This window comes from Protopterus annectens, chromosome 8.part0, assembly GCF_019279795.1.
Source record: "Protopterus annectens isolate FY-2018-M chromosome 8.part0, PAN1.0, whole genome shotgun sequence".
Lineage (NCBI taxonomy): Eukaryota > Metazoa > Chordata > Ceratodontiformes > Protopteridae > Protopterus > Protopterus annectens.
Window position 1 is genome coordinate 606591762 of NC_056741.1, and position 72089 is coordinate 606663850.

The following is a 72089-nucleotide window of genomic DNA, read 5'->3' on the forward strand; positions in this document are numbered from 1 at the left end:
TGCTTTTCCTTCCCTCCCTGTTGCATAGGCTACTAAAAGCTGGTCAGTTTTTCTGTTACCTTTGGTTCTGTCCAGGTAGTAGCGTAACTGTCTATGTACATCCAAGGTATGCAGCAGTCTTTCCCCCCTGTTCTGTGGATTGGGAAAGAAGGTAGGTAGGTGGATTGCCTGGTTTAGAGACACTCTGGATACCACCTTAGGCATAAATGTAGGATTAGTTCTCATGGACACTCTATCTTGATGGAAGATTAGGAAGGGTTGTACTGCCATTAAGGCCTGTAGTTCCGAAACCCTTCTTGCTGAAGTAATTGCCAGTAAGAAAGCAGTTTTCCATGATAGGTGTTGAAGATCTGCTGTTGCTGCTGGTTCAAATGGAGGGAGTGTCAGTTTTTCCAGCACAAAGTTCAAGTCCCATGCTGGTAATGGTGGTTTCCTAGGAGGTTTTACATTCTTGATTCCTCTGAGGAACTGCCTGAGTAGAGGATGTGAGAAGACAGGGGGATCGAAGCTGCATTCTGCAGAAATGGCTGATGCATGTATCTTGATGGAGGAATAGGACAGGCCTGTATGTAGAAGCTCTGCCAAGTACTCCAGGATGTTAGCAATGTCTATCTTTGACACATCTTTTCCTCTTTCCGTACTCCAAATGACAAACCTTTTCCATTTTCCTGCATAGTTCCTTCTTGTTGAAGGTCTGCGGGCTTCAAGGATAATGTCTTTCACCCTTTGGGATAAGTCTGGTGTAGTTGCTGTTATGTGATGTTCCAGGCAGTCAGTTGCAGAGTTTTTAGGTTTGGATGCATGATGTTGTAGTTGTTCTGAGTTAACATCAAAGGCATCAGGGTAGTGTCCACGTCCTCCCCGAGACATGCTCCTCAGCAATGGATACCAGTGTTGTCTTGGCCAATTTGGAGCTATCAGAATTATCCTTGGACGTTCCTCTTTGATTTTCAGTAGTACCTTGTGCATCAAAGGAAGAGGTGGAAATGCATATGCTGTCAGGCCTTTCCAACTGAAGGATAGAGAGTCCACCTTCCAGGCTAGTGGGTGGTATGTCCTTGTGCAGAATTTCCTGAGCTGGTGATTGAGTGGGGATGCGAATAGGTCTATTTGTGGCATTCCCCATTTCTTTGTGATGGCCTTGAAGATGTCGGGTGTAGCATCCATTCGTGAGCATCCGAGGTAGTTCTGCTTAACATGTCTGCTAGGATGTTTTCTTTTCCCGGTACAAATATTGCCTGTAACTGGATGTTGTAGCTCAGAGCCATATTCAAAGGTCCAGAGTCATTCTGCATAGGGGGTATGAATGAGTGCCTCCCTGTTTGTTGATGTACCACATGACTGTGGTGTTGTCTGTCCTTATCATTAAATGGCCTTCTTTGAGGAATGGTCTGAAATTCTGGATTGCTAGTTTTACTGCCAGCATTTCTTTTTGATTTATGTGCAGGTGCAGCTGGTCTGGAGTCCATAATCCTTGTATGTATTTGTCCAGCATGTGTGCCCCCCAGCCTAGATCTGAGGCGTCCGTTGTGATGGTTTGGTTTGCTTGGAATTTGTGGAAAGGCAAGCCTGTGTTTGACTGGCATGCTTGAGCCCACCATAGAAACTCTTGCTTCAGGCATGGGATTAGTGGGATTTCTGTTTCTAAGCTGTGCCTGTGTTGAGACCTTACATTCTTTAGGTACCACTGTAGCTTTCTCATATGCAGTCTGGCATGGGGGACCAGGATTATGCATGATGCCATGAAGCCCAAGGCCTGCAGTACTTTTCTTGCTGTGAGTTTGTTCTGTTTTGTTAATGCCAAGAAGTAAAGAGGGAGTTGTTCTTGTTTTCTGCAGTTAGGAATGCCATCTGTTTTACTGTGTCCAATTCCGCACCCAAGAATGTTCTTGTTTGGGATGGTATCAGTCTTGACTTTTTTAAATTGACTGTGTATCCCAGGGCTTGTAGTAAGCAAATGACTCTTTGTAAGTCTTTTGTCAGTTTGCTTTTGTTGTCCGCTTGTATCAGGCAGTCGTCCAGGTATGGATAAATTTGGATTCCTGTAGCCTGCAATGAGCGATTACTGATGCCAGGCATTTTGTGAATACTCTGGCAGTAGATAAGCCAAAGGGCAATGCTGAGAATTGATAATGCTCTGATCCTACAAGAAATCTGAGGTATCTTCTGCAATTTGGTCGTATGGGGACGTGCAGGTATGCCTCCTTGAGATCTAGAGTTACCAGCCAAAACTCCTTGCCCAGCATGGGAAGAAGTTGCTGAAGGGTCAGCATTTTGAATTTTGGGACAATGATGAATGTGTTTAAGACGGACAGGTCTAGAATAGGTCTCCAACTTTTCTCTTTTCTTGGTACTAGGAAGAGTCTGGAGTAGAATCCTTTGCCCTGTTCTGTTAGTGGTACTTTTTCCACAGCTCTCATCTTTGTTAATTGAGCTATCTGTTCTAGAGCTTCTGGTTTTTGATTTGGAGGTAGGTTTGGCATTCCTCTTTTCACTGGTAAAGTGTGGAAGTGAAACCTGTAGCCTTGGTCTATGGTCTGCAAAATCCACTTGTCTTTTGTGATATAGTGCCAATTTTTTGAAAATAAGGCTAACTTCCCGCCTAAGGGTGCTGTTATTTGTTCCCTGGGTATCAGAGCCAAGTCACTGGGATTGTCCTGGTGCAGTGGCAGTGGTTGTGTCTGTGCCTCGCTGGTTATTGCCTTGCCACTGGCCCTCTGTAGGCACCTCCTCTGGATTGTTTTCTGCCTCTGGGACGTCTATTCCTGCCTCTTTGGGATTTTGAGGAGTCTGGAAAGGACCAATTTTTGGAAGGCCAGTTCCTGCTAATCCTTGGGGGCTGAACCTGTAAGAAATCCTTAACTGTTTGTACAGATTTTGCCTTCTCTTCCATTTTCTTCATTACTTGCTGAGCAGGAGTACCAAATAGACTGGCCTTATCCATAGGAGCATCTAACAGTTTTGCTTTAACATGATCCGGCAAGACCTGTTCTTTCAACCATGCATGCCTTCTTATAACAGTGCCAGTCATGGCTGATCTAAATGAAGCCTCCAGTGCATCATAGCCACATTTTAAAGAATGGTTACTAACCTGCTGAATGTTATTCACCATTTCTAAAACATATTTCTTATCTAAGGAGTCATCAGAGGACAATTTCTTAGTTAACTGATCAAGCATAAACTCTTGGTATTGGATCATATGAAACTGACAATTCAAAGCTCTAGATGAGAGAGTAGCAGAGGTGTAAACTTTTTTCCCCCATCTCTCTAAGGACCTGGATTCCCTTTCAGAAGGGAGAGGGTTTTTAGCTGAGGTCGAAGCTACTGCCTTAGGCCCCTGGGAGATAGTCTCAGGATCTGCAAGTGGGGCTTTGTATAAGTGGTGATGAGTGTCTGGTACCCTGTAAAACCTATCTGGTTTGGCAGGGGCTGGAGGTAAAGTATCAGGAGCAGTGCAAACATCATTAAATGCATCATCCACAACAGGCAGAACTGGGGGTATAGCTAAGGGCCTATGTTATGGTAAGTGTAGAAAGGTCCTAAGCCTTTTCTTGAATCTGAGAAATCTTGCCCTGCCATTGGAATTGTTCTCATGGCATGTAAGGTTTCCCAAAGGAAAATTCCTCTGGAGGAGAGGCAGAAGGAATAGATTCTTCAGCATCGGAATCTTCATAAGTAGAAAAAGGAGCCTCTGGATGGTCTGTAATGTCTGAGTCATCCGAAGAATCATCAGTGGACACTGGCTCTGGGGCTCTGCTCTAGGTCTCTTCTGGAGGCTGAAAGGCCCTGTCTGGGTGAGATTGGGATCCCCTAATTAAAGAGATGAGATCCTCTGCCAAAGTAAGCATTTGTGAACTGGAACTGGGCCTGTGTGAGGGGCTTAACAGGCACTGATTTAGCAGTTTTGGCTGCTTTAGCCCTGGCAAAGGCCTTAATAGACATGGCTGCAGGAGGCCTAGCAGCACTGGGGTAGAGACATCCAAAGGGATGGTGTCTGATAATTCAATAGGAACCACATTAGTAGGCAAAACTTCAGAGGCCGATTCAACTAGGGTAGCAGGAGCCTCGGTAGTAGTCATGGATTCGGGCTGAAGATTGACCCGTTTGCTGGTTCCGAACGAGACAAGGGCTGTTTTTGTTTAACTGTCGGTCTTTGGCGTTGTTTAACAATTTGAGTAGTCGGAGGATCCGGCATAATGTACGCAAAATCTGAGCGAAAAACTGTTCAGCAAATCATCGGTTGAAGGAAGCACAGGCTAAACAGGCTGCTGTGGTCTGGGCCTAAACAAGGTAGGCAGTAAAGTGGAAATCCTTATGAGGTATTTGTTTCCCACAACTTAAACAATTATTTACTTTTTCTGACATCGGCTGAGGCAAGAAAGAGTCCCCAGCTTTAGAAGTCTGTAGTATTCGTAGTAGTAATCTCTGGATCTGACTGACCGGCACTTGAACAGCTTCTGCTTACTGCAAGAAAGACGGAGGAAAATGGCGTCGGCTGATACCTTTATACCCGAAGACCAGGAGAGATGACGTTGGGTGAAGTGGAACACCAGCCGAGGCCAGACCCAGACTTTGGAATCCGGCCGACCGAAGGGCTGCCTGACGACAGGACAACCCATTTGTTATGACTGCAGATGCATCCTTGAAGGACATCTGGAAGTTCTAATGACTGTTGTAGACAAAAACTAGAACAAACTTTAGGGACAAATGATGGATTTGGCCTGAGAGATACTCTATCTTTGTGAAAAATCAGGTACGGAGGTTTTACAGACAAGGCTTGAAGCTCTGAAACCCTTCTGGCAGAACCAGAAAGGCAGTTTTCCACGATAGAAATTTCAAATCACATGTTGCTGCCAGTTCGAAGGGGGAGGAAGTTAAGGCACGTAACACCACATCGAGATCCCATGGAGGAGCAGGATGAGAAATCGGAGGTCGTAAAAGCACAGCACCTTTCATGAAGGTCTTACACAATCTGTTGCTCATTAAAGGTGGATTTATAGATTCATGAAAATTGGAAATAGCTGCCAATTGAACCTTGATGGTAGAGACTGAAGAACCTTGATTGAATAGGAAGTTAGAAATTTCAGGACTTCGATACAGGAATAGTGATGGGATCCAGACCCGGAGTTGAGCCCAAATAGCAAATCTCTTCCATTTGCTAGAATACAATTTCTTAGTGGCAGACTTGTGGGCGAAGATAAGATATGTGACTTCGGTCTAAGGTATGATTCCTGACTATAGCCAGAAGAGGAGGAGCAAAGCTGTTAATTTCAAGGTGTGGAGGGACTGGTGGAGTAGTCCCGACTGATGAACTAATAGGTCTGGGATCTGATCCAGGAACCATGGACCGTCCAGTGCATATTTCAAGATAGGGGAACCATACCTGACGAGGCCAGTAAGGAGCAACTAAGATCATTTTGCTCCCCAAGTGAGGATCACTCTGGAAAGGAGGGAACTGGGGGCGTAAAATTATAGCAAGCGGTGGGCCAAGGATGGGCTAGCCATAGGGCTCTCCCCGGAGTGAGGGAGAAGAACTTTTGTACTCGTGATTCAGCGGTGTTGCTAAGAGGTCGCAACAAGGAATTCCCCATATGCTGAAAATCTGAGTTGCAACCGAATTGTTCAGAGACCACTCGTGTGGAGAGGATAGTTCTGCTCAATCTGTCGGCTATCACATTGGACTTGCCAGGGATATGAGTCGCCACTAGAAATTTCGATGTCGACACTGCCCATTCCCAAACTCTCATGGCCTCTCTGCAAAGGGGGTAGGATCTGGTCCCTCCTGCTTGTTCAGGTACCAGACTACTGACATGTTGTCGGAGTGAACGCCCTGAGGGAGGTAATCGTGAAGGGCTTGTAGGGACAGAAACACCGCCCTCATTTCTAAAATGTTGATATGAAGGAGGCTCTCTTCCGAATGCCATTTGCCTTGGACTGACCTGCCCAGGGAATGCCCCCACCCCATCTGGGAGGCGTCAAAGTGGCCACAGGAGGAGGCGGAACAAAGGGTCGTCCCTGATCCAAATTGGAGGGCACCAGCCACCAGCGAAGGTCCCATTTGCAGGTTTCCGTGATCCATATGAGGTGACTGAGAGGGAGATCCTGAAAGGACCACTGTATTGAAAGAAGCCACTGGAGAATTCTCATGTGCAACCTTGCTAGGGGAACTAGAAGAACCATGGCGGACATAGATCCCAATAGCTGCAGGACCATTCTGGCTGGAGCTTTGGATCTGGGAAGTAAGGCTTGCACTTGAGCCTGTATGGTTTGTATCCTCTCTGTAGGAAGATAGACCCGCATTCGGTTTGAGTCTATCTCTACTCCGATGAATCTTATGCGTTGAGATGGCAGCAACACAGACTTTGGCTAATTGAGGGTGATTCCAAGAGAAGTGCCCAGTGATATTGTGGCTTGTAGGCTCTGCAATAGTAGATGCTTGGAGGTAGCAGTTAGGAGCCAGTCATCTAGATACGGAAACACCTGGAATCCTAGACTTCTCAGGTGAGCAGTCACGACCGCCAAACATTTGGTGAACACCCTGGGGGCTGTGGTGAGACCAAAGGGCAGCGCGCGGAATTGAAAATGACTGTCTCCTAGGCTGAAGCGCAGATGTCTCCTGGACGCTTGATGTACCATGATATGGTAATAAGCGTCCTTGAGATCTATGGAGCACATCCAAACACCTTTCTCCAGCAGTGGGAGAATGGATTGTAGTGTGACCATTCGGAACTTGGACTTTTGACTGAGCGATTTAGAATGCTGAGATCCAAAATGGGCCTCAAGTCCCGGTCTTTTGGCACCAAAAGAAACTAGAGTAAGTCACTAAGACGATCTGGTCTGCAGGGACCGGTTGGATGACTCCTTTTGAAGCAGCTTTGAGACTTCTGAGGCTGCAATTTCCTGACTGGGTGGCGGGTCCGGGATTTTCTTGCACGGAGGTGGGCAGTGAGAAAAGGGAATGGCGTAACCTCCGGCAATAATTCGAAGCACCCATCGGTCCTGAGTGATACCTTCCCAGGCTTTTAGGTGCCTCGAAAAATGACCCCCGACTGGCTCTGGAGCTGCACAGTCGGGCAATCCCTCAGGGATTGTGAAAGGCTGAAGAGCCACGAAAGGACTCGCGGTCTCCAGTGTTGCGGGGGCCTCTGCCGCCTCTGGGACGGTGTCTTCCAGAAGAATTTCCCCCTCCTCTGCCTCTAGAAGGGGCAATCGTCCTGCTGTGAGGGATAAGACTTCTGAGATCTATGGAACCACATTTTCCCTCCTCTTTTAGCCTTGAGGTAAGGCCGAAAGGGAGTGGAAAATCGTCCTCACGGCAGTCAAAGTCTTACCTTCTTGCTGCTTGGCGGGTCAATGTGTCCTTTACCTTGGGTCCAAACAAAGAGGACCCATCAAAGCAGCACGGGCAAAGGAAGACTTGAAGGCTTCCAAAATGGCACAGGTGGAGCCAGGCTTGCCTCCGTAGAGCAATACCTGTACCCGCCGCTCTACTCACCCCCTCAGCCGCATAAGAAATGAGCCTCATGGACGAGTTCGATATGGATGACAGCATAGCCAACTGAGAGCCAACTGTCTGGGCCAGCTGCTCATGTAGGTTACCCAAGAGGGTATCTGAAAGCTCCTTGATCAGATCCCTCTGAAACCTGGTGAAGTGCGTTAAATAGTTCAGGGATCTTAACGTAAAGGCCGCTGAACTGAGGGTGCGCTTACTGTACCGATCCATGCTCCTAGACTCCTTATTAGGAGGATGGACGGACATCGAAGCCTCTGCTACATCTTGTTGGGTAGCAGATGCCACCACCAAGGCATCTACAGCCACACCTTTCGTCAAAAATTCCTTTTCTGGGGGTGCTGACAGGAACTTATTTGGGCGAGCAGGCACCAGTTCCACAGAGTCTGGGTGTTCCCACGCCCTTTGACAGATCAAATCTAGGAGCTCGTTGAAGGGCGGAGACACCCAGGAGGCGGAGGGCTGAGCCCCGAAGGCCTTAAGGAACACCGACCAGCAGAAGGGGTTTGGAATGTCAGCCTCGTTGTTTGAGGGCTTCCAGGATGTCTGCAAAGGAGACATCATCTGAGGACGACTTAGGGGACCCCTCTGCATCATCAAGATCAGTGTCTGACGTGAGAGACTCATCGGGGGAGTCAACGTGCTTCCTCTTGCACGATCTTTTCCTTGGGGGTTCCTCCAAAGAAGCTTCAGAGGGACCTCCAGGAGGGGGGAACCCCCAGTAGGGGTGACCTCAGGCCCCGGGGCTCCGCTGTCTAAGGACAGGGGGACTGCCAAAGACCCAGTCTCCGTATGCAGGGAAGGTGCTGGAGAGACCATGGAGGTAGCCAAAGAAGATTTGGCTAACGCACTCCTCATGGCCCTGAAGGCTGGACCATCAGAATCCTGGGAAGGTCCAACCCCCGTGGCCACAACAGCAGATGGTACCCCTGCAGCCGATGCACTGAGAGGAAGGCTTGGGACCAAAAACATCAGTCGCGACCCCCCGACAGAGGAGGTCCGGGCATCTCCCACTCGAGCTGGGTTGGAGTAAGGGTCCGACCCGAAAACCTCCATCGGCTCCACCAGCACTGGCTCCAACAGTGCCGAGGCTGTTGGAGGAGGAACCATAACTACAGGGTGGACCATCGGCTCCGAATGGGCTGCAGAAACTAACTTTTGGAAGACAGGAGGCTGGAGAAGTCTTAGGAGCACCCTGCCGATGTCCGAATCAGACATCTTGGAGGATCTAGATGAAACCGATCGGGTCCGAACCGACTTCTCCATCGGCTCCAAAGGACTGGGGGACCGGCTCTGAATGGACTCAACCAATATCGGTTCGAGGAGATCCCAAAACAATTTCCCTCGGTGCCGGGAGGCGGGGCCCGAAGGGAAGAGTCTGAGCGGCAACCCTCATCGGCTCCAAAATCAGTGGAGCCGATGAAGGTGACCCGCCTCTCGACGCCCCAGTCCTCGGCTCCGAAACCAGAGGAGTCGAGACTGGAGGCATCGAGGCAGACCATTCCGCCCTATGCTCCGAAGTCCGTGGAGCCGATGGAGAAGCCTGCCTAGGTTTATAAGCAGTCTGTTCCGACGGGCTGGTCGGAGCCGACGCTTTCTTCTTCTTGGTAGGAGAGGATGAGGAAGATAAGGCCTCCTCGAAGGAGGGTTTAATCAGCCCTTTCAGTATTAATTTATTCTTCCTCTCTTGGAGGACTCTAGATGAAAAGGCGTGACACACGCTACAGGACTCCTGTAGATGCTTGGCGCCTAAACAATATACGCACGAGGAGTGGTCATCGGTTATAGACATTTTATAACCGCACCTCGTGCACTTTTTGAACCCTGAGGGTCTATGTTCTTTTGACATAATGCCTATCAAAAACACTAAACAGTAGAAAGCACTATCTAGAACAAATACTCTACCACAATACAAACAATTTAACACTTTAAAGTCTTTTTTTTTTTTTTTAAAAGCAATACAATACAATGACAGAAAACACTAAAAAGGAGGGCCAATACCCTCTAATTTAAACAGGTACTTGACCTCCTTGAAAAAAAAAATAAGAGAATAGCTGAAGAATAGGGGAAGGCCCCTCTAACTTAAACGGGAAACCTTTCCCTTAAACAAACACACAATTTTCCTCAAGAAAATGTACCAAAACACACTCGTACAACAACAATAGCTGTTAAAACAGCTTTTGGGTAAGAATAAGGAATTTCCTGACAGGAAACTTTTTGAAAAAAAACAGTACTTAGCTCAGCCAAGTTTGAGACCACGTCCTAGCTTGTAAGCGGCAAACGAGATCTGGGGGATTAGTGGTGGTGCATCCTGGGATAGAGAATAACTCAGCCAATAAGAGGCTTCGCTCTATAGCATAGCGTGCCGAGTCGGAGCCGAGGGATCGGCTCTGAGCCCATCAGTACAGAATGTAGGCGAGATAAAATCACATAACATCTTCTTTATATTGTGTAGTCCAATCTCACCTTCATTTTTACATATGGGACAGCGTCCCTAGTGCCTTATTCTTGGGTGGCTACTGGAAAATACTCCTAAGCACCATGGAGCCAAAGGATGCTCTACCCCTGGAAGCTAAATCCAATTTGTAATGTGTAATAAAAGTGTGAGTATTAGCCCACGTAGCTGCTGCACAAATATTATCAAGTGGGACCCTGGCTTGAAAGGCTGCAGAGGTAGACAGCGACCTGGTAGAATAAGCCTTGATCCTGCAGGGTAAAAGTCTGCTCTCCAAACTGTAGATAAAGGATATGCAACTGGAAATCCAGTTAGATAGCGTCACTTTAGAAACTGGTAAGCCCAATCTGGAGTCAGAAAAGGAAATTAATAGTTGATCTGATTTCCTAAATTCCTTGGTCCGCTGTAAATAAAAATGTAGTTGTCTATGAACGTCTAGCTGATGAAAACTGTATTCAGCTGCATTACAGTGATTAGGGAAGAAAACTGGGAGTTCTATGGATTGATTTAAGGTAGCAGGGGAACAAACTTTGGGGACAAAGGAGGGATTAGTATGCAGTGACACCCTGTCCTTGTGAAAGATCAAATAAGGTGGCTTAACAGACAAGGCTTGTAGCTCAGATACCCGTCTAGCTGACGTAATGGCTACCAAAAACAGTCTTCCAAGACAAAAATTTCAATGAAGATGAGTGTGAAGGTTCAAACGGGGGAGAAGTCAGTTTGGACAACAAGAAATTTAAATCCCAAGTAGCCACAGGTTCTTGCAGTGGTGGTCTCCAAAGAGTGATTCCTTTCAAAAAGGTCTTGCATAGCTTGCGAGACATTAAATCATCTGGATAGCCTAAGTGAAAATGAGAAATCATCACCAATTGGACTCATAGTGGTGGCGGCAGCCCCTTGTTGAAAAAGCTCAGAGAAAAATTCCAAAATCACAGGGATAGAATCAGTGTAGGGATCTACATTCATTTTCTGTGCCCAAATAGAAAATCTTTTCTGTTTACTGCCATACAGCCTCCTAGCTGAAGGTTTATGGGAGGACATAAGAATATGTGATACTGAGGATGATACATCATGAAGCCTGACTAGGGTTGGAACTGGAGCAGCCACACTGTCAACCTGAGGGTGTGGACTGAGGGATGTAGCAAACCTGACATGTGAGTCAACAGATCTGGAGCTGGGTCCAGGAGAAGAGGCTCGAGAAAAGGGAACCAGACCTGATGAGGCCAGTAAGGAGCAATGAGGATCAACTTGCTTCCCAGCTGACTGGCTTTCTGAACCACTTTGGAATGAGAGGAAATGAGAGGTAAAGCATACAGAAGTCCCATGGGCCAATCGTGAGCCAGAGCATCGCTGGGTGTCTCCCCCGGAGGGGGAATGAGGGAAAAATAGCTACTGCATTTGGTATTGACTGGGCTGGCAAAGAGGTTGCAGCAAGGCTGTCCCCATTTGCGGAAAATCTGTTCTGCTGTTTCCTGTTTCAGAGACCACACGTGAGGCAGTAGAATCGCCCGGCTGGGCTTGTCGGCTATCATGTTGGTCATCCCTGGAATGTGCATTGCAACCAGAAAGTGCTGGGAAGAAATTGCCCATTCCCAAATTCGCATGGCCTCTCGACAGAGTTGGTAAGATCTAGTACCACCCTGTTTGTTGATATACCAAACTACCGACATGCTGTCTGATTGTATCACAATAGTCCCGAGAGGAAGAAGGTCTTGAAGTGCTTGCAACACAAGGAGCACCGCCCTCATCTCCAGAACAATGATATGCAGGTGAGCTTAGTGTTCTTGCCATGTGCCTTGGACAGTCCTGCCGAGATAATGCCCCCCCCCACCCGATCTGGGAGGCATCCGTGGTCACAGTGGCAACGGGTTGGGTAGGAACAAAGGGAGCGCCCGTGATCAACTGGTTGGGAGCTATCCACCAAAGAAGGTCCTTCTTGCATGATTCCGTCAGCAGGATAGGATGACTCAGTGGGAGATATTGGAAGGACCATTGGGAAGACAGAAGCCACTGGAGAATTCTCATGTGCAACCTGGCTAATGGTACTAATAAATTGGTGGAAGCCATAGTTCCAAGGAGCTGAAGAACCCACTTCGCTTTGACCTTCCGCAACGGAAGAAGACGTTGAATTTGAAAGATTAAGTTTTGTGCCCTGTCAGCAGGGAGACGAGCTGTCATGTTCACTGTATCTACCTCTGCGCCTATAAAAATAACAGATTGAGAGGGCAATAATGCAGATTTTTCCCACTTTATGGAGCTCTCTAACTGAGCACAAAGTTTAATAGTGGCATCTCTGTTCTGGAGGAGTAGATGCCTGGTGGGAGTGGTCAGGAGCCAGACGTCCAAATACGGAAACACCTGAAATCCTTGACGTCTCAGGTGAGCTGTCACTACTGCCATGCATTTGGTAAACACCCTGGGGGCTGTGATGAGACCAAAGGGCAGAGCACGAAACTGATAATGACTGGCTCCCAGCCAGAAGCGTAGATGGCCCCTGGATGCCGTGTCCATTTTTATATGGTAGTAGGCATCTTGGAAATCTAGACAGCACATCCAATAGTCTTTCCCTAAACGGGAGTATCGACTGCAGAGTTACCATCCGAAACTTGTCGTCCTTCATAGATTCATTTAAACTACTGAGGTCCAATATTGGCCTCCCATCTCCGGTTCGTTTTGGTACTAAAAAGAACCTGGAGTAAGTTCCGGATCCTATCTGGTCTGCTGGGACAGACTGGATGACTTTTTTTTAAAAGCAATTTGTTGTTTTCCACAGTTGCCTGATCCCTGTGATTGGGTGGTACATCTGGGATCTTCTTGGGAACAAACGGTGGAAGGGAAAAGGGTATGATATAGCCTCTGGTAACAACTCTTTGTACCCACTTGTCTTGAGTGATATTTAGCCAGGCTTCTGGGTACAAAGAAATGCGACCCCCGACTGGCCCCAGAAAAACGCAGTCAGGCCTCACATCAGGAGCGCTGATAAGGCCGTCCCTGAAAGGAATCATGGCCTTACTGGTATTGCGGCCCGCCCCTGCCTCTAGGGCAACATCTCCCATTTCCTCCTCCTCCTCTGCCTCTGAAGGAGGATTCACCGTGTGTGTCCGGAAAGACCCTCTGGGACTTTTTGAACCACATTTTACTGCCCCTTTGACCTTTCAGTATCATTGAGAGGGAACAGTAAAACGTACTCCCACATAATAAAGCGTCTTTCCTTCTTGCTCACACCAAGTGAGTGTGTCCTTCACCTTGGAACCAAACAATGAGGAACCATCAAATGGGGCGTTGGTGAAAGTAGACTTGAACAGTTCCGCAAAATTACACAAGCGCATCCAGGAGTGACGCCTCAGGGCAACTCCTGAACCCGCTGCTCTACTCGCTCCATTAGCTGCATAGGAGATAAGCCGCATGGAGGAGTTAACTATAGAATTTAAGGTGGACAACTGAGCAGAGATCTTGTCAGGGACTCCCTCAGTACACACACCTTGTATAGAATCTCCTAACTCCTTGAGGAGATCCCTCTGTAATCTCGTGAAGTGAGTGAGTGAGATAGTTCAACGATTGAAGGGTAAATGCCGCTGAACTAAAGATACTCTTCCCAAATCTGTTCATCTGCTGCAAATCTTTATTTGGCGGATGAACAGAGGAAGAAGTCTCCACCAGCTCCTTCTTTGTGGCCACCACCATGGCATCTACGGAACGCCCTTAGACAAAAAACTCTTTACCAGGAGGGGCAGACAGAAACTTATTGGGTCTCCTGGGGACTGGCTCCAAGGCATCAGGAGTATCCCACACCTTTCCACTAACTAGATCCATTAGTTCATCAAAAGGTGGACACACCCAAGAGGCAGATGTTTGAACCGAAAGCCTTCAGGTACACAGACCCCTCATCAGAAGGGTTGACAGTGGGCCAGTCGCACCTCTGCTTAAGAATCTCCAAGATGTCCATGAAGGAGACATCATCAGAGGATGACTTGGGGGACCCATCCGACTCCTCGAGGTCAGTGTCCGATGTCAAGGACTCATCCTGGGAGTCAACATGCTTCCTCTTACATAGCCTCTTCCGGGGAGGCTCCTCAAAAGGGCATTACGGGGAGGCCTCGGAAGAGTGGGGGCCACCAGCCGATGGCTCCTGAGGCTGAGGGTCTCTGCTGTCTCTGGAGAGAGTAGGGGCTGAGACCAAAGTGGGTGCTCTCGGGGGAAGAGTGCTGGTACCACTGGTAAGGGCTGGAGAATGAGACAGCATGCTCCTCATCTTCTCAAACGCCGACCTCTCTGTCTCCAAAGACCTCCCCTGCTCAGAAGAGACAAAGTTTGCCGTCGGAGCCAGAGCCGTCGGCTCCGAGATAGATGCAGGGTCTGAGCTCACCCTGGCCGACGCACCGAGAGGAAGGCTCAGAAACTAAGAAGTTCGATTCCAACCCTCCCTGCTGGCGCCGACAGGAGAGCTTCGGCCATTGGACACGACGGATGGCACAGAGCATTTTGGAGCCGAACCCGGCTCCAAAGCAACGACAAAGGGAGCTGGAACTGGTACCTCCGTGGCACCAAGCACTGCAGCTCCAAAGGGTCAACATGGCTCAAAGGAGGAATAGCAAACAAGGGCAAAGCTGGATCGAGTGGCTACGGAGCCGACTGGGTCAGAGCCAACAATAATTTTGGTAAGGCACACGACTTCAGGAGTCTCAACACTACCCTCTCCACATCTTCTTCCGAAAGGCTCCTGGAAGATCTGGAAGACACAGTAGGGGATCTTGATCTAGGGGGCACTGAAGGCTTTAGTAACACGGAAACTGGTAGGGAATCCACAGTCCGGCTCTGAGAAGCAGATTCAATTGCTGATTCAATCGGTTCCGAGATTGGCTTTGAAACACTTCGAACTGACTCTGACACCACAATAGTGCTCTCCTTCGGCTTGAAGGCAGTGGAGTCAAGGAGGCAGATTTTGACTGTTTAGAAGGCGGCCCTGAGACACCAGCCGGTGCTGGAGAAGGCCTTTTTGAAGACTTAGATTTGCCAGACTTGGAGGAAGCCGAAGAACTGGATAGAACTTCCTCAAAAGATGGTTTTAGTAGACCCTTGAGTATAAGCTTGTTCTTTCTCTCCTCTAACACCCTAGGAGAGAAAGCATGGCAGAACAAGCATGATTCCTGCAGGTGAATGTCCCCTAAACAGTAGACACAGCTACTGTGGCCATCCGTTAAAGACATCTTTTAGGAGCATTTCATGCACTTCTTAAAACCTGAAGGTTTGTGCTCCTTACTCTCTTTAGACTTTTCACACACACACACACACACACACACACACACACACACACACACACACACACACACACACACACACACACACACAAAACCCAGGAAAGGAAGAATAAGAAGGGGAGAGGACTAGGTCCTCTAACTTAAATGGGCCTAGCCCGGTGGAACAGAAACTAGGTCTTCTAATCTAAACAGACCAGAAAATGTACACACACACAGAAAACTGTAAATAACTCTATGTGGTAACAATTTTTAGGCCATGTAACTAAAACGGGCCTAGCTGTATAGAAAGAAGTACCACGAGGACTAGGTCCTCTAACTTAAACGGGCCTAGCCCAGTGTGATAGAAACTGGGTCTTCTAATTTAAACAGACCAAAAAACACACACAGACTCTATGTGGAACAATTAGAAGAAAAAACTAACGTACTAAGGGAGGAACTCCAACCCTTAGCAAATAACCAGTGGATCCCTGCCAACAATACAATCTCAGATTAAGGAAACTAAGCTGCCTATAATGGTCAAGAAAGACAACAGAATAACAGGAGCCCCTGTTAGCTATCAGCGGAAAACCACCACAAACTAACAAACTACCTGATAAGGAAAAAAGCGCAACGGCGCCTACAAGGACTCTAAACTCATACACAGGATACCAAAGTAACAACAAGTTTAAGCTAAGAATGCACAGAAAAGGGCAAACAACACTACTGCCTAAGATAATATCATCTTACAACACCGTAATAACTGTAATACAAAATTTAAATAGAAGAATTTTAACACTTAGCCAGAGCCAAGAAAAGCACAACCAAACTTGATGTGGCAAACGAGATCTGGGGTTTGTACTGGTGCACTATGGGATACCTGCTTAGCCACGAGCCAGCCAGAAGTCTTCGAGCTTGTAACTCGGCCGAGTCCGTAGCAGAGGATCGGCTCCGAACCCATATGTAAAAATGAAGGTGAGATTTGACTACACATCATCATGTACTCTCCCCATGCAAGGAGCAGGACATACAGTTGACTTATGGATGCACACATCTCAGAAAATAAAGCCCCTGGAGGAAAAGAAAGACCTTGTTCAGGACCCTTGGAAGCAGATGGAGGAGAGGGAAGGCACACAGAAACATCTCCTTCCAAGGAAAAGACAGGGTCTCCACCTTCCAAGCCAGAGGACTTGTGACTCTGGAACAGAAGACAGGACTTTGTTCAGAGGGGAGGCAAAAAGATCTACCTGAGGAATACCTCAACGATGGACAATGTCCAGAAAAAGAAGTTATGTACTTACCATAACATTCCATGTGTGTTGTCCATCTCAACCTTTATTCTCACTGATGGGTTTGGATCCTATGTGTTTGATCTGTCTCAACCTTTCCAATAGTTCAAGGTCTTCAGCAAAGCTCATGGGCCTCCTTCCCCTATCCATAATGCAGTCTCCCAACTTCCCCAGATCTTGTTTGCCCTGCCAGAAAAAAAAATAATTTACACAACAGATGTGACCTTTTAGAGGTTAAAGTTAGTATCTCTCAGGCTATGGAGATTCATAAATCCACTGTCTATTCTGTCTTCCAGGAGTTCTGGAAGGGGGCATGGAGGATGGGTTGTGAGAATAAAGGTAGAGATGGACAACACACATGGAAAGTTATGGTAAGTACATAGCCTCTTTATGTGTTGTTGTCAGTCTCGCCTTTATTCTCACTGATGGGACCGTGTCCCAAGCTACCAAATTCCTGGGTGGTTCATGGGAGAATATTCCTCAGAACCATAGAATCAAATGAAGCTCTACTCCTGGAGGCCAAATCCAATTTGTAATGAGTAATAAAGGTATGTGGCTTTGCCCACATAGCTCCGACAGATATCATCCCAGTGTAACCTTGCTTGAAAGGCTACAGATGTAGATATTGACTTGCTGGAATGTGCCTTAACAGGAAAAGGAAGAGGTCTGTTTTTAGAACTGTAGATGTAGGATATACAAAAAGTGAGCCATCTAGATAGGGTAACTTTTGAGACTGGTTGACCTTTTTCCTAGTCTCAGAGTAAGATATAAACAAATTGGTCTGATTTCCTGAAATGTGAAGGTCTGTGTAAGTAAAAACGTAATTGCTTACATATGTCCAGAAGATGCAGGGATTATTCACTTCTGTTCTGGTAATTAGGCAAGAACACTGGTAGCTCAATAGATTGATTTAGTTTACTTTGACACAAAATCTGGCAGAAATGAAAGATTAGTGTGTAAAGAAACTCTATCCTTATGAAAATTAGGTAAGGGGGATTTGGAAGATCAGGTCTGCAACTCCAAGACGGTAATGGCTACTAAAAAAAAAAGAGTGTTTTCCAAAACAGAAACTTTAGATCATATGTGGCTGAAGATTCAAAGGGGGAATGAATATTATTTGTTAAAATAAAATTCAGATCCCAGGGAGGAGTTGGATTCTTGTATGGGGGTCTAATCATTGTTGTTCCTTTCAAAAAGGCCTTACAGAGCCCTGTGTGACATGACAGCAGAGCCATTCTGTCGCACATGGAAATTCGAAATTGCTGCTAGTTGGACTCTAACAGTAGAAGCAAATACAGCTTCATGAAAAAGTTTGGTTAGAAATTCTAGTATAGAATGTATGGGCACAGAAAAAGGATCTACCTGGTTATCAGTTGCCCATATTACGAACCAATTCCATTTACTATTGTATAATTACATGTAGAGGTTTTATGGGAGGACCTGTGCTTTTACTGTATTTGCCCTCGCTAAGTGTATTCTCCGTTTACCTGTAAAAAAGAAAAAAAATCTAGCTTGTTTGCCTTTCTTCCCGCCTTTTTCTTAACCAGTATAGTCCAGTTCAGATTTTGCTGTATTCAGGACTGTTTTTGTAGTTTCTGAATGCCCCATACCTTTCTGTGATAGAGGGAAGCCTTTCCGCCTATCAGTGAGAGTGGTAAGCACTGGACAGCTTATCAGTTGCAAGAGGAGTGGTTTCATACTCGGAAATTGTAACTTATTGGCTGTTTAGGCAGGATTTCTATCCCTTTTAACTTTCAGCCTTAAAAAAAAAAAAAAAAACGTGTTTGCATGGTTTTTGCCCTTGTTTAAGCTCCGTGGATCCCCTTTTGGCATCCTAAAGCCTACAAGAGCAACAGAGAGGACAAAGAGAGACTTTTTTGATTCAATCTATGTATCACTGCTTTACCTGCTTATATTACTGCTTACTGCACTTGTTCTGATTTTTTTTGTCCTAGATTCAACTACATTTATTGCAATTTTAGCTACACACTCAAGTGTGCTAGCCTGCACTATGTTTTAAGTGTTTGCTTGCCTTTTATTGCAATTGTAGTGAGTTTTAAATTGTGCACTGATGTCCTTTTACTGTATTTGCCCTCGCTAAGTGTACTCTCTGTTTACCTGTAAAAAAAAAAAAAAATCTAGCTTGTTTGCCTTTCTTCCCGCCTTTCTCTTAACCAGCATAGTCCAGTTCAGATTTTGCTGCATTCAGGGCTGTTTTCGTAGTTTCTGAATGCCCCATACCTTTCTGTGATAGAGGGAAGCCCTTCCGCCTATCAGTGAGAGTGGTAAGCACTGGGCAGCCTATCAGTCACAAGAGAAGTGGTTTCAAACTTGGAAACTGTAGTTATTTGGCTGTTTGGGCAGCATTTCTATCCCTTTTAACTTTATGCCTTAAAAACCCATGTTTGAGCGTCGCTCAGTGCCGTTAAACTATTTATGGTGCCAGAAAGTTTAATCTTCAAATTGTCCCTTAAATCTTGCCAGTCTAACATCTGTTTGCACTCAGCTTGAGTATCAAAGTCTAGCACTTGCTCAAAGCCTCTCATAGCATTTCCTGGAGCAGTTTTACTGCTACCAGCACTAAACAACTTCAATACTATTAAATTAACACCCATCCAGGTATGTCTAAAGGTCAGTTCTCTGTGCTCACTCCTGGTAACCTGGTGAACCTGGGCATCCTAAGGCAATGTAGCAACTGCCTCATGTACACAGACATCACTCTCCTCCTACCTCTGAACACCCAGACTTGTGAGAGATGCACCTATATATCCAAGTTGGAAGCAAAGCACTCTCATGCCACGACTGGACTTGCCAGCCAAGAGGAGAAGGTCAACACTTGCACCACACCACATGAAACGCATAGTCCTCCAAAACATACACCACCACAGTCCTCACACAGAAACACAAAACATGCACAGTACAGTTTTGTACCTACCATAAATGTAGATGTTCGAGTGTTCACCCTGCTGCAGTCATCACACTTGGGTTATACTGCCGTCAGGCGGTCCCGCAGTCGGCCTGAGTTCCAAAGACTTGGTCCGGCATCGGTTGCTGTCGCTTTTTCCCTGACGTCAGTGCGCCAGGGGTATACAAGAGGCATCCAACGCCATTTTCTTCAGCTTTTCTTGCCCCAGATGTCAGGTGCCCTCAATAGGTAGGCAATATATATATTGCTATATAAAAATGTACATATAAAAATAAAACAATACCTTCAGGCACAAGCAAATACACCACAGAGATTGCATAGGATAGAATGGTATAGATAAGTCCAGCTATTTCAGAGGGGATGGAGGGAGGGTAACCTGAACTGCAGCAGGGTGAACACTCGAACATCTACATTTATGGTAGGTACAAAACTGTACTATGTTCATCGTGTTACCCTGCTGCAATCATCAGACTTGGGTTGAATCCCAAAGCTAAGGATGGGTGGTGGAGCTAAACAGGGTTAGAAGGAGCTAGTAGGCCCTGCAAAACTGCAGTGGCAAAACCAGCTCTAGTCTTAGAATATAGAGGTAAGTGATAGTGTTTGGTGAAGGTATGCACTGAACTCCAAGTTGCAGCTTCCAGAATATCCTTGGTTGGCACCCCCCTGAGAAAGGCTGCTGATGTAGCTGTAAGCCCTGGTGGAGTGGGACCTAATGTTAGCAGGTACCGGTTTCCCATGATGCGTGTAGCAGAAATGTATGCAATGTCCTATCCATTTTGAAATGGTCTGTTTTGAGACAGCTTTTCCTTGTGATCCTGCAGCATAGGCTACAAAGAGCTGGTCAGATTTTCTGAAAGCCTTAGTTTTATCCAAGTAGTAACACAATTGCCTGTGAATGTCCAAAGAGTGCAGGAGTCTTTCTCCTTTGTTCTGGGGATTTGGGAAAAAGGTGGGCAAATGAATGGTTTGGTTTAGGGCCACACTGGATACCACCTTTGGCATAAAGGAAGGGTTAGTTCATAGAGAGACTCTGTCTTGATGAAAAATGAGGAAAGGCTCCACTGCCATTAGAGCCTGTAGCTCTGAGACTCTTCTAGCTGAAGTTATTGCTAGTAGCAGGGCAGTTTTCCATGAAAGAAATTTTAAGTCAGCTGAAAAAGCTGGTTCAAAGGGCGGCAGTGTACGCTTTTCCAGAACAAAGTTGAGATCCTAAGTAGGTGTTGGTGCTCTCCTGGGTGGTCTTATGTTCTTAGCCCCTCTGAGGTACTGTCTTACAAGTGGATGTGAAAATAAAGGAGGATCCGTGTTGTAATCAGCTGAAATTGCTGAGGCGTGGATCTTAATAGATCTTTTGTGCAACATCTCAGTTAAATATTGTAGAATCTGAGGAATGTTGGGATCAAGGGGATTTTGACCTTTAGCCTGGTTCCAGGCGCAAAATCTTTTCCATTTGTCTGAATAGGTTTTCCTGGTGCTGGGCCTCCTGGCCTCCAGAATGACATCCATAACAGCTTTGGATAGAGGTGTTGGCTGGTTATTTAGGTAATTTGCCATGCAGCCAGGTTTAAAGTCTTGAGCTGGCTGTGTAGAATCTGATTGTCTTGCTGGGTGAGCAGGTGAGGAATTTGTGGCAAAATCCATGGTGGGCAGTGGACCATGTTCCTTAGAATTGGATACCAGTGCTGGCGTGGCCAGTCTGGTGCAATGAGTATCATTTGTGGCCTCTCTAATCTGACTTTCAGCAGTAGCTTTGCTAGAAGAGGCAGTGGAGGAAAGGCATACACTGTTAATGTTTCCCAACTGAATGAGAGGGCGTCCACTTTCCGAGCTTGTGGGTGGAATGTCCTTGTGCAAAATTTTTGAAGTTGGTAGTTTTGGGGGTTGGCAAACAGATCTATGTCTGGGCGTCCCCATTTTTGAGTTATCATTGCAAATACTTGTGGATCTAGTTTCCACTCGTGGGGATCCATGATGTTTCTGCTTAGGTCGCCTGCCAATGTGTTTTTCTTTCCTGGCAGGAATTGTGCTTGTAGTTGAGCTTGGTAAGACAGTGCTGTATTCCACAAGGTCATTGCTTGCCTGCATAGAGGGTAGGAATGTGTGTCCCCTTGCTTGTTTATGTACCACATTACTGTGGTATTGTCCATCTTTATTATTAGATGTCCTGGGTGTAAGAGGTCCTTGAAAGCTGTTAGGGCATTCTGTACTGCTAGCATTTCTTTTTGATTGATATGCAGATGCCTTTGATCTGTAGCCCATTTGCCCTGAATGCACTGTCCTGCCATGTGTGCTCCCCAGGCATAGTCCGATGCATCTGTTGTCATAGTTTGCCTGGCTGTGGGTAAGGTGAAAGGCTGACCCTTGTTGAGGTGACATGCCTGTGCCCACCATAGAAACTCCTGTTGAAGGCAGGGAATGAGTGGTATCATTGTTTCCAAGCTGTGGCTGTGCTGAGTCCATACGCTTTTCAGGTACCATTGTAATTTCCTCATATGCAGTTTTGCAAATGGTATTAGTAGTATGCAAGATGCCATGAATCCCAAGGCCTGCAAAATTTTTCTTGCAGGGATTGGGTCTTTGTTGCCATTATTTTGAAGTATTGAGTCAGCTGTTGTTGCTTGTCTGACTTGAGATAAGCCATCTGGGCCATTGTATTCAAGCTGGCACCCAGGAATATTGTGTTTTGTGAGGGCACTAGTTTTGATTTTTTTTCGTTTACTGTGTACCCTAGGCAACTTAGAAGGTGTTTGACAAATGCCAGATGCTTTAAAAGAATGTCCTTGCTTTCTGCTTGAATAAGGCAGTCATCCAGGTATGGGTAGATGTGAATTCCTCTTTGTCTGCAGTATGCAATTACTGGTGCCAGTTATTTTGTGAAGACCCTGGGCGCAGTCGATAAGCCAAAGGGCAGTGCAGAGAATTGATAATGGGTTGAACCTGCAATGAAGCAGAGGTATCTTCTGCAATTATGTCTGATAGGGACATGCAGGTATGCCTCCTTGAGGTCCAACGTTACTAGCCAAGCATTCTTGCCCAGCATGGGGAGAAGCTGCTGTAGTGTTAGCATCTTGAATTTTGGTACTTGCAGATAGGTGTTCAGAATTGAAAGATCCAGAATGGGTCGCCATGCTTTGCCCTTTCTTGGGACTAGAAAGAGTCTTGAGTAAAATCCTTGCCCTTGCTCCTGTGTAGGTACCTGTTGAATAGCTCACATGTCCATGAGAGCTGTAATTTGTTTTTGTGCCTCTGCCCATTGATTTGGTGGCAGGTTTGGCATTCCTTTTATCCTTGGCAAGGTAAGAAAGTGGAATCTGTATCCTTGTGAGACAATGTTTAGGACCCATTTGTCTTTTGTGAAGATGTGCCAGTTGTCTGCAAAAAGTGCTAATTTTCCTCCCAAGGGACCTGCCAAGAGAGATTTGCTTGGTAGTTTGAGGGTTGAGTCATTGTGTTTGTCTTCTGCTAGCTTGGGGCCTGTTTTCTCCTCCTTTCTGGGTAGCAGTGCCCCATTGGCGAGGTTTGTAAGGGCCTTGTGACTGACCTCTGCCCCTTGGGCGTGTGTATTTGCCCCTCTGTGATCTGTCAAAAGCTGGAAAGGACCAGTTTTTTGTTGGCCAATTTCTGCTGAAACGAAGGGGTTGTACCTGTAAAAAATCCTTGACCGTCTGCATAGACTTTGCCTTATCCTCCATTTTCTTTAAAACCTCTTCTGCTTTGACACCAAATAATACATCCTGCTGTAAAGGTGCACCCAATAATTTTGCTTTAACATGATCAGGTATGGTTGTTGTTCTTTTAACCAAGCATGTCTACGTATGACAGACCCAGTAACAGCCGCTCTACAGGAAGCTTCCAATGAATCAAATCCACATTGTAAAGTATGTTTGCCCACCTGTTCAGCTGCATACAACAGATCCTGCATTTCCTTGAATTCAGACCGTTCAGAATGTGTGCTCATTTTTTGTTTTAATTGAGACATTAGGAATTGCTGATATTTCAGCATGTGAAACTGACAATTTAATGCTCTCATAGCCAGAGTAGCTGAGGTGTATATCTTCTTTCCCCATCTATCTAGGGCTCTGGAATCTCTTTCAGAGGGCACAGGATTTTTAGCCATAGAAGCTTTAGCCCCTTTGGGACCCAGGGAAATTGTTTCTGGGTCAGCCACAGGGCTTTTATAAAGGAATTTATGTGAGTCAGGTACTCTGTAGTATCTGTCTGGTTTGGCTGGAGCAGGAAGTAGAGAGTCTGGATTTAGACTCCAAGTAAACATCATCCACAATGTTTAAAACTGGTGGGATAGCAAGTGATCTGTGCTGGGGTAGTAAAAGGAACTCTGGGAGCCTTTTCTTAGAATCAGAGTAGTCCTGGCCTTCCCAGTGGAAATGTTCCCTCATGGTATGTAAAGTTTCCCCAAAGGAGTAGTCTTCAGGGGGAGATGCTGAGGGAATAGAGTCTTCAGCATCAGAGTCTTCATAAGGGGGAAAGGCATAATCCTGTTCCTCAGAAGAATCTGAGGAAATAGAAACCTGGTCAGAGGAAGCATAATCCTCCTCTTGTCTTCGTCTTTTATCTGGAGGGGGATGGGAAGCCCCTGATTAGGGTAATCAAATCTTCAGCCATCTTAAGCATCTGTTTCTTAGGCATGGGGCCTTGAACTGGAGACTGATGTACAGTCTTTTTTGGTTTTAATGGAGTTTTAAGCTTAGCATACGATTTAATGGTGAGTGTAGTCGGTCTGAAGACACCTTCTGCAACCGAAGGTGTTTCTACTGCACCGGGATCTCCTTCTGCTCCGGTGTCGGAAGGCCCTAATGAAGATGGCTGCGATGGCCTAGTACTCTCCGCTTGAGAATCCGAATCTGTCTGGGGTTCCAATTCTGCGGTTGTCAAGGGCTGCATAGGCGCCTCACTGAAAACCGGAGAACTGGCGACAGGCCCAGCAGAGGCCTCGGAGTCTGGCTTGTTCCTAGGCTGCTTATCCTTGCGTTTTTTATGCATGCCAATCGTTGGTTGCTCCGACGGCATGATACAATTAAATTTCCTACCAAAGTAATGTCGTGCGAAGTCAAAATGGCGTTTGATAGTTCGTTTATTAAACCTAGCACAAAACCGACAACCTGTGACGTCGTGGTCTGGGCCTAGGCAAGGAATACAATAAGAATGGAAGGCCTTATGAGGTATTTGCTTCCCACAAGAAATGCAATTAACTTTTTCTGACATCGGACTGAGGCAAGAAAAGGTTCCCCAATGGGGTACTTCGCTTTATTGAAGACTTCAGACTGAAATTCAAATCGAAAATCTCAGGTGTCGGCCGACCGGCACTTGCGAACTGCTTCTGCTTCGGGCACCGCGCGGCAAGAAAGACTGAAGAAAATGGCGTCAGATGCCTCTTATATACCCCCTGGCGCACTGACGTTAGGGAAGAAGCGACAGCAACCGACACCGGACCAAGACTTTGGAACTCAGCCCGACTGCGGGACCGCCTGATGGCAGGATAACCCAAGTGTGATGACTGCAGCAGGGTAACACGATGAACATCCACCTTTGCGGAGGCTCTCATTAAAAATCTACCCAAACATCAGAGACCTCCAAGGCAGACACTCAAGCAACCACCACACCACGGTACAAACTGCACAACACAATTCACACAAACATTGTGCCACTCAAAAAAAGCTCCTAAAGCAACACAGTATACCCAATACACTAGTTACAGGTGATTCAATAGTAAGGCACACTGATGTCCCACTCACCAGGTTGAACAATGAGAAAGTTACAGTTAGCTGCCTGTCAGGCGCCAGGATCTGCCACAACACACGCGCTCACGTCACTCCACAGCAGGAACAAATATGACTCAGTCATTGTCCATGTTGGTGTGAATGACCTGAGAACTACCTCTCTGGACTACATGAAAAGAGACATGGAAGAGCTCTCGGACCATGTAGCTCAGGCAGGTATGACCCTAGCCTGGAGTAGTATTCTGCCATCACCCTGAATAATACCATAGTACAAACAGAAAATGACTGACTTCAACAATTGGCTAAATTTCTTGTGTCATTCTAAGGGGAACCAGTATCTGTCTGCCTGGGATGACATGATCGAGAGACCTTGATGCTTCACCAGAGATGGCCTGCATCTATTATCTCTGGGATTCCAGATACTGGCTAAGGCACTTGCCACCCCTATAGTGCCTTTTTTAGGCAATGTCCTGATGTCGAAAGTACCACTGTAATAGCTACAACCAAACAGAATCTGAGGGTTATGTTACTCAACACTAGAAGTTTGAATCGTAAAATGCACTCACTCAAAACCCTCCTTAAAATGGAGAATGTCTGTGCAGTAACTGAAACCTGGTTCAAGGCTCCAGAGAGCACCCCGTGCTACCAGGCTATAATCATACCACACCTTTAGGCCCCAAAACCTGGACTGAAGCACTAAAGGCGGCGGTGTCTCCATATTCACACCTCCAGACTAGTAGGCCAACACAACACTTCGGAGATACTCCAGGCACAGCTAACACTGGGCAAGACAGCAATCCAGGTGGTTGCCTGCTATAGGTCCTCCACCATGTCCCAAGACCTCCCAACTCTACATTCCTAAACATCCTGGAAAATACCAAAGTGCAACCCAACACTCTAATGCTGGGGGGACTTTAATTACCCCTACATAAACTGGGAAAATTACTCGAGTACTAACTCACTTGCTCAACAATTTCTGGAATTCATAAATTCCAATATCCTGGACCAATTTGTTCTTAGCCCCACTAGGTGGTAACATCCTCATTCTGGTCATAACCAACATGAGCAAAGTACAGTTGTGTACACTTACCATAAATGTAGATGTTCGAGTGTATTTACTGTTGCAGTCATCACATTTGGGTTATCCCTGCCAGGGTAGCCCTCGACCGGCAAGAATACCAGAGGCTTAGTATTTCGGTGTTGGTTGCTGTTGCTTCAGGATCCTTAGTTGAAGTAGAGTTTTGAGGCATTCCGGACTCCAAAAGGGTCTCGGTAGTGGCCTGCAAATCCAGAGAAGCGGGCATCAGGGGCTGCAAAAGCGCCACAATGAGGACCGGAGAACTGACGACTAGCTTAACGGAAGCATCGTCGGTGGGTTTGGACCTGTGCGGTCTGTCTCTGTCTTTACCCTTACATTTTTTTCAGAAGATCTGCTGTCTGATAGCTTACCAAAGCCATACTGGAGTTCAAGGACTTAAGCAAAAATATCCAGCTACAATAAGGGCCCGACGACATATAGTTCTGGAGTTAAACAAAGCACAAAAACAACAGCAAGGGACGTCGTGGTCTGGGCCTAAGCAAGTGATTCAATAAGAATGAAAGTCTCGGAGTAATATTTGCTTTCCACAGGCGAGACAATTGTTAACTTTTTCTGACATCGCTTAGTGCAAGAAAAAAGGATCCCCAATGGGGTACTTAGCTTTAGAAGACTTCAGCTTCAATTCGGAAGACAAAACTCAGGTAGCGGCCGACCTGCACTCATGCAAACTGCTTCTGCTTCAGGCTCCTAGGCAAGAAAAACTGATGTAATGGCATTGGCTGCCTTACTTTATACTACTGATGACCTGACATCAGTCCTGAAGCAACAGCAACCGACGCAGAAATACTAAGCCTCTGGTATTCGATCCGGCAGAGGGATAACCCAAATGTGATGACTGCAACAGTGAAACAAGAAGATCATCTGCTGCTCTACACCTGAAATTAACTCCTCCCTAGTCAGATCTGACCACAAGCTAATCACCATGGATATACAACATCCCCCCTCTCCCACCATAAAGGAAACCACTGTAAAAAAATTTCTTCAAAGCAAAATTTGGGCTCCTAAAAACAGAGGTAACAAACTTTATGATGCCTATGCAGTTGGAAAATAGCTGCTCAACTGCGGAATCCCACACCACTGTGCTGTACGAACACATTCACAAGTGCATGGATAGAGTCATCACAAACAGAATCAAGATGCTTACCTCCAAAAAAAGGAAGCCAATCTGGTGGTCCCCTACCATAAACAAACTCTACAATAGAAGGAAGAAACTGTTGCAGAAAAGGGTAAAGTCCCAAGACTGGAAAAAATCCCTAGCTAGCCTTTGCAAAAAATTGAGATAGCTCATCAAATCCTCTAAAGCTAGCTATGAAAACAAAATAGCAGCAAATACTAAAGACAACCACAAGGCATTTTATAGTTATGTCAAGAATCTTCAGGGTAACACACAGGTCTGCTCTGAGCTACAGCACAATGGCAACACATACACTGACCAGCTGACATTGCCAATATTGGCTGATAGGGTCAGTGCAAACTTTATCCCCCAAAGGGCCAATCGCAATTCTGGAGTGTCAAGTTCCTAATATTACTCCTGCTCAGGTTAAGACCGCACTGTCTAAAGCCAAGAACACAGGTTCCATGGGACCCAATAATATCCCTGGATACATCCTACATGAGCTACAAAATGGGCTGGCACTACACCTGAGTGCCCTGTTCAATCACAGCCTCACTTCAGGCTTTGTACCCACCAAATGGCCATGGTCATCCCATTCTACAAAGGGGGAGCGAATACAGAGCCCAGAAACTACTGCCCCATTAGCCTGACTAGTCTGATATGCAAGGTTATGGAGCATATCATTGTGGACCTTTATAAACAGGGATATAGGAAGCCTCCAAACTCTGGGCCCCATGCAGTTACGATATGTCATGGGTAGATCATGCCTGCTCAATCTGGAAGACTTCTTTGAGTTCGTCACCAAAGCTGTGGACGAGGGCAAGGTGGTACACACAGCCTATCTCGATCTTGCCAAGGCCTTTGATACCATTCCCCACTCGGGAATCATTGACAGACTCACTAACCTAGGCATTAACCCCTATGTCACAAGGTGGGTTGCTAACTGGCTCATGGATAGAACTCACACAGTGAAAGTTGTGGACTCCAAATCGGACTACCGACCAGTCACGAGTGGTGTCCCACGGGGATCTGTCCTGGGTCCCCTTCTGTTCGGCATCTACTTCTCAGAAATTCAAGCCAACACAAAAGCACTCTGGATGACCAAGTTTGCAGATGACTGCACACTGGGAGCCATTACAGAATCCCCAACTGATGTAGACATCCTACACAGGGGCCTCACTGACACCAATGACTGATGCCTGAACCATGGCATTAAACTAAATGCCAAAAAATGCTTCATTATTCCCTTTGGGAAAAACTCTGTGCCCATGAACTACCACATCAACGGTGTTCCACTTAACTCAGGAGGTATAATAAGAGATCTGGGAACACAGGTTGATAGCAACCTATCCTTTGACAACCACATCGCCACTGTGGTTAGAAAATCTTTTTATGTGGCACATCTCATCACAAAGGGTTTCCCATCTAGGAAGAAAGAGGTCATTGTCCCTCTCTACTTATCCCTCATTAGACCTATTATAGAATACAATGCCCGTTTTAGCATGTACCTCACTAGACACCTGCAACAGCTGGAAAAGCCACAAAATACCTCACCAAGAGGATTCTAGGCCTTAAATGCATGCCCTATATTGACAAATTCAAAAAACTCCAGCTATACTCAGTCTCATATTGCCTCCTTAGAGGCAATCTCTGCTTAACCTACAAAGCCATGTCTGACCCAGAGCTGCTAGACATGCTTCATCTAAAAAAAAAACAATCCCACCATGCCACATGCTCCAGGGACCTCAGTCTTGTTACCACATTAAACAGAACACGCTGGAGGGATAGGTTCCTTACCCAGAGACTGCTTAAGCTCTGGAACAGACTCCCCATTCATGTCAAGCAGAGCTCCTCTCTGGCCCTTTTCAAAAGAAATCTTGACGACTGGATGGGAAATAGAAAATTTACCCCGGGGATCACCTCAGCTGCCCTGCTAGACAGAGGCAATGGGAACTTATGTCTGTTGACATGATACTAGGGATTCTTATTGGCTAGGCTTAGACAGGCCCCTGGGGCATTAGCCTAGTACACACCTATGAACAACAGAATATGTATAAATGGAGAGGAGAGAAGGGGAAACCTGGCAATCAAGGGAAATGGAGCGTCAAAGCTGTCAACCTGAGGTTGTGAAGGCTGGGATGTGTCATTCAACCAGATTTGATGAGGCCAATAGGGTAAAATCAGGATTATCATGCTCTCTGCTCTCTAACAGACTTGCTTTTTGTAATAATTTAGGAATAAGAGGAATTAGAGGGAAAGCATCCACGAGTCCCAGAGGCTAATTGTGAACAAGTGCATCCCTTGGTGACTCCCACACAGGAGGGATTAGGACAAAGTAACCACTAAAAAAACCTTCACAGCAACTAGTAAAATCCAAACAGCTTTATTGTACCACACACTGGTTGAGCGCTTTCTTCCCTACTGAAGGGACTTCATCAGAACAATTGTATGAATATAGCAGAGACACCAGAGTATTTGAGGCTAAATGGACTGTATATTCACATTGGGGGGCATTTCAACTGTTGCAGTAAGAATGTGGTACATGTGGCTAGATGCCAGTCATGCCCCGCCTTTTATGTGGGCAAAACCTTTAGATGATTCAAGGACAGGTTGAAGGAGCATTTATTGGACATAAGAAATAACAAAATGACTAATGCCTTGAGTAGGCATATTTCTAAGAATAGGGACCACTTTTTTAAGTTTTCTGTATTGCAACAGTTGGTTAAGGACCCTCAGGGTAGAGTACTAGATGTGCATTTAGACATATGTGAGTTAAGGTGGCAGTTAAGGTTGAATGCCACCCAGACACGTGGTATTAATGAAAATGTAAATATTGCATGTCTTTTGAAGTTAAAAAAACATTTTAGGGTAATACAATAAGTTTTAGATATATGAGTGAATTTTTTAAAGTTTTACAGGGAATGTTAAATTACTTTTATGATATGTAATTGCCATGTAATGTTGAACTGTTACACATATATATTTGTTATATGCATCTTCTCATGTTTTAAGATTTTTTATGTGATTGTTAGTATAATTCATTGGTTAATTGGATGATTTTTATATAAAAGGGCTGGGTTGTAAAACTGAAATTGTTTTGATGAAGTCCCTACAGTAGGGAAGAAAGCGCTCAACCAGTGTGTGGTACAATAAAGCTGTTTGGATTTTACCAGTTGCTGTGAAAGTTTTTTAGTGTTTCCAGTTGTGGTTCGGAGGTGGAGGTCTTGTTACTTTATTAGGACAAAGTAGTTTCTGCATTTGGCATTGGTGGGTGAAGCAAAAAAATGGCAGCTAGGCTGGCCCCATTTCTGGAAAATATCTTCCGCTACTTTTTAATCAAGGGACCACTCGTGGAGGTCATACTATGGCCCTGCTCAATGTCTGTAATAATGTTGGATTTCCCCAGGATGTGCATTGCAATCAGAAAGCAGTTGGAAGACATTACCCACTGCAAACCCCTTAGAGCTTCACGACAAAGGGTATAAGACCTGGTTCCTCCTTGTTTATGTACCAGACTACGGATATAGTGTCTGACTGAAATGCTATCATTCCTAGAGGAACAGTGTCCTGAAATGTCTGCAATGCCAAAAGCACTGCCCTCATCGATAGGATGGTTATGTGCAAGTGAGACTCGTGTTCCTGCCAGGTGCATTGGACTGTCTTCTCTAGATAATGCCCCCTCACCCTATCTGGGAAGCGTCTGTGGTCATAGTGGCTTGGGGTTGAGGGGGGATAAAGGGATGGCCTTGAGATACTGAAGGAGAGTGAATCCACCACTCGAGATACTTTTTGCAAGAATTGGTTATAAGAATCTTGTGCGACATTGGTAATTCCAGGATTGACCATTCTGTGGAAAGTAACCATTGAAGTATCTCATATGCAGTCGAGCTGTAGGAATAAGTATGATAGATGCTGCATCTTCCCCAGAATTTATAGCACTTGTTTGGCAATGGCTCAAGTTTTCCTGATTAACAGTTTGACATGTAGACAGAGAATGTGCACTCAGTTGTGAGGCAGTCTTGCTTTCAGCATGGTTGTATCTATCTCTGCTCCTATAAAAATTAAATTTTGAGATGGCTCTAGAGCAGATTTGTCTAATTTATGGTAATGCCCAGGGAGGAGCAAAGTTGAAGTGTATAGTCGTTGGCTTGTAGCAGATGATGTCTGGTTAGGGCAGCTATGAGCCAGTCTTCCAGATACAGAAACACCCAGAATCCTCGGCATCTAAGGTGAGCCATCACTACTGCCATGCATTTGGTGCACTATCTGGGGGCTGTAGTGAGACCAAAGGGCAGAACTCGAAGCTGGAAGTGGATGGCTCCTAGCCAGAAGTGCAAAAACCTTCTGGATCGTCTTTCCATTAGAAAATTTTAATACGCATCCTGAAGGTCTATACAGCACATCCAGTTTTCCAGGAATGGAAGTATCAACTGCAGTGTCACCATCCGGAACTTGGTTTGCTTCATAGATTTGTTGAGATTGCAGAGATCCAAAATGGGTCTCCAGTCCCCCATTTTCTTTGGAACAAAAAAGAACCTTGAGTAAGTTCTGGATCCTCTCTGGTCTGTGGGGACTTCTTGGATGATTCTTTCTTTGCAACTTTTGGATTTCTAACATTGCTTGTTCCCTTTAACTGGGTAGAACGTCTAGAATGGATTTGTTTTTGGGAGAGAGAAGGGAATGATACAACCCCTGGATATTATGACCTGCACCCACTTGTTGGTTATCTTCCACCAGATTTCTAGGTGCAGTGACAGTCTACCTGACTGCCTCCACAGGCGAGCAGTCGGACACTCCTTCAGGAGCACTGAAAGGGTCTGTCAAAGAAAGATTCTCTGGAGCCCTGACTCTGTGGGCCTCCTCTGCTACAGGGGTGGCGTCTTCCTTTATTGTTCTCCCCTCTGCCCCTGGGGGAACTACCACTCTGTGTGTCCTGTTAAGACCTTTGAGATTTCCTGAACCGCATCTTCCCACTACCCCTCTGAACCTTTGGAAATGGTCTGGTGACTGTGGAAAAACTTACTCCAATGGCAGACAAAGTCTTATCTTCCTGCTCACACCGGATTAGTTTCTTTAACTTTGGGTCCAGATAGAGAGAGGAGCCACTGAAGAGAGCATTAACAAAGGAAGACTTAACTCATTCCCTCCAGTGCTGCTCTTTTGAGTGCGTCTCTAACTCCCAGTGGGTGTGGCTTGAGCCTTTAAAAAATAAAGTTATTACCTTACAGTTCTGACAAATACTCATTGACAGAGGTCAAATATCAATTCAGTTGTGTTTGCCATGCATGCTTCAAGATAAAATATTCTGATACCTAGAATGTAGCATGGTTTTGGAATTATTAATGCAAATATGAGCAAGCAATATTTGACGCCTAGAGGTGCAGTAGGAGTTAACTGCAGAAATGCCTTGAGGAGCACTCGACAGGGCTCCATGAAATCGTAAAGGTGCATCCAGGCCTGCCTCTTAATCAAGAAGCCTGAACCTGCTGCCCTACTCACTCCATCTACTGCATATAAAAAGAGTCTCATGGATGAGTTGACTACTGAGTTGAGGGTAGCGAGCTCTACGTTGATATGATCTGCCACTGCATCAGCTACAGCTCCTTGGAGGGAGTCTGACAGTTCTTTCAGCAGGTTCCTCAGAAGTCTGTTAAAATGAGTGAGACAGTTCAGCGATCATAGTGTAAAAGCTGGTGACGAGAATACGCACTTCCCATATCTATCCATGGTCCTGGAATCCTTATTAAGAGGATGGATGATAGAGGAACTTGTCTTGGAAAGTTCCCTTTTTGCGACAGCTGCCACGACCAAGGCATCCACTGCTACTCCCTTGGCGAGAAAGGCTTTGTCTTTGGGTGCTGTAATATACTTGTTTGGCCTCCTAGGAGTGGGTTTTATGGAGTCCGGGATCTTCCAGGCCTTCTGAGAGATTAACTGAATAAGCTTGGTGGAAGGTGGGACCACACAAGTGGTTGAAGGGCGAGATCCGAAGGCCTTCAGGTATACAGACTCCTTGGCCGAAGGGGACAAGGAGTGCCAGTCACCTCTCTGTTTTAGAATTTTCAGGATGTCTCCAACGGAAACGTCCTCAGGAGACAACCATGGGGACCCTTCTGCTTCATCAAAGTCAGTATCTGAAGTGACACACTCCTCTGGGGAGTCCAGATGCTTCTTCTTGCATGGTCTCTTCCGAGGGATTTTCTCGGTGGGGTACTCTGGTGAAATTTCGGAAGAAAAACAAACTACAGCTTTACTCCATCGCATATCGCCTTGGATCCCTGCAGTCCTGTGGATGGAGGTGATGAGGTAAAGACACCTGCGCCAATGAGGGAGGAATCTCCAAAGGGGACTGTGCCTGAGATTAAGGACCAGTCATCACTCTCCTCATAACTTTGAAAGCAAACAGCCCCTGCTCCAATGAACTCCCCAGAGCTGACAACACAGATGTCTGGGCCGAAAGAGTCCTCAGAGCAGGAGACAAAAGCTATGAAGATGAAGCTGGAGCCAAACCCATCCATGTCAAGGCCCTGAGAGACCGGGTCGGATCAGAGGAGATCCAAACCAGCTCCCAGGACATGACCAGCGAGTGTCAGCTCCCAGAGGTCTCCTACTCTGACTGGATGGAGATGCTTGGGGCACACACCAGATCTGAAGAGCCAATGTGCCCCAGACCCATTACAGACACCAGTTGGATATCGGAGTCTTCTGGCTCCGAAACCGAAGTTCGGATTGGTGGAGGAATAGGCGCCAAAGGGGGAGGATGAGACTGATCTGTCTCCTTTGGGCACGGATCCAAAAGAAAGTTGGCCAAGCAGGTGTCTTGCGAAGCTTTTGCATCACCCTTTCCACATCTTCATTTGAGAGGCTCCTAGTTGACGTGGTTGACAATGTTGGGGATATGGATCTGGCTAAGAATGGTGAAGGGAGCCGAGAAGTAATTGGCTCTAAGGATGGAGATCAGCTCCGATAACAGACAGATAATGGGTCTTTTGGAGCCGAAGGATCAATAGAAGTTTTTGAAGCTGAAAATTTTTGCCTGCTCTGAAGAAGTCCCTGCTCCAGAGGCTGATGCCTGCTCCGTGGGTGCTGTCAGAGCAGACTCTTTCAGTAGTTTGGCTTTCGGCTCTGATGACGATGTTGGAGCCGAAGAAGGACGTTTTCCTGCTCTCTCTGACTTGTCTGATTTTGGAGAGAGGAATCAATGGAAATATCCTCGGAAATGGGGTTTTTAATAACCTCTTCAAAATCAATATATTTTTCCATTCCATGAGTGCCCTCTGGTTAAAAGGCATGGCATATGGAACAGGACTCCTGAAAACAGTATACACAAAGTGTGAGAATCATTGAGGGGCATTTTTTTGCTGCACTTCTCAGATTTTTTTAAATCCCAAGAGCTTACTTTCTGGAACATTCTGACTAACAAACAATGTAAACAGGTAAGAAAAGATAAAGAAATAGAAGGAGAAACTAATTTTTTTTAAAGAACAGCTACAACAACAAGGGAATGGGGGGGGGGGGTAAGTCCTCTAACTTAAATGGACTTGGTTAACTGCCCGCTAACTAAAACGGACAGCAACCAGAAAGGAAGAGGAAGTAAATCCAAATTGTAGCTTGCTACAGACAGCATAATGCATCCGAGATTATCCAAGTGCAACTAACTCTGGGCAAGACCGCAATACAAATTGTAGCTTGCTACAGACCCCCCACCATACCCCAGGATTCACACTCCTCATTTCTTGATACACTGGAAAGCATTAGGGTACAACCAATACCCTAATAATGGGCAATTTCAACTACCCCACCATTAACTGGGAAAACTACTCATGTACCAACTCTTTTGCTCAACGTTTTCTAGAATTCATAAATTCCAACACATTGGATCAACTTATTCACATCCCCACCAGGGGCAGCAATATTCTAGACCTGGTCATTACCAACATGGGAAACAGGTGTTCCACACCAGAGGTCAATTCCTTGTTGGTCAGATCCAACCACAAGCTAATCAGCCTAGACATCCACATCCCACCCCCACTTAGGGAAAGCATTGTAAAAAACTTCTCCAAAGCCAACTTCACACTTCTTAAGACAGAAGTGGCAAACTTCATGACACCCATGCAGATGGACAATAGATGTATGACTGCCGAATCCTACATAAATGCACTTTATAAGCACTTACACGAGTGCATGGATCATGCTATCCCTAATAGAACCAAGATGTTATCTTCCAAAAAAAGGAAGCCAATCTGGTGGTCCTCTGCCATAAACAAACTCTACAACAGAAGAAAGAAACTGTTGCAAAAAAGAGTAAAATCCTATGACTGGAGGAACTCCCTGGTCAACCTCAGTAAGAAGCTGGGATCCCTCATAAAATCCTCCAAAGCTAGTTATGAAAAGAAAATTGCCACTGACTCTAAAGACAACCACAAAGCATTCTATAGCTATGTCAAGAATCTAAATGGGAACACTCAGATCTGCTCTGAGTTACAGCACAAAGGCACTAAATATACAGAACCACCTGATATTGCCAACATCCTAGCAGATAGGTTCAGTGCTAACTTTACCCCCCTCTCACCCCCTAGAGGGCCCATCTCTATACTGGAAGAATGCAAAGTTCCTATAATCACGGCTGCACAGGTAAAAAACATACTCTCCAAAGTCAAGAAAGTACAGTTTTGTACCTACCATAAATGTAGATGTCCGAGAGGTATGCATCTGCAGTCCTAACAAATGGGTTGTCCTGCCTCAGGCAGCCCTTCGGTCGGCCGGATTCCAAAGTCTGGGTCTGGCCTCGGCTGATGTCGCACTTCACCAGACGTCATAGCTGCTGTGTATTGGGTATAAAGGCATCAGCCGACGCCATTTTCTTCAGTGTTTCTTGCCCCAGATGCCAGGTGCCCTCTAGGAAGGCTAAATTTGGATAAATGCAAATGATTCCAAACAGTAGAGAGCAAACAATATAAAAATGTATATACATATATACAAACAAATACACCATAATAGATTCCCCCAGCTAGCTACAAGATGGGTAAATACCCTAGAGTACCACAGAGGGAAGGAGGGCGGGTAATCCTGACTGCAGATGCATACCTCTCGGACATCTACATTTATGGTAGGTACAAAACTGTACTATGTCCTTCAAGGATGCATCTGCAGTCCTAACAAATGGGTAGAATACCATAGCCAAACTGGGGGAGGAGGTACTAAGATAAAGATGGTGTAGTTAAGATCCCTTGCAAAACAGCAGTTGCAAAATCTGCTCGGGATCTGGAGTATAAAGGAAGATTATAATGCTTGGCAAATGTATGCACGGAGCTCCAAGTAGCAGCTTCTAAAATGTCTTTGGTAGCCACTCCTCATAGGAAAGCTGTAGTGGTGGCTGTAGCCCTTGTGGAGTGAGGCCTGATATTTTCTGGAGTTGTCTTTCCATGAAAAGAGTAGCAAAATCTAATGCAATTTCCTATCCATTTTGAGATTGTCGGTTTTGAAATTGCTTTTCCTTGCATTCCTGTTGCATATGCTACCAGAAGCTGGTCAGTTTTTCTGTTGGTCTTAGTTCTGTCCAGGTAGTAGCGCAATTGCCTGTGCACATCCAAAGTATGTAGTAGTCTTTCCCCTCTGTTTTGTGGGTTGGGGAAGAATGTTGGTAAGTGCATTGCCTGGTTCAATGATACTCTGGAGACCACTTTTGGCATAAAAGTTGGGTTAGTTCTCAAAGACACTCTGTCCTGATGGAAGATAAGGAAGGGCTGTACTGCCATTAATGCCTGTAGCTCAGAAACCCTTCTTGCTGAAGTGATTGCAAGCAGGAAAGCAGTTTTCCAAGATAAGAACTGTAATTCTGCTGTTGCTGCTGGTTCAAAAGGGGGAAGTGTTAACTTTTCCAGCACAAAGTTAAGGTCCCATGTAGGCAAAGGTGGTTTCCTTGGAGGCTTTACATTTTTAATTCCTCTCAGAAACTGCCTGAGTAGAGGATGAGAGAAGACTGGGGGATCCATGTTGTATTCTGCTGAAATTGCTGATGCATGAATTTTAATGGAGGAGTAAGACAGGCCATTATGGAAAAGTTCTGCTAAGTATTCCAGGATGTTAGCTATGTTTGCTAATGATACATTTTCTCCTTTTGCTGCACTCCAAATGAGGTATCTTTTCCATTTGGCTGAATAAGTTTTCCTTGTGGAGGGTCTGCGAGCCTCCAGGATAATGTCTTTAACCCTCTGAGATAAATCTGGGTTATTTTGTTTTATGTAATATTCCAAGCAGCTAGCTGTAGTGTTTTCAAGTTTGGATGTAGGATCTTGAAGTTGTTCTGTGTTAGAAGTAAAGGACACAGAGGTAGAGGCCATTGTGTCGAGACATGCTCCTCAGTGCGGTACCAATGTTGCCTCGGCCAGTCTGGAGCTATCAGGATTATCCTTGGGTGATCTTCTTTGATCTTCAGTAGGACTTTGTACATCAAAGGAAGAGGTGGGAATGCATATGCTGTCAGGTTTTCCCAACTGAAGGATAGGGAATCCACCTTCCAAGCAAGTGGGTGGTATGTTCTTGTGCAGAATTTCTTCAATTGGTGGTTGTGTGGGGATGCGAACAGGTCTATTTCTGGCAGTCCCCATTTCTTTGTAATGGTTTTGAAGATATCTGGATGCAGCATCCATTCGTGAGCATCCGTGGTGGTTCTGCTTAAGGTGTCTGCTAGTGAATTTTCTTTTCCTGGCACAAATTTGGCCTGGAGTTGAATGTTGAGGTTCAGGGCCACATTCCACAGGTCCATTGCCATCCGGCATAGAGGATATGAGTGTGTACCTCCCTGTTTGTTGATGTACCACATGACTGTGGTGTTGTCCATCCTTATCAGCAAGTGACCTTGTTGAAGAAATGGTCTGAATGTCTGGATTGCATGTTTCACTGCCAGCATCTCCTTTTGATTTATGTGCAGATTCAGCTGGTCTTGTGTCCATAGGCCTTGTATACACTTGTCCACCATGTGTGCCCCCCAGCCTAGGTCTGAGGCGTCCGTGGTGATGGTCTGGCTTGGATGAGGTTTGTGGAAAGGCAATCCTCTGTTTAACTGACAGGCCTGAGCCCACCACAGGAATTCTTGCTTCAAGCATGGAATTATTGGAATCTGGGCTTCTAGACTGTGCTTGTGTTGAGACCATACATTCCTTAGGTACCATTGCAACTTTCTCATATGCAGCCTGGCATGCGGAATCAATATTATGCAGGATGCCATGTAACCCAGGGCTTGCAGGACTTTCCTTGTGGTAATCTGGGTCTGTGTTGTTAATGCCATGAAATAGAGTGGTAGTTGCTTTTGTTTTTCTTCTGTGAGAAATGTCATCTGATTTGATGTGTCCAGTTCTGCACCCAAGAATGTTATCCTTTGGGATGGCACCAGCCTTGACTTTTTCATGTTGACTGTGTATCCCAAGGCTTGCAGCAGTTGTATAACCTTTTCCAAATCTTTTGTTAATTTGGTCTTGTTGTCCGCTTGTATTAGGCAGTCGTCCAGGTATGGGTAAATCTGAATTCCCTGAAGCCTGCAATGAGCAATTACTGATGCCAGGCATTTCGTGAATACTCTGGGCGCAGTAGATAAGCCAAAGGGCAATGCTGAGAATTGATAATGCTCTGATCCTGCAAGAAATCTGAGGTGTCTTCTGCAATCTGGTCGTATAGGGACGTGCAGGTATAGAGTCACCAGCCAAGACTCCTTGCCCAGCATGGGAAGAAGTTGCTGTAGGGTCAGCATTTTGAATTTTGGGACAATGAGATATGTGTTCAGAGCGGACAGGTCGAGAATAGGCCTCCACTGATTTTCTTTTCTTGGTACAAGGAAAAGTCTGGAGTAAAATCCTTGTCCTTGTTCCATAGGCGGTACCTTTTCTATAGCTCTCATCCTTAGTAGGTGGTTGATTTGTCTTAGAGCGTTTGTTTTTTGGCTTGGTGGTAGGTTTGGCATTCTCTCTTTTTTGGTAGGGTGTGGAAGTGAAACCTGTAGCCTTTGTCTATTGTCTGTAAAATCCATTTGTCTCCTGTAATGTAATGCCAGTTTACGGAAAATAAGGCTAGCTTTCCGCCCAAGGGTGCTTCCAGTTGTTCCCTGGTAGGCGGCATCAGAGCCAAGTCATTGTGTCTGTCCTGTGGAAGTGGTTGTAGCTGAATCTGTGGCAGTACTTCTCTGGTTGTTAGGCTGCCACTGACATCCCCTGTAGGCACCCCTGGATTGACCTCTGCCTCTTGGGCACCTGTTTCTGCCTCTCTGTGCTCTGGAGGTGTCTGGAAAGGACCAATTCTTCGAAGGCCAATTTCTACTAAACCTCGGAGGTTGGACCTGTAAGAAATCCTTAACTGTTTGGACAGATTTTGCTTTTTCTTCCACCTTCTTTAGCACCTGCTGTGCAGGGGAGCCAAACAAACTTTGTTTCTCCATAGGAGCATCTAGGAGCTTTGACTTAACATGGTCTGGTAAGGATTGCTCTTTTAACCAGGCATGCCTTCTAATCACTGTTCCAGTCATAGCTGATCTAAAGGAAGCCTCCAGTGCATCATAGCCACATTTTAAGGAATGGTTACTGACCTGCTGAGTGTTATGTACCAAATCCTGAAGGGACTTACGGTCTATAGGTTCAGGAGAAGACAGTTTTTTATTTAGCTGGTCTAACAAAAATTCCTGGTACTGAATCATGTGAAATTGGCAGTTTAAAGCCCTGGCCGAAAGAGTAGCAGAAGTATAAACTTTCTTACCCCATCTCTCTAATGCTCTAGATTCTCTTTCAGAGGGGAGGGGTTTTTTGGCAGAGGCAGCTGCTACAGCTTTGGGGCCCTGTGAAGTGGTTTCAGGATCTGCGATAGGAGCCTTATACAAATGGAAGTGAGTGTCCGGGACCCTGTAATATCTGTTGGGTTTGGCAGGGGCTGGGGGGAGAGAATCAAGGGCAGTACAGGCATCATTATATGCATCATCAACAACTGTTAGTACTGGAGGAATGGCTAAAGGCCTATGCTGTGGTAAATGTAAAAAGGTCCTTAGCCTTTTCCTTGAATCTGAAAAATCCTGGCCCTGCCATTGAAAATGTTCTCTCATAGCATGTAAGGTTTCCCCAAAAGAGAATTCTTCAGGAGGGGAGGCAGAAGGAATGGAGTCTTCAGCATCAGAATCTTCATAAGGAGAATATGGGCCTTCTGGAGGGTCTGAGTTATCTGAGTCATCCGAGGAATAGTCTGTAGAAACAGGATCCGGGGGCTCAGTTCTAGGCCTCTTCTCCGGAGGGGGTTGAGAGGCCCTGTCTGGATGAGGCTGGAATCCCCTGATCAAAGAAATGAGATCTTCAGCCAGGCTGAGCATTTGGGAACTAGAGGTAGGCCTGTGTGAGGGGGTTTTAGCAGGCAAGGCCTTAGAAGATTTAGCTGCTTTAGCCCTGGAAAAAGCCTTGATAGACATAGATGCAGGGGGCCTAGCAGCTCCACATGCAGGGGTAGATATGTCTAAAGGAATAGTATCTGATAAGTCCTGGGTGCCTGTTACAGCAGGAGTAATTTCGGAAGCAGATTCAGCCATGCTCTGTGAGGCCTCGGCTATCGGAGGCATGCTTTCGGCCGAAGGAAGAACCGAGGACTCGGTTTCAGCCGAAACCGAGACACTCAAGGGTTATTTAACCGTGGTTTCAGCTGAAACCATGGACCGCGAGTGTCGGTCCTTTTCCTTACGCTTTTTAGCTAAATGTGAAGTCTGAGTCTCCGACGGCATTTTGTATGCAAAAGCGGGACCAAAAAACTCCTCTGCAAACTCCGACCGACGTCTAAGCGTCCGTCGGTTGAAGGAAGCACAGGCTAGACAAGCTGATAAGTCGTGGTCTGGGCCTAAGCAAGGAAGGCAGTATGAGTGGAAATCCTTATGAGGTATTTGTTTCCCACAAGTTAAACAATTATTTACTTTTTCTGACATCGGCTGAGGCAAGAAAGAGTCCCCAACGGGGTACTTAGCTTTTTAGAAGTCTTCGGTAGTAGAAATCTCTGGATCTGACCGACCGGCACTTGCGAACAGCTTCTGCTTCGGGCACCACGCGGCAAGAAAGACTGGAGAAAATGGCGTTGGCTGATGCCTTTATACCCAATACACAGCAGCTATGACGTCGGGTGAAGTGCGACATCAGCCGAGGCCAGACCCAGACTTTGGAATCCGGCCGACCGAAGGGCTGCCTGAGGCAGGACAACCCATTTGTTAGGACTGCAGATGCATCCTTGAAGGACATCACAGCATCCATGGGACCTGACAATATCCCAGGCTGCGTTCTACATGAACTACAGAATGAACTGGCACCCTACCTAAGTTTTTGTGTCTTTCAGCTTTTCCCAGTTAGGGGTTGCCACAGCGGAACTCCAGTCCGCTAATGATTGGCAGTTGATTTTTACGTACCGGCTTGCCAGGCCTGATGCACAACCTTCAACGAAGGTACGCCCATTCACGCATGTCCCCACGCAGAAGACGCTCTAGCTGAGAATCAAACCGAACAGCGTCTTACAGTGAGGTGACAATGCTACCGCAGCTCCACCACTGTGGGTGGCACCCTACCCAAGTACCATGTTCAATCATAGCCTCACCTCAGGCTTTGTACCCACTGAATGGCGCACTGCGACAGTTATCCCACTCCACAAAGGGGGAGCCACGACGGACCCCGGGAACTACAGCCCCATTAGCCTGATGAGCCTGGTCTGCAAGGCCATGGAACGTATCATTGTGGAACTCATAAACAAAGACATTGGTAATCTCCAAACTCTGGACCCTACCCAGTTTGGATTTGTAAAAGGCAGATCATGTCTCCTAATCCTGATTGACTTCTTTGAAGCAGTCACCAAAGCCATAGATGAGGGTAAAATGGTTCACACAGCTTATCTAGATCTCGCCAAGGCTTTTGACATCATCCCCCACTCTGGAATTATAGATAAGCTCACTAAACTAGGTATAAATCCCTATGCCAAACAAACTTTTTCTGCCATGAGCATTGGAGCTTTGACTTGTCTGATTTTGGAGAGGAGGAATCAATGGAAATAGCCTCGGAAATATGGTTTTTAATAACCTCTTCAAAATCAATATATTCTTCCATTCCATGAGTGCCCTCTGGTTAAAAGGCATGGCATATGGAACAGGACTCCTGCAAACAGTATACACAAAGTGTGAGAATCATTGAGGGGCATTTTTTTGCTGCACTTCTCAGATTTTTTTAAATCCCAAGAGCTTACTTTCTGGAACATTCTGACTAACAAACAATGTAAACAGGTAAGAAAAGATAAAGAAATAGAAGGAGAAACTCATTTTTTTTAAAGAACAGCTACAACAACAAGGGAATGGGGGGGTAAGTCCTCTAACTTAAATGGACTTGGTTAACTGCCCTCTAACTAAAACGGACAGCAACCAGAAAGGAAGAGGAAGTAAATCCAAATTGTAGCTTGCTACAGACAGCATAATGCATCCGAGATTATCCAAGTGCAACTAACTCTGGGCAAGACCGCAATCCAAATTGTAGCTTGCTACAGACCCCCCCCACCATGCCCCAGGATTCACAATCCTCATTTCTTGATACACTGGAAAGTATTAGGGTACAACCCAACACCCTAATAATGGGCGATTTCAACTACCCCACCATTAACTGGGAAAACTACTCATGTACCAACTCTTTTGCTCAACGTTTTCTAGAATTCATAAATTCCAACACCTTGGATCAACTTATTCACACCTCCACCAGGGGCAGCAATATCCTAGACCTGGTCATTACCAACATGGGAAACAGGTGTTCCACACCAGAGGTCAATTCCTCATTGGTCAGATCCAACCACAAGCTAATCAGCCTAGACATCCACATCCTACCCCCACTTAGGGAAACCATTGTAAAAAACTTCTCCAAAGCCAACTTCACACTTCTTAAGACAGAAGTGGCAAACTTCATGACACCCATGCAGATGGACAATAGATGTATGACTGCCGAATCCTACACAAATGCACTTTATAAGCACTTACACGAGTGCATGGATCATGCTATCCCTAATAGAACCAAGATGTTATCTTCCAAAAAAGGAAGCCAATCTGGTGGTCCTCTGCCATAAACAAACTCTACAACAGAAGAAAGAAACTGTTGCAAAAAAAGAGTAAAATCCCATGACTGGAGGAACTCCCTGGTCAACCTCAGTAAGAAGCTGAGATCCCTCATAAAATCCTCCAAAGCTAGTTATGAAAAGAAAATTGCCACTGACTCTAAAGACAACCACAAAGCATTCTATAGCTATGTCAAGAATCTAAATGGGAACACTCAGATCTGCTCTGAGTTACAGCACAATGGCACTAAATATACAGAACCACCTGATATTGCCAACATCCTAGCAGATAGGTTCAGTGCTAACTTTACCCCCCTCTCACCCCCTAGAGGGCCCATCTCTATACTGGAAGAATGCAAAGTTCCTATAATCACGGCTGCACAGGTAAAAAAAAACATACTCTCCAAAGCCAAGAACACAGCATCCATGGGACCTGACAATATCCCAGGCTGCGTTCTACATGAACTACAGAATGAACTGGCACCCTACCTAAGTTTTTGTGTCTTTCAGCTTTTCCCAGTTAGGGGTCGCCACAGCGGAACTCCGGTCCGCTAATGATTGGCAGTTGATTTTTACGTACCGGCTTGCCAGGCCTGATGCACAACCTTCAACGAAGGTACGCCCATTCACGCATGTCCCCACGCAGAAGACGCTCTAGCTGAGAATCAAACCGAACAGCGTCTTACTGTGAGGTGACAATGCTACCGCAGCTCCACCACTGCGGGTGGCACCCTACCTAAGTACCATGTTCAATCATAGCCTCACCTCAGGCTTTGTACCCACTGAATGGCGCACTGTGACAGTTATCCCACTCCACAAAGGGGGAGCCATGACGGACCCCGGGAACTACAGCCCCATTAGCCTGATGAGCCTGGTCTGCAAGGCCATGGAACGTATCATTGTGGAACTCATAAACAAAGACATTGGTAATCTCCAAACTCTGGACCCTACCCAGTTTGGATTTGTAAAAGGCAGATCATGTCTCCTAATCCTGATTGACTTCTTTGAAGCAGTCACCAAAGCCATAGATGAGGGTAAAATGGTTCACACAGCTTATCTAGATCTCGCCAAGGCTTTTGACACCATCCCCCACTCTGGAATTATAGATAAGCTCACTAAACTAGGTATAAATCCCTATGTCACAAGATGGGTTTGCCAACTAGCTTACGGACAGAACACACACTGTGAAAGTAGCGGATTCCAAATCCGACATCAGACCAGTGACAAGTGGAGTATGACAGGGTTCAGTCCTGGGTCCTCTCCTGTTCGGTATCTACTTCTCTGAAGTGCAGGCCAACACAGAAGGTCTTTGGCTAACAAAGTTTGCAGATGACTGCAAACTAGGAGCCATAATCAAAACTTCTAACGATGTGGACAAACTACAAAAGGGCCTCACTGAGACAGATATCTGGTGTCAAAGCCATGGCCTGAAGCTCAATGCCAAAAAGTGTATTGTCATCCCCTTTGGTAAAAACTCTGTACCCATGAACTACCACATAGCTGGTAGTCTACTTAATGCCGAAAATGTGATGAGACCTTGGGACACAGGTGGACAGTAGTCTCTCCTTTGATAATCACATCGCCACAGTGGTCAGGAAATCCTTCTACGTGGCTCATCTCATCACAAAAGGATTCTCATCCAGAAAAAAAGAGGTCATTGTTCCCCTCTACTCATCACTCATTAGACCCATTATAGAGTACAACGCCCTTTTTGGTATGTACCTCACAAGACATCTACAACAACTGGAAAGACCACAGAAATACCTCACAAAGAGGATTACTGGCCTCAAACAGATGCCCTATGTAGACAGTCTCAAAAAACTACAGCTTTACTCCGTCGCATATCGCCTACTCAGAGGTGATCTCTGCCTAACATACGAAGCTATGTCAAACCCAGAGCTGTTGGACATGCTCCACTTAAAGAAATCCCAATCCCTCCAAGCTACACGCTCTACAGACCTAAATCTTGTCACCGCAATAAACAGAACATGCTGGAGGGATAGATTCCTGTCCCAGAGACTTCCCATACTCTGGAACAGACTACCTATGTCAAACAAAGCTCCTCATTAGCACTCCAAGAAAAATCTTGATGATTGGATGGGAAATGGGAAATGGGAAATTCACCCCGGGATCACTTCTGTGGCTCTGCTCAACAGAGGCACAGGAAAATAATTTTCTTGTGTGGCGAAAGCCAGGGTACATTTTTTGGCTAGGCTTGTATGGGCCCTAGGGCCGATAGCCTAGTACCTACCTATGAATAAGTATCAATGCTGCCAGCAGAAAACAGTTAAGAAAAGATAAAAGAATACCCTCTAATTTAAATGGGTATAAGTTAGACGCCCTCTAATTTAAATGGATGCTAATGGTAAGGGGAAAAACTAACTCTAACAGTCTGAAGGTACTAACCAGTGAAGAATTTTAAGTGTACACTAGCAAAATAATAATTACTGCACTACAGAAAAATGAAAAGAGGTAAGCAATGACAAAAGATATCAAACAACTTAGCCCAGGGCTTGCTAGAAGATCATGCTTTCAATGTGGCAAACGAGATCTGAGGAAGGTAGGGAAAGTACAGCTGTGTACACTTACCATGAATGTAGATGTTCAAGTGTATTCACTGTTGCAGTCATCACTCGGGTTATATCTGCCTGCAGGTAGCCCTCAGTTGGCCCGAATACCAGAGTCTTGGGATTTCTGCATCGGCATTACATCAGTTTTTCTTACCCTAGATGTCAGGAGCCCCCAAAATTGGAAGCAAGTACATGGTGTGGAACACCTCCAGTAAAAAGTAAATACCATTGCCATAAGATATGGCCAAAAAAGAGGATAGGTAGAAAGTATAGAAAAGTCAGGGGGCTGGAGGGAGGGTAACCAGGACTGTAAAAGTGAATACACTCGAACATCTGCATTTATGGTAAGTGTACACAACTGTACTATGTTCTTCGTGTTTAACTGTTGCAGTCCTCACACTTGGGTTGATTCCCAAAGCTGAGGAAGGGTAGAGGCAGTCAAAAGTATTAGGGCTGGCTAGCAGGCCTTGCAAGACTGCTGTAGCAAATCCAGCTCTGAATTTAGAAAAGCTAGGCAAGGGGTAATGCTTGGTGAAAGTGTGTACATAACTCCAGGTTTCAGCTTCCAGGATGTCCCTGGTAGGGACTCCCCTGAGAAATTCTGTAGAGGTTGAGATAGCCCAAGTGGAATGGGTTCTGATTCCCTGTGGGGTAGGTTTTCCATGGTGTTTGTAGCAGAAATGGATGCAGTGTGCTATCCATTTGGAGATGGTTTGCTTTGAAATGGCCTTACCCTCTGCTCCTGTAGCAAAGCTGACTAGCAGCTGGTCAGATTTTCTGAAAGGTTTAGTCCTGTCAAGGTAGAACCTAAGCTGCCTGTGCACATCCAAGGAGTGCAGGATCCTTTCCCCTTTATTCTGAGGATTAGGGAAAAAGGTTGGTAAATGGATGGATTGGTTTAAAGCCACACTGGATACCACCTTGGGCATAAATGATGGGTTAGTCCTGAGGGAAACCCTGTCTGCATGGAAGATAATGAAGGGTTCTACAGCCATAAGGGCCTACAACTCAGACACACTTCTAGCCATCACTTCAGCAAGAAGAAAGACTGTTTTCCAAGAGAGGAATTTTAACTCTGCTGTAGCAGCAGAGTCAAAGGGGGGAAGTGTAAGCTTCTCTAGTACAAAGTTAAGGTCCCAGGTTGGAGTGGGAGCGCTCCTCAAGGGTCTTAGATTGTTAGCTCCTTTCAAGAACTGTTTGACCAGAGGGTGAGAGAATAGGGGCTCAATATTCTAATGAGCTGAGATGGCAGAGGCATGAATCTTAATAGAAGAGAAGGATAGGCCTTTGTGGAGCAGTTCTGCTAGATAAGCTAGGATTTCAGGTACGGTGGCAGGGTTGTATCCTTTCCCTGAGACTGGCTCCAAGAACAGTATCTTTTCCACTTTTCTGAATAGGATTTCCTAGTACTAGGTCTCCTGGCCTCAAGGATGACATCCAGCACCTGTTTGCTGAGGGTTGCTGGTGATGTATTCATGGAATGAGCCAGGCTGCTAGGTTCAGGGTTTGCAGCCGAGGGTGCAAAATCTGGCCTTCCTGCTGGGACAGCAGGGAAGGGGTCTGATGCAGGTGCCAGGGTGGCACTGCTGTCAGACAACATAAAAGTGAGTACCAGTGCTGGCGTGGCCAGTCTGGTACAATCTGGATTGTCCTCGGCCTGTCCTGTTTGATCTTGAGTAGTACTTTTGAGAGGAGGGGCAGAGGGGGAAAGGCATAGATTAAGAGATTTTCCCATGTAAAGGATAGGGCCCATCCACTTTCAATGCTTGGCTGTGTGGATTTCTAGTGCAAAATTTGCTCAATTGATGGTTCTGGGGGGAAGCAAAGAGGTCCACCTCTGGTGTCCCCCGCCTGTGGATTAGAAGCTTGAATGAGTTAGGTTCCAGTTTCCACTTGTGTGGGTCCATTAGATTTCTGCTCAAGTCATATGCCAGTGAATTTTGTTTGCCTGGCAGGAATTGAGCTTGCAGGTGCACTTGATTGCTCAAGGCTGTGTTCCACAGAGCCATGGCTAACCTGCAGAGTGGGTAGGAATGAGTCCCCCCCCCCTGCTTGTTTATGTACCAAATAACTGTGGTGTTGTCTGTCTTTACCAAAAGTTGTCCTGGAAGAATAAGGTATTTGAAGGCTATCAGTGCATTCTGTACAGCTAATTTCTTTTTGATTGATATGCAGATGCATTTGTCTTGGAATTCATTTGCCTGCCATATGTGCCCTCCATGCATAGTATGATGCATCTGTTGTCAGGGTTTGGGCAGTGGTGGTTTGAGTGAAAGGGAGCCCCTCGTTATGGTAGCATGCCTCTGCCCACCAAAGGAACTCTGTCCTTAGGCAAGGAATGATAGGAATCACTGTTTCCAGGTCCTGAGAATGTTGACACCAGAGACTTTTTAAGTACCACTGAAGTTTCCTCATATGCAGTCTTGCATATGGAATTAGGAGAATGCATGAGACCATGAACCGTAGGGCTTGCAATATTTTTCTTGCAGATAGATGGGTTTTGGTGGCCAGTAATTTGTCAAATAAACCTGTTTTTCTGGAGTGAGGAATGCCATCTGGGAAGATGTGTTCAAGCTTACTCCCAGGAATACAATTTTTTTGGCTGGGTACCAGATGTGATTTCTTTTCACTGATGGTATACCCCAAAGAAGTTAGGAATCTCTTTACAAATGTCAGGTGCTGAAGTAGCAATTCCTGACTGTCTGCCTGAATCAGGCAATAGTCCAAGTATGGGTAAATTTGAAATTTTCTCTGCCTGCAGTATGCAATGGCTGGAGCCAGGCATTTTTGGAATACCCTGGGCGCAGTAGATAAGCCAAAGGGAAGTGCAAAGATCTGATAGTGCATATAGCCTGCCCTGAAACATAGATATTTCCTGCAAGATTCCCTTATGGGGATGTACAGATAAGCTTGTTTTTAAGTCTAGGGTGACCAGCCAAGAGTCCTTGGCTAGCATAGAAAGCAGCTGTTGGAGAGTAAGCATTTTGAAGTTTGGTACCACCAGGAAGGTGTTGAGAATTGACAGATCCAGGATAGGATGCCATGAGTCTTCTGGAGTAGAAACACTGTCCCCTTTTGCTCTGCTGGAACAGGTTGAATAGCCCTAATACTGAGAAGAGAAAGCACTTGCTTTTGGGCCTCTGCCCACTGGTTTGGGAGGAGGTCTGGCAAGCCGCTTGGGGTTGGCTGGGAGTGAAAGTAGAATCTGTATCCCTGGGATACAATGTTTAAGACCCATCTGTCCTGGGTGATGTACTCCCAGTTTTTTGCATGCAGGGCGTGTTTTCCTCCTAGGAGTGCAAGTACTTGGGCATGGGTGGGAAAGATGAAGGACAAGTCATTGTGAACTTTTTTCCATAAGAGGCTGGCTTACCACTCCCTGTTTTTGAGGTGGGAGCACTCCATTGTTTAGATCTGTGCATACTCGGGAGACTGTAGTCTTGGGGGTCTGCTGCCCCTGGGTTTGGACTGAGAAGGTCTGGGAGGGACTGGAAAGGACCAATTTTTTGAAGGCCAATGCCTACTGAATCTAGGTGGCTGTACCTGTAGGAAATTTTTAACAGTTTGCATAAATTTAGCTTTTTCCTCCATCTTTTTAAGAACTTCTTCAGCTTTAGTGCCAAACGTTCTTGGTTTAATGGAGCATCTAGTAAATTTGTTTTGACATGGTCTGGCAAGATTTGTTCCTTCAGCCAAGCATGCCTTCTAAGAACAGACCCAGTGACAGCAGCTCTGCAAGATGCTTCTAAGGCATCAAAACCACACTGCAAAGTATGTTTTCCAACTTGGTTTGCAGAATGCATTAACTTTTGTAAATCTTTATGTTCTGCACAATCAGGAATCAACATAATTTTTTGTTTGATTCGTTCCATAATATGCTGTTGGTACTTCAACATGTAAAAGTGGCAATTTAAAGCCCTGATGGCAAGAGTTGCAGAGGTATATACCTTCTTCCCCCATCTGTCTAAAGCCTTAGAATCCCTGCCCGAAGGGGCAGGGATTTTGGCTGTAGTAGCCTTAATAACTTTAGGTCCCTGGGAAATGGTCTCTGGATCCACAGTGGGATTTTTAAATAGAAATTTTTGAGTCTCAGGTACTCTGTAGTACCTGTCAGGCTTTCGAGGAGCTGGTAGCAAAGTATCAGGAGTAAGAATGGATTCCATGAAGAAATCATCTACAATTTCCAGAACAGGGAGGATTGCTAGTGGCCTGTGCTGAGGCAAGTTTAAAAATTCCCTGAGTCTCTTTTTAGACTGTGGGTAGTCCTGGCACTCAAGCGGAAATGCTCTCTGAGGGTATGCAGGGTTTCACCGAAAGAAAAGTCCTCTGGGGGGGGGGGGCGGAGGGGAATGGAATCCTCTGCATCTGAATCTTCATAGGTAGATAAGGGTATGTCCCGGTAATCTGAGGGGTCAGAGTCGTCGGACTCGTGATCCATAGAATCAGAAGGAAAATTAATTCTTTGTCTTTTAGAGGGGGAAGGCTGGCTTCCCCTAATTAAAGTAATAAGGTCTTCAGCCATTCTAAGCATTTGTTTCTTTGGCATGGGAGCTTGAGAATGCGCTTTGGTTGTCAGTTTCCTAGGCGTAGTGCGAACTCTGGGCCTGAGAAATTCGGTAGTTTTATTCAGAAACGAAGTAGTCGGTTTAATACGAACATCTGAAAGTCTGAATACACCCTCAGAAGCTGGTGCCTGCACAGCAGCTCTGGTCCCATCCAGGGTAGACACATCCGCAGGTTCCATAGTCAAAGAAGCATCTCGCGGCATACTGGACTCTGAATGGGTCTCGGTAGAGGCCGGAGAATCTGTAGAAGTGGGTATCAGGGGCTGCAAAAATGCCTCACTGAGTACCGGCGGACTGGCGACTAGCTTAACAGAAGAGTCGCCAGCAGTTTTGGACCAATGTGGTCTGTCTCTGTCTTTACTCTTATGTTTTTTCAAATGATTGGTAGTCGGATGGCTTATCGAAGCCATTTCAGAATACGGAGAACGACAGTGAAAAAATTTAGCGACAAAGATAGCCCGACGATGGATACTTCATGTGTTGAACAGGGCAGAAAACAGACAGCGAGGTCTGGGCCTAAACAGGTGACACAGTAAGAATGAAAATCTCTGAAGTATTTGCTTTCCACAGGCAAGACAATTATTAACTTTTTCTGACATCGGTTAGAGCAAGAAAAAAGGATCACCAATGGGGTACTTAGCTTTAGAAGACTTCTGGTCTGAAACTCGAATAACAAAAATTCCAGGTACTGGCCGACCGACACTTGTAAACTGCTTCTGCTTTGGGCTCTACTCAGCAAGGAAAGCTGATGTAATGGCATTGGTTGCATTGTTTTATACCCCTGACGACCTGACGTCATGGAAGAGGCGACAGCATCAGATGCAGAAATCCCAAGACTCTGGTATTTCGGCCGACTGAGGGCAAACTTCAGGCGGATAACCTGAGTGTGAGGACTGCAACAATGAAACACGAAGAACATCTGTATTGTGGGTAGGGAAGGAGACCCACGAGCTTTGCTGAAGACCTTGAGCTATTGGAAAGGTGGAGATCTGACACATCGAATCCGAACCCATCAGTGAAAATAAAGGTGACAACTGACAACACATCACATCTCTGTGAAGCAACCATTTGTGAGCCTGTGTGCTGAACCTGCTCAAAGAGTCTGCCACTATGTATTTCTCTGAGGGATAGTAGATAGCCTGATGAGTCACTTGATACTGGACAGCTAGATCCCAGACTCGAAGAGTGAGCCTGCAAAGAAGGTAGAACAGTGCACCTCCCTTGCTTGTTAACATGCACATCACTGTGTTATTGTTTAAACTTTCAGGGGACTGGGAAGACAGAGGGTATGAAAGGACTGAAGAGCTAGAAAGAGAGCCCTTATCTCCTTGACATTGATGTGGTTTGACCTCAGATGAACAGGACAGAGACCCTAGACCTTAAGGGAACCAAAAGAAGCTCCACACCCCCTGTCTGAGGCATCCATAAATAGTTCTTGAGTTGGGACTGGAAGTTAGAAAGGAAGCCCCTAGTTGAGAGAAAGTGGAAAAATCCACCACTGAAGCTTGAGCTTGTGACAGGGAAGGAAGGAAACTAGGAAGTCCAGGGGATGATAGTGACTTCAGGTACCACTAAAGCTTTATCATATGGAGACTGGCCAGAGACAGCATAAGAATATTGGAAGCCATAAACCTGAGGACCCTGAGAAAGTCCTTGGCTGTAACTGAAGGCAGAGGAAGAACAGACTGGGAAAAAGACAGAACTTTTGGGGAGGGAGGGATGCCAGCATGGGAATAGTCTGGAAACTGCAACCAAGAAAATTATGTTCCTGAGAAGTAACCAAAACAGATTTTTGAAATTAATGGTGAATCCCAAACTTTGCTGCAGAGAAACAGTAAACAGAAAGTCCTAAAACAGAACCTCGGGGAATAAGGCCCAAATGAGCAGATTGTCCAAATAAGGAAAGAACCAAACCCCTCATATCCTGCAAAAAGGCAATGACAGTATTGAGGCATTTGGTAAATACCCTTGATGCTGTAGAGAGGACAAAGGGCAAACAGAGAAATGAAAATGCAAGGAAGAAACAGGAATGCAAAATCCTCTTAAAAAGAGGATGGATGGGGATATGAAGGTAGGTATCCTTGAGATCCAGACAGACTAGAAATGCCTGGAAAAGAAGATGAGGGAACAAAGTTTGAAGGAACAACATCTGAAAATAGGGGACTTTTAAAAAGGTGTTGAGCCTAGAAAGGTCTAGAATTGGTCTCCAGGTGTCCTCCTTCCTGGGAACAAGAAACATTCTAAAAACCCTTCTCTTCCTGGGGAGAAGGCATAACCTGAATGGTGCCTTGGGCCAAAAGAGCATGAAGCACCTCTGGAAAAAGAGGAAGCTGTTCTCGAAGAGGTTGAGGGACTCCCAGAAAGGGAGGGTGGGATTTTCACACCATGAAATACCCCTGGCAGATGACAGACAGAACCTAAGAGTTTTGTGTAATCCTTAACCAATTTGGAAGGGACGGGGAAAGATGGCCGAGAGAAAAAGGAAGCAAACTGCCAGATGAATCTAGTTTCTCCGGAAAAGAAGGTTTCTGAGAAACAGGGGTCTGAGTAGAGTTAGCAGGAAGTACACTTCTAGAACCATTTTACCCCTGGATGGAGGGCAAGACTGTATGCGAACAGAAGTAGATTTGGAATGGTAATTCCTCTGAAACTTAGGGATAGGAGAAACAAAAATATGTCTCAGCTCCTGCAAGACTTTACCCTAATCCTGGAGGGATGTAAAAAGTTCAGCAGCAGCAGAGCTAAAAAGATTTTTATTACCTAGAGAAGCATTCAATAATTTGGCCTTAATGTCATCAGGCAAAGCCTGAAGATGAAGCCAAGTGTAATGCCTCAGAACAGAAGCAAATACAGTAGCCCTAAAGGAAGCATCAGCTGCATCATAACTGCACTTAATGGAGTGACAAGCCACTTAAGAGTCAGAATCCAACAAGGAAAGGGGCAAAACCTTCCCTTCAGAGTCTGGAAGGTCAGAAACTACTTGAGAAACCTGAGGAAAGAAGGGCAAAAATATACCTAGTCATGTGGTTCTGGCAATTAATAGCCTTAAAAGCCAGGGTGACCAGCTGTTCTATGGCTCTATCTCAGTCAGATGGAAGCAACTTAATAGAAGGCAACAGCTTGGAGGGTTTGTCAGAGGAGACAGACACTACAGAAGGATCAGCAGGACATATACACAGAAACCTACAATCAGGCACGATGCACCTTGTAAAATCTGTCAGGTTTCTTGGGAACTGGGGGCTGAGAATCAGGAGCTACAGAAGCTGCTGAAAAAATATCCAGGAGGGTGGCCATAACTGGAAGAACAGCGGGAGGTTTGGGAGACTCCATCTGGAGGAGTTCATAATACCTCTTCTGGATTATCAGAAACTGAGAACAATCCCACTTGAAGAATTCTATCATACATGAAATTGTGTCCCCAAAGGACAGTTCTAAAGGAGAATTTTGACTGATAGAATCCTCTTCCTCAGACCCATAATAAAAAAGGAAAGGAATCTGAGAAGAGTATACTAAGGACTCTTTCCCAGAATCCAGATCCTCATCAGAAGACTCTTGCTCCCTCAGTCTCTTAAGAGTAGTGTAAGACCAGGGAAGGGAGATGCAGAGACCTTTGAGGAGGTTTTAAAGCCATTAATGCATTATACAACTCAACTGTGAAATTCATGCTAGGGATCTCTAACTGTAGGGGAAATATGATTTTTTTGTATTTCTTTCTGTGGGACATCCACACAAAAACCCTAGGAGGGTCATACTCTTAAGCACAGTAGAAATCTCCTCCCATTCTAAAATCTGTTGAACCCCTCTCTGTCCCTCAGATATGATTAGTTGAGGCTCCCTCTCAACATTTTTATGTATTTGTTAACCAGGAAAGTCCAACTTGGAACAAAGTCAATTTTCAGAGGTGGCCTGGGAAGAAACACTCCAGACATGTGTCTTTGTAATGCGAGAGGAAACCAGAGCACCTGGAAGAAACCCACACAAACGCATGGAGGACATGCAGACTCCACACAGAAGGCACCCCCAGCAGAGAATTGAACTGGAGAACCTCTTACTGTGAGTCGACAACTATACCGCTGCACCACTGCGCCATCCATAAACATGTGGAGCAGAAGTTTGAAAAGCCTCCGAAGACATGGGAGAAGTCGGATCCATGCTGGCCTCTGATGGGGTCATGGCAAAGGAATCCAAAGCAAAAAGTGGATGATCTTCCATGTTTTCACCAGTCTCAAAAGAGAAGTCTGAGGGAAGCTGGACCAGCAGCTTTACCGGACCTGAGTTTTTTGGCCTTCTTCTTGGCCAGCGACTAACCATCAGAACATGAAAGCTGCACCACAGCACCTTGTGCCAACAACTTCAGATGTTGTTTTTCCAGGGAAATAGACAAGAAAGAGAGGCGACTATGTAACATCTTAGGGACAAACGCTTGGCAGCTAGAACACTGCACATTGTCGTGAGAAGCACCTAACAAAAGAAACACTGTTCATGATGATATTTATGGGGAATCTACCTCCCACACTGACATTTTTCCTTTCTGGATGACATTTAAACCAATGACACTAAAATAAGAGAGAAGATAGGGAAGATCGCCAGCAGGGCACTTATCTGAATATTGCTTGGTAACCAGCACAGAAGAAGGGCATTCAGACCAATGTCCGTTATGGTGTTCAGACTGGTGGCAAAGAAGTTCTGAGGTGTGTGCATCTGTACATCACCTTTATGCCCTATGCCTTGTGTGATGAGCATGTGTGTGTGACATACAATGCCTGTAAACTCTAAAGGCTTTGGTATACTGTCCAGATATCCCTTGCGTAAGAAATACCTCAACAGTGATATGGGAGGACATACATTATTATTAAAGTAAAACTCAAATGTAAGAGCGTCTCCAACACGCCCTGTTTCACCACCATCAAAGTTTTCAACAGCAATTGCTATGCCTCTATGAAGACTCATGCTCATTTTGGACCAGCATTTCATGAAATATTGGTTAGAAGACTCATGCTCATCTTGGACCAGCATTTCATGAAATATTGGTTAGTGTACAAGACACACACATATAGCTAGTAATGCTAACAGCCTTTTAGGTTTCACATATACTTACCAGTGTAATAATCTCTTGTTCTTAGATTAACAAAACATTACTATTACTAATAAAATGTATGTGTAGTTGTGAAATTTAACATTATAATAAAACTACATGCGTATGCATTTATTTGTTTACATTTGTTAACAGTAGTGGAGCACTGATCCACATAAATCTTTTTTCACACTCCCTCCAGGAAGCACTACCTGATATTCCCTTCCAAGTGGTATGAAATAAAATTAAAACACTTTTAAGCACTGTTGTTTTATTAGCTTGTAACCTTCCCAAGTGGGAGAGTTGGAATGGTACATGGTGAAAATAATGGAACAAAAAAGCTAGGATAAAAACCAATCAGAGTTACTTTTTTTTTACACTTCTATCTAGCTGGAAATGAAAAAAGATGGGCTTCATATGTAGATTTGAAATAACTTTTATTGCAGAAAAATAATCAAAATGCACATGAGCGCTGTTAGTGTTACAAACAGTTGATCTTGTATTTATATCTTAGAAATATTTACATTAATTTGCAATTGAAAATACTTAGGGTTTTGAGGAAAGAAATGTGATTGGTTTAAAAACAAAAAGTCCCCTTGTCGTAGGTTGCAAAACAACTGCGATTTAGCCAATGGGCCCTTGACTGAGTTCTACATAATAAATTAAGTAGAGAAGTAGTAGGAAAAACAGGGGTTTATCACCATTGGTGGAAATACCAAATCTCAGCAAAGGATAGGGAGTCTAAAACACCAATGGGAATCCGAGTTTGCTGTGAGGAAAATTGAGTCCGTGGTTCATTGTCACTGGTCGAAAGCTGAAAAGGTTCTTTTTCAGTATCGTTTAAGTGGGCACTCCTTTGAGGAAGGCAGTGGTAGTTGCCCCATGGCTGGAGTGTGCTCTAATGCAGCCAGGCAGAGGCTTTCCATCATGTGTAATAGAACCTGATGCAGTTTGAAATCCATTTAGATGGTTTGCTTTGAGACAGGTCTGCCCTGTTTCTTTCTCTGCAAACGATACCAGAAACTGGTAACTGTCCAGGTAGTACCTGATCTGTCTGTAGACATACAGCAAGTGGAAAATTCTTTCTGCCTTGTTCTGTGGATTTGGGAAGAAAACTGGCAGATGGATAGCCTCTCTAAGGCTGAGTTCAGAAACCACCTTGGGCATAAATGAAGGGTTGGTTCTGAGGGTGACTCTTTTTGTGGAAGACAGTGAAGGGCTCCATACTTATGAGAGCCTGTAGTACAGGAACTCTTCTAGCTGAAATGACAGTTATAAGAAAGGTGGTCTTCCAGGTGAGCATCTTGAAGGGGGCAAAGGCAGCCCTAAGGGTGGTAGGGTTAGCCTTTCCAAAACATAATTTAAGTCCCATGTAGGGATAGGGTCTCTCCTGGGAGGTCTAAAGTGCATCACCCTTCGCAGAAACAGTTTCATGTGTGGGTGAGAGAAAAGTGGTGGGGGAATCTGCAAGCAAGCTGAAAATGCCAAAGCATGAACCTTTAGGCTGGAGTAAGAAAGACCCTGTCCAAACAGGTGAGACAGGTAAAGCAATACTGAATGAATGTCTGCCTGTTTGAGCTGGAATAGTCTGTTGGCCATGACATCATATGTAGAATCGTTTCCACTTTGTCATGTATGATTTCCTGGTGTTAATTTTTCTTGCCTCCTTGAGAATGGATAACACCTCCTTAAGCTAAGGCATCAAGGTGGGTGTCATGGCCTAATCATCCAGTTAGCTAGATTGAGAGATGGGAGGTTAGGGTGGAAAACAGATGCCCGATTTGGATGAGAAGGTGTGTGTTCTTCAGGAGTATGCAAAACCTCCACTCACTGAGGGAAAGGAGTTGAGAGAACTAAAGCTGTCTGGGCCAGAAGGGGACTACCAGAATCATGCTGGGGTCTGTCAGTCCTGGTCTTGCTGAGTACCCTCAGAATCATGGGTAATAAAGGGAAAAGCATACAGGCATTTTTGTCTCTATGTGAAAGAAAAAGCATCCATCCTACAGGCTCCCTCCTGTTGGGTTTTGGAGCAGAATCTCAGAGGTTGTTTGTTCTGGTGAAAGGCAAACTGGTCTGCAGATGAGATTTCCCACAGTGTGGTGAGATCTAGGAACATTTCTGTTTTCAGCATCCCTTTGCTTGGGTCTAGCAATCTCTGCTCTGGGAATCTGTCAGAATATTGTTTTGGCTTGGTATGTATGATGCAATGAGAGTGATGTCCAAGTCCTGGGCCAGCATCCAGATCTGTTTGATAAGGCAGAACAAGGGACAAGACAAGCCCCCTCCCCATTTGTTTATAGGTTTATACTAGGCTATCTGCCCCAGGGCATTTATAAGCCTAGCCAGAGTGTGTTTGGCTTTCGCCACCCATTTTAAATTAATTTTGCTATGCCCTTTTTGAGGTTAGTATACTGTGCCTCTGTCTAACAGTGACACAGAAGTGATACCCAGGGTAAACCTATGATCTCCCATTCACTCATCAAGATTCCTCTTGAAGAGAGTCAATGAAGGACTCTGCCTAACCTGGACTGGGATTTTATTCCAGAGTGAAGGGAGCCTCTGGGTTATGAATCTGTCCCTCCAGCATGTCCTATTTATTTCAGTGCTGAGGTTCAAGTCTCTCGAGCACGTAGCTCGATGGGATTTGGATTTTCTGAGGTGCAGCATGTCCATTAATTCTGGGTTGGACATGGCTTTATACGTCAGGCACAGATCGCCTCTGAGCAGGCCATATGCCACTGAGTAGAGCTGGAGTTTCTTTAACCGGGCAGCATATGGCATCTGTTTGAGCCCTTTGAGCCTCTTGGTGAGGTACGTTTGGGGTCTTTTCCAGTTGCTGCAGGTGTCTGGTAAGGTACAGCCCAAAAGGGGCATTGTACTCAATTATGGGCCTGATGAGGGATGAGTAAAGAGGCACGATGACCTCCCCTGATCTAGATGTGAATCCCTTCATGATTAGGTGGGCTATATAAAATGTTTTTCTAACCACTTTGGCCATGTGGTTGTCAAATGAGAGATTGCTATCAACTTGGGTCCCCAGGTCCCTAATTACTTCTTCTGTACTTAATGGATTACCACCTATGTGGTAATTTGTGGGCACTTTGTTTTTGCCAAAGGGGATGACTATACACTTTTGGCGTTTAGCTTGAGGCCATGGCTCTGGCACCAGTTGTCTGTTTCTATGAGGCCCTTTTGGAGGATGCTTGTGTCGGCTGGAGTGTCGATTATGGTGCCCAGTTTGCAGTCATCTGCAAACTTGGTCAGCCACAGTCCTTCCGTGTTGGCCTGTACCTCCGAGAAATATATACCGAACAAGAGAGGTCCCAGGACTAAGCCTTGTGGGACGCCACTTGTAACTGGTTTGGAGTCTGACATGGCTCCAGCAATTCTAACTATGTGGGTTCTGTCCTTGAGCCAGTTTGCAACCCATCTAGTGACATAGGGGTTTATATTTAAGCTGGTGAGCTTATCTATAATGCCCGAGTGGGGTATTGTGTCGAAGGCTTTTGCGAGGTCCAGGTAGGCTGTGTGGACCACCTTCCCCTCGTCAATGGCCTTGGTGACTGTTTCAAAGAAATCAACCAGGTTTAAGAGGCAGGATCTGCCCTTAACAAAGCCGAACTGAGTAGGATCCAGCGTCTGTAGGTCCCCAATATCTTTATTTATGAGGTCCATGATGATCCTTTCCATAGCTTTGCAGACCAAGTTATTCAGGCTTATGGAGCAATAGTTTCCAGGATCCGTTGAGGCACCACCTTTGTGGAGAGGGACCACTGTTGCTGTACGCCACTCTTTGGTTACATATCCTGTAGTAAGGCTGAGATTGAATAGTAGTTTTATGTTTGGGTTTAGCTCTTCTTGAAGTTCATGTAGGACACAGCCCGGGACACCGTCTGGTCCCATTGATGCTGTGTTTTTTGCTTTGGAGAGGGCAGCTCTTACCTGAGCATCTGAGATGTCAGGGGGGCAGCACTCTGCTGGGATAGATATTTACCCTTTTGGTGGTGGTGGGGGGGAGAAGTTTGTGCTGAACCTGTCAGCTAGGATGTTGGCAATGTCTGTGGGTTTGATGTATTTTTTGTCATTTTGGACTAATTCTGAGCATATCTGGGAATTCCCACCCAAGTTCCTAACATAACTAAAGAAAGCCTTGTGATTATCCTTAGTGTCCTATGCAATCTTTCTCTCGAAGCTGGCCTTAGACGATTTTATGAGTGCCCGTAGTTTTTTGCTAATACTGATCAGAGATGCCTTCCCTTTTTGGGATTTTGCTCTATCATGTAGTAGCTTCCTCCTTCTATTGTATAGTTTTGTTTATGGTTGGGGTCCACCAAACAGGACGTCTGCCTTTGGAGGATTGGGACTTGGTTTTATTTGGGATTGCATGATCCATGCATTCCTGAAGGTGTTCATAGAATGCGTTTATAAAGGATTCTGCGGTCTGGGCCATATTTTCCACAGGCCCGGGAGCTTTGAAGGATTCCACCTCGGTTTTGAGGAGTGTGAAATTTGCATTAGAGAAGTTTTTCACTGTGGTTTTCAGGGCAGGGGTGGAGTGAATATCCAGTGAGATTAGTTTATGGTCTGATCTTACTAATGAGGGATACACTTCTGGTCTGGAGAGTCCCCATGTTGGTGATCAGGTCCAGTATGTTTTCCCCTCTTGTGGGAGTGGTAATTAGTTGTTCCATAGCATTTGAGTTTATAAATTCTAGGAACCTTTGGGCTAGGGTGTTGGAGCTAGAGTAATGTTCCCAGTCTATGTTTGGGTAGTTGAAGTCGCCCAATATAATGGTGTTTGGAGAGACCTTCATATTTTCCAGTGTTCTCAGGAAGGCCGAGTGGGGTTCCTGGGTTTGGGAGGGTGGTCTGTAGCAGGCTATAAACTGGAACGCAGTTTTATCCACTGTTAGTTGCACATGGATAGTCTCTGATGCTTTGTGCTGTGCCACCAACCTGGAGGTGTAGGTATCTTTGACGAATATTGATACCCCCCCTCCTTTTGTGGTTCGGTCCAAGTTTTGGGGCCGAAAAGCATGGTATGAGGTACAATCTGGTAGTGCTGGGATGCTCTCGGGAGCCTTGAACCAGGTTTCTGTTACTGCACAGATATCGATGTTCTCCATGCTAAGGAGAGTTTCGAGTGTGTGCATCTTGAGGTTTAGACTTCTGGCATTGAGTAGCATTACTCTTAGTTTCTTATCCCTTGTGATACCTATGGAGGTGGGTTTGTCTTTTGAGCCTTGCCTAAAAAAGGCACTATGGGGGTAGCAAGAGCCTTTGCCAATATCCGAAAGCCCAGGGTGACAGGTGCAAGCCATCCCTAGCGAAGCATCGTGGCTTGTCGAGCATGTCATCCCAGGCTGACAGGCATTGGATCCTCTTTGAATGACACCAATACTTAAGCCAACTGTTGAAATTGATCATCTTGTCTTCATATTGTGGCATCATTCTTGGTGAGGGTAAGATGCTACTCAAGGTCAGGGTCATACCAGCCTGGGCTACATGCTCAGAGAGCTCCTCTATGTCTCTTTTCATGTAGTCCAGGGAGGTATGTCTCAGGTCATTCACACCAGCATGGACAATGACCGAGTCATATTTGTACTTGCCTTGGAGTGACCTGAGTGCTTGTGTTATGTGCCGGATCCTAGCGCCTGACAGGCAGCTCACCGTGACCTTCTCCTTGGTCAGCCTTGTGAGTGGGACATCAGTGTGCCTGACGATAGTCTCACCTATTACAAGTGTATCAGGTGTGTTGTTTAGCATTAAGGGCTGTGACTGTTTGGCACACTGGCTTTGTGAGCTATGTGTTGCACGTGTTTTGTTTTGGGGTAGCGTTTGCTTGGGTGTCTGCTTTGGAGGTCTCTGCTGCTTAGGCAGATTTTTATTTAGAGCCTCCGAGTATGTTTTTGTGTGTTTATGTGTTTGGTTTGCTGTCGTGGTAGGTCTATGTGAGACTGGAATTGTAGTGAGTGTGGTTTCCTTCTCCTCCTGACTGGTTTCGCCAGTACTGAGTTGAGAGAGCTTAGCCTCCAATATGGCTATATGGTTGCATCTCTCACATGTGTTGGAATTTGTTGGGAGGAGGAGAGGGTTGTCTGTGTACATGAGGCAGTTGTAACATTGCCTCAAGATTCCCAGATTCACCAGCTGGACCGGAGAGGTGATTGACAACTGACCTTTGGACATGTTAGAATAGTATTGGGAATTCCTTTATAATTGAAAAAAAGGGCTAATGGGGAACAAGGTACTCAAGGGGAGTTTGTGAGGGTGTAGTGCTTTTAATTTTTTAGTGCTGACTTATATAATTGCTTTAGTGAGCAAGTGTCAGATAACTTAAATGCAATGTGTTACAGGTAACTTAAATGCAAAAACGACAAACAGTAACTTTCTTTCAAGTGAAACAAGGAAATAAGTACAGTAAGCAATGCAGATATCACTAGGGATCCACAGAAGCACTGAAAAGCCGCGTTTTAGGTGGAATTAGCATTTCAGGGAAATAAGCAAACAAACAACAAGCATACAAACAAAGCTAGATTCAGCAGGCCTGGATCTAGTCTATGCTACAGCAAACAACGTGTACCAATTTCAGTAAGAAGCAGTTCAAATATGCAGGCACTATAAGCCTTTAACCAGAAATTCCCAGCTCAGAAGGGCAGAGTCCAGCCTCTCCTCCCACAAGAGTGCAGACCATGAACCCTTCTAATGTAAAATAACTGGCCTGAAGCCCAAGTGCTTAAACCAGAATTAATACACTTTTAGAATAACAGACACTGAGCCCTCAATCAGCAGTTCCCAAATTAGAAGGATGTAAGCTACCTGTTCTGCCACCACAGTGCAGACCACAAACCTTCTTAATGTAAAACAACTGGTCTGAAGCCAAAGTGCTTACACTAAAAGGCTTAGAATGAGATACACCAAGCAGTAATAAATACAATTGAGTACTTTTAAGATGACGCAAAAGCAAAATAAAGAGGGAAGAAACACAAATACAATAAAAGCAGATAATTTTTTTTTTCAGAAAAGTAGCAAAAACAGTAGTAAAAACAATTCACATGCAGTGCAAGCTGGCACACTTGAGTATGTAGCAATATTAGTCCACACACAGTTTGAAAAAATGTAATTAAATTAAAAAGGACTAAAAGCAAGTGCAGAAAGGGTTTATTAGGTAGAATGCGGTAAAGAGATGGGACTGGGGGAGTGTCCTAGATCAAATCTACAGTGGGGCAGGCACTGCAAAAGCCACCAAATTTAAACTACAACCAAGAACAGAGGGGGTGGGGAAACCAGTTTCAACAGAGATGTGAGGAATCAGAGTGCAAATTATAAAACCAAAAAAATATATACTGATCTCTGTATATTTGCACAACAGATATCTAAGCAACAATTTAGCTCTATAATACAGAATAATACAGAAAAATATACTCGGCTCTATATATTTGCAGATAGTCTTGTAAGGCTGTCTCTCAACACACAGGTTCCACTTTAAAATGTTAGAAGAGGCAAAAGCAAAATAAGGTAATAAAGTAGGAAGAAACACAAATACAGTAAGGCAGATGAAGTGCAAAATTTTTTTTTTTTGAGATGGAGGAAACAGGGCAGATTAAGATACTATGGGGAAATGCCCTTCCCAAGTGCTCTCTCTGTACACTGCAGAGGAGATGGGACTGGTAAGAGTATCCAAAATCAAAATATGATCTCACTGTACTCAGTTGAGTGAGCGAATGAGATGGGTCCAGGAGGAGTGTGCAAAAAGAGATTTACAGCAGGGGCGGGCAATTCCAAAGCCACCCAAGATTAACACCACAACAAGAAAGAGGGAGGGGGGTGGGGAACTACTGCAGAGATTCAGAGACACACACAACATTTATGTACCACATGACTGTGGTATTGTCTGCCAAATTTGCAGGATTCCTGGATTGAAGTGTTGTTGGAAAGCTTTCATGGCCAGAAAAACATTAGCACTGCCTTCAGACTGATATGCAACTGTTTCTGTTCTGGGGACCAAATACCATGTACCCTTATTGGGCCTAGGTGGGCTCCCCAAGCTACATCTGAACTGTCCGTCTAAGAGAGAGAGAAAGTTGCTCCTGGGTTGTTTTGAATGGTTGATTTCCACCACTGAAGCTCCTTCTAGAGGCACAGGAGCAAGGGAAGAAGGGTTTCTAGGGGCTGAGAGTACTGTTTCCAGACTTTTTGAGAAACCATTGGATCTTCCTCATATGTAGCTTTGCTAAAGCAACCATTGAGATATACAAAGCCATGTACTCTAGGATCCTTAAGAACTCTCTGGCTGAGATAAGCTGTTTTGTAAGCAAGTGGTTCAAGTACTCTGTGAGGAAGACCATCTTGTCCTGAGGGGGGAATGCTTTCTGTTGGACAGGCTCTCAAAAACAGGATTCTTGTTTGGGGAGTCATCTGAGACTTCTGTATGTTCAGCATTAGACCCACCTTTTTGGAAGCAGTCTACAGATGTCTGGAGGGCATCTAGGGTGTCTAAATAGGACTGTCCTTGGATGAGGCAGTTATCTAAACTAGGGATAGATGCGCACCTCAGGCATTCTGCACTGTGCTATTAGGGGAGCCAAGCATTTAATGAACACTCTTGGGGTAGTAAACAGCAGAAGTAGTACAGTATAAAACTAGAAGTGGGAGTCTAAAGCTACGAACCGTATTTTCTGTGGCTGAGAGCTATAGGTATTTGAAGGTAGGCATCCTTTAGGTCGATTGTAACCATTGAAGTGTCCTGAAAAATCATGGGCAAAAGTTTTTACAGAGTAAGCATCTTGAATTTTGGAATATAAAGGAATTTGTTTAACCTTGAGAGATCTAAGATAAGTCTCCAGGTTCCTTCTTTTCTAACGACCAAGAAGAATCTCAAATAAAAACATTTGCTCATTTGAGGTGGTGGAACCAGCTGCATGGACCCTTGCCTCAGGAAATCATTGATAATTGGTGGCAAAAAGCCTTCTTGCAACTTTGGAGGTCTTGGCATGCTCAAAAAGGGGGACTTTGCCTGAACTGGCTAAAGTATCCAGTTTCTATATTGCCGAGAATCCACTGATTCCCTGGTAATGGTCTTCCGCTGGCTTTAGAAGAGGGAAAGCCTGCCTACTTGCCAGGGGTCTGGGGTGGAGGGGGAGTTAAGGGGGAGCAAATAGTCACATCTGTTCTCTGTGATAACTGTGCTCTTTGGCAGCACCCAATCTCGGAGGCTGTTCTGGTTGCCACTGTCATGATTTCCTTGGTCTTTTTCCATGGGGAGGCCTCTCATTGTCTTGTCTAGGTGGGACAGGCCAAGGTTTAGAAGGGTAGTTTCTACTCTATCTCGGGGTTGGGAACAAGTAGAATTCTTTAACAGTTTTAGTCTGTTTGCCTTTTTTGTCAAGTTTCTCAAAGACTTGTTCAGCTGGGGGTCCAAACAGGAACTCTTTGTCCAGTGAGGTATCCAATAAATATGCTTTAACCTGGTCTTACAGTGACTGAGTTCTTAGCCAAGCATGTCTGCGTACAACTGATTCTGTGACAGTTGTCCTGCAAGAAGCATCTAAGGCATCATAACTACATTTCAAAGTGTCCTTGCCTACCTGAAAGCTTTTCTAGCAATGTCTTGCATCTCCTTGTATAAATCCTACATGGAATTAAGTTTTAACATTTTGTTATGAATTGACTCCAAATATTTTATTATATGAAATGGACAATTTAATGCTCTCTTGACTGTGGTAGCACAGGTATAAATTTTCTTCGGAAACCTGTCCAGCAGTCTGCTCTCTCTGTCAATGGGTAATGGGTGGATGTTTGTGAGAGTTAAGTACCCACCAAAATGTATCTGGTTTCCTAGGAGCATGTGGTAAGGAATCTGGTTAAAGGGCTATGTCCTCAAACACATCATCTAGTACTGTGTGTACAGGGGAATGGCCAATGTCTGAGGGGATGGTAAGCTTAGCAGTTCATTGTAGTATGTCAGAACGTGGGAGAATGACTTACTTTCCCAGTTAAAGGTGTCTTTCATTTTGTGCAATGTGTCCCCGAAGGAAAGGTCTTTTGGTGGGGAGGCAGAAGATAGAAAGTCAGCTGAGTCTGAATCAAGGTAGGTTTGGGGCTCCAAGTGACCTGAATTGGTGAGATCTTCCTCATTTTCAGAGGATGAGGAGTCTTCCTCCTCTTGGAAAGCTATATCCCTAGTCCTTTTTTGCTGGAGTTGGACAGACTTTGAAGTCTGTAAAGGCTCTCTGGTTTTAATGAAGGCCATGAATGTCTGTGCTGTCTTAACCAAGTCCTGAACTTCGGCCAGCAACCTGGGGGCTGAAGGTGGAGGTGAGGCCATGGTGGGAGTACATTTCAGTTTTTTAAAAAATTATGTACTCACCATAATGTTACATTTGTTTTGTTCATTTTCATTCTTCAACTGATGGGTCTTGGATCTGACTTGGATCCAACCTGGCCACTTCTTCCAGATCCTTAGATGCAAATTCCCGAGCTCCTCCCTTTACTCATAATGCCTGACCAGCCTAACATACCCAAGATCAAGTTTGCTGCCCATAGAAGAAAAAAAAAAAAAAAACCCTCAAAGGTATAGACTAAGAAAAAGAGCTGGAGCTCAAACAAAGAACAACAGTTCCCAAAGTGAAACCCTTAAGGTCTCTCCAGGAGCAAAGGGAAGGAGGTTAGGAGGCAGGAAGTTGAGGAAGAATGAAAATGAACAACACAAACATAACATTATGGTGCATACATAAAGTTTTAATCCGATGTTGTCATTTTCATTCATTCCTCAACTGATGGGACAGAGTCCTTAGCTAGATGAACCTTGGGGTGGTCCTTATGGAGGAATATTCTGGACTACTGCAGAGTCAAAGGCACCTCAGTTTTTAGAAATCAAATCTATATTGCAATGAGCAATAAAAGTATGACCACTAGACCAAGTAGCACTGCACAAATGTCATCTATGGAAGATCTTGACCAAAAGGCTGAGGAGACTGTCGTAGACCGCATGGAATGAGCTGTAGAACACTTAGGCAATAATAATCCTCTGCTAGTATAGACAATAGAGATACAATTAGTTAAACATTTGGCCAGTGTAACTCTGGAAATGGACTCGCTCAATTTGTTAGGTGAGAAGGATGCAAATAACTGGCCTTCCGGAAATCTCTGGTTCTGTGGAAATAAAAATGCATTTGTCTCTGCACATCCAAATAATGAAGCATATACTCTCCTTTATTTGGTAAATTTGGAAAGAAAAATGTGAGGTTAATGACCTGGTTACTGTTGGAATCAGAAGCTACCTTAGGCAAAAAAGACAGGTTAGTCCACAAAGACACCATGTCTTTGTGGAAAATCAGGTAAGGATGCTTGGAGGATAAAGCCAGGAGTTCAGATACTCTTCTAGCTGATGTGATAGCAACTACAAAAATGTTTTTCTAAGACAAAAATAAATGTTTAGATCTGACCTAGTTGAGGATTTAAATGGAGTTTGGGTCAGAGCTTGAAGCACAATGGTTAAATCCCTAGGAGAAGTAAGATCCTTTAGTGGAAGTCTAAGTAAAAAAGGTCATTTGAAAAAGGCTTTACGTAATTTACATGAAGCTAAGTTAGAATTATTTTTGCTTAGGTGGAAATTTGAAATGACAGCCAAATGGACCTTAATAGTAGAAAAGCTAGCCCCTTCATTGAAAACTGAAGTTAAATATCAAGGACAACTGGTACAGGGGTAGAAAGGCGGTCCACATCCCTGTTAAGGACTCAGAATACAAGTCTCTTCCATTTACTTTTGTAAATTTTTCTAGTTGAGAAGATAATAAAATATGGACTGGGGAGGAGACCCTTAACTGTCTTAGCATTTAGTGGACCTGGAGAAACCATGCAGTCAGTTTGAGACCTGTTATGTCAGGATGAGTCATACCTATTGGGTGAAACAAGAAGTCTGGATTGGGATCCAGTATCCAGAGTGGATGTAGCAGGTGAAGCCAGAGGAAGGGGAACCAAAGGTGATGAGGCCAAAAGGGTGCAACGAGGATAACTGTGCTCTTCAACTGGTATGTTTTCTGTAGAAATTTGGGAAGGAGAGGTAATCATGGGTAAGCACAGAGAAGACCAGAAAGCCAATCAAGGTTCAAAACATCCCTCAGTGACTCCCCATTGGAAGGATCATTGCAAAGAACCTGCTGCAATTGTTTAGGGGAGAGGTGAATAGGTCGCAGCATGGCAGGCCCAATCAATGGAAAATTCTCTCCACCACTTTGAAGTTGAGACCACTCATGAGGTGTCAGAATGGACCCTGCTTAGTTCATCTGCAATTATTCTGGTTTTCCCCACTATGTGCATTATTAGAAAGAGATTGCCCATTGTTAACACTCCCACTGCTTCTGGACATAGTGTCTAAGACTTGGTTTCTCCCTGCTTGTTGATGTACTAGACTACTGACATGTTGTCCGTTTGAATAGCAATCATCCCAGAGCGGAGTGCATCTTGAAAGGCCTGCAATGCTAGGACTGCTCTCATTTTCAGGACATTAATATGCACTTTGATCTCTTCTTGATATAGCATTCCAAGATGAGGAAGACTCTTCATCCTCTGAAAATGAGGAACTCGCCTACTCATGTCACTTGGAACCCTAAACATACCCAAATTCAGACACCAATGACAGTTTTCCAAGAAAGTAGGTCCCATTTGGGAGGCATCCATGGTCACAATGTCCATGGGCAGGGGAAGAACAAATGGGCAGGTCTCCATAAACTTTGCTTGAGTTAAGCCACTAAAGAAGATATTTTTTGCAAGCTTGTGTGATGTTGACAAAGGCACTTAAAGACTGCTGAAGAATGGACTACTGTACTGATAGGGTCCATTGCAGAATTCCATGTGAAACCTGGCTAAAAAAACTAGGGTTATGGCTGCTGCCATGGATCCCAAGGCTTGTAAGACTTATGCTGCAAGAGAAGAATGCAGGATTACTTTCTTGACCTAGGATCTGAACATCTGTATTTGAGTTGGAGGAAGAGAAGCTATCTGATTGACCATGTCCAGACATGTAGCTACGAACACAAGGAACTACATAGGTGTGAATTATGATTTGCTGTAATTGACTGTGAAGCCTAGATAAAGACACAACTGAAGCAAGTAGTCCCCCACCTGTAGTAATAGATGCCTGGTTGGTACAGCTAGGAGGCAGTCGTCTACATACGGAATCATTCCTAATCCCATTAGTCTCAACTGAGCTGTTACCACCCTCCATGCAACTGAACACCCTGGTAGCTGTGGTGGGACCAAAGGACAATGCTCTGAATTGGTAATGACTGGCTCCCAGATGGAACCTCTGATATCTTCTGGAGTGCCTGGTAATTTTGATGTGATAGTACATATCCTGAAGATCTCTCGAGCACATCCAATCACCCCTTTCTAGCTCTAAGGCTGCTGCTTCCCTCTGACTGGGTGGAATATTACAGATCCTTTTTATTCTTTTAGGGGGAATTTGGAAAAATGGTATGATACAACCTCAGGAATCTTTTGTTATGGATAGCCAGCCTCTTTGGTGCACAAACGCCCCCCAGCTGCCTCCAGAGGGCAACAGTTGGGTAACTGCTCAGGAGCACTGACAGGGCTTGTCTAAGAAGGAATCTTGGAAACCCTGGTTCTGCAGGCCAATCTTCCATTAGAGTTCCTCCCTCTGACCCTGTGAGAATGGTTTCCTGGACCCTGGGATTTACGGAACCACTACCTCCTCATTTATTCTGGGAAAAGGGTCTTTGAGAGGTAGAAAAACATATCCCTGTGGCAGGTCTTTCCCTCTTGCTCAGATCTGAAGACTGCATCTTTTACTTTAGGGTCAAATAAGGAAGCTCCATTAAATGAAGCACTGATGAATAAAAACTTAAAGGGCTCCACAAAGTCACATAGATGCATCCATGCATGTCTCTTAAATGGCTACGCCTGAACTCTCCAGCAGTCAAGTACCTTCCACTGCATGGGAGATCAGCCTAATGGACACATTAGATATTACTGAAGGGTGGCCACTTGTGAAGAAACTATCTTTGTCCTCGGTGGACATGGACCCAGAAAGAGATTTGGAGAGTCCTTTAGTCAAATCTCTTTGCAGTCTTGTAAAAATGTGTCAAATAATTAAATGACTGCACAACAAAGGTCAATGAAGCATACACACACTTATCCAATCTGTCCAAGGCCCTGGACTCCCTGTTAGGATGCTGGACAGAAGAGATCTGCTCTGCAAGCTCTTTTTAGTGGCTGCCTCCACAACCATGGCATCAACAGGGATCCCTTTGTTCCAGAGTGTGTTTTGTCCTTGGAAGGGGCTAAAAATTTGTCTGGATGTTTAGGGATAGGCTTCACAGTATCAGGCTCCTTCCGCGTCTGGTGAGAAATGAGATCTATAAGTTCATCAGCCAAGGACGGAGGGGTGGGGTCACCCAAGATGTAACCAGGCTAGACCCAAAAGCCTCTAGGAACACTGACTCCTCTTGGGAAAGGGCATCAGAAGACCAAACACCTTTTTGTTTTAAGAGCAACAGAATGTCTCCAGAGGAGACATCTTCAGGTGAATATCTGGGGGACCCTTCCTCCTTCGCCAAAATCGGTGTTCTCCATGAGAGATTCCTGAGGGGAATCTAAGTGTCTCCTTTTACACATTCTCTTTCGAAGGACCTCATCAGTGGGATGGTCTGCTGAGGTATCAGAAGAGACAGGAGAATCCTGAGGGGCTGACTGGAGACTTGAGTGGGCTGTCTGTCCCAGTGGAATGGAAGACTGAGGCTCAGTGCAAAGAACCAAAGTAGGTAAAGTTATCTGATCTGAGGGGCATAGGGATGTCCTTTCTTTAGGCAAAGAGAAGGTCCCTCCATGATCTTGAAGGCAGAAAACTTGGGGGAGACTGAAGTCAATGTTAAAGGAGCTGACTTCTCCAGAAATACTGTCCCCAGCAACCCTGCAAGCACTCCTTCCAAAGACAGAGTTGGACCTGACCTTTGTAGTGCTGAGACCCCAAGGGGCAGGGATGGCTCTGATAACTTCGGAGTTGACTCTGAATCCCTGTCAAAACTTCTGCTCTAAGAGTCCTCCTGCTCTGAAAGACTCAGAACCAACAATTCAAGAAAGTGACTGCAGTCGAAGAAAGGACTGTCTTCAGATCCACAGAGGACACCCACAGGTATCTCAGATCCAAGGGTTCAGAAACAGCAGGTCAGATTGGAGAAGGAGAAACCAAAGGGGAAGTAGTCACAGGTAGGCTGACAGATCCAATAGGAGACAGAGACAGAAGTATCCCCATCTGGATTAGAGCTCTGAGGAACTTCCTCATTATCCTATCAACTTTAGCCCTGGATAAACTCCTGGAAGACCTGAGAGAACAGAGGTCATGGACAGAGATCTAGAATGTTTGTGGGGAGAAACCTCTAAGAAAAGAGGAGGGAGCCAAGACATCACTGGGTCCAGTAGAATAAGAGGTGACCAGATCAGAGGCGATTTGGATTTCAGAGCAGAGATTTAAAGTGTCGGATCAGACTTTTTTTTGACAGTTTTGTAGGTGTTTCTGAGAAAGAAGCCAAGAAGGAAGCGGGATCCAAAGATCTCTTTACAGGAGTCTATCTCTGGGAGCTGAGTCAGGCCTCCATTCTTTTGCTCTGCCTTCAAAATTGTGGAGACTTTTTAGAGGGAGTTTGAGCCCCTTCTGAAGTAGAAAAAGTGGAATGGAGAAGGCCTTTCAATACAAGTTTATTTCTTTTTTCTGTGAATGCTGGGATTGAAACCAGCACATATGAAACAGTCTGGCTCTAAATGGGTAGCATTCAAACAGTATATGCATTCCCTGTGGGCATCTGAGGTAGGGATTTTATGCCCACAAGTGATATATTTTTTGAATCCAGTAGGTTTATCAGTCATAGTGGCCTAAGTAAGAAAGCAAAAACAATAAAGAATAACATCAGATATGTCATTTAACAACATGACTGATGGATGCAGTCAACTGAGAAAGACTTTGCAAGGAACCTCAGAAGTCAGCGGATAACTGAGGGCTCCTTGCAGAACCACTTCTTGGACATCAGAAACTGATACCTGCATAATGGTATCAGACCCAGCTAACATGTGAGCAGTTGTGATAGTCATAGGAAGGCCAGGACTGTGAGCAGTTACCAGTTTTCGGGGCTGCAAAAGCACCTACCCAAGGTCTTCAGTCAAGATGCAATTACTTTTTCTGTGGACTCCAGATTTTTTTTTTTTTTTTTACCTTTTCAACTTTTTGGGATCACAGCAGTAGCAAAACCTGCAGAAGATGGCACTGCAACACCACCAATGAAGCCAACAATAAGGATTCCATATGTGCACTGAGTACTTCAGTCCTAAATTTAAGGGTTTTACACATAATTTAGCGCAGTCAGAAACATCATGCTGAAGCCCCAAACAAAATGACTGAAAATTTAACTTT